Source organism: Archocentrus centrarchus, chromosome 23 (assembly GCF_007364275.1).
Source record: "Archocentrus centrarchus isolate MPI-CPG fArcCen1 chromosome 23, fArcCen1, whole genome shotgun sequence".
NCBI classification, from domain to species: domain Eukaryota; kingdom Metazoa; phylum Chordata; class Actinopteri; order Cichliformes; family Cichlidae; genus Archocentrus; species Archocentrus centrarchus.
In genome coordinates, this window is record NC_044368.1 from 16428648 (window position 1) to 16500303 (window position 71656).

Sequence of the window (71656 nt, forward strand, 5' to 3'; positions counted from 1 at the left end):
ACGGTGGCCAGTCATACTTTTAAAGATTGTGGAAGGTTCTCCCTCTCTCTCACACACACAAATTATATATATATATATATATATATATATATATATATATATATATATATATATATATATATATATATATATATATATATATATCTGATGCGCACAGTAACACAGTAGGATTAACTGGACACACTGGAAAACAACATGCTGGGTTATTATCCGTTCAAACCACCGACAGTGAGCTCTAACCTGGCGCTGTTTCTCACTGAAGCTCCGCGCTGCCCTCGGCTCTGCCAGGTCTCTCCTCCGCGGCTGTTATCGTCTGACTTCCTGCACCAGCCGACTTGTCGTCGTCATCATCACCATCGCTACTACGCGACCTTTTAGTTGGACACTCGGTGGAGCAAGAATCTGTCGGGGGGGGAGGGGGCACGCAGAAAAGTTATCAGGATGTTGTTGTGCGGAGCTGCGCGTACATTTTTAAAAGCCACCTGCACAACTCGACAGGCAGCAAATTTCTGCGTAGACGAGCAGCAGCTCGAGTGTGACAGAAAAGGAAACTGTGCAAAATGCAATGTGGCGTGTTTGGTTCTTAGAAGCAGTTATCCTCCAGAGTTTTACCTTCAATAACAACTCAGATAACACGGTGATCAACCGATGGCAGCCTATGACTGAACCACAGACACAAATGCTGCTTCGAGTGACTGGCTCCACAGAGACGCGCAGCTCCACAGAGACGCGCAGCTCTGCGAAATCATTAAAAAAAAAAAAAATGCCAGGTCTAACGACCAGCTCTCACCTGCAGGTTCTGCACGTCTTTTCCGCGAACCGTTTCTGCCCGGTTGGCGACCTGACGGCCTTTCATCACTGTCGTTATTCTGTCGGTTGTTATCTCCGGGTAAGTCGCTCCTTCGCTGGGGCGACAGTCTCCCGTGGGGCTGTCTGCGATAAAATTCCGGTGCGTCGTCGTCTGTCACCCAGGCATAACTGCGCGGAGTGAGCGGCCTGTGTTCGACCGGATCGAAATCATATGTCGCCCTAAAACGCTGCACGTCTTCCTGCACCGAAATCTCCGCATCCCTGCGTATCTCCTCCGGGTCAGGTCTACCGAAAAGATTTCTGCGAACCGACGGTCTGACGCTGTCTTGCTGCCGCGCATCCACCCTCTCCACTGGGCTCGCATTAGAAAGGCGAACATCTGACATTTTGCTGCATATATGACAAGGAAAAAAACACACACAGGAGCTCGAAGTAAAACCTTTCAAAGCGCTGCTTCCAAAATAGTATTCCCTTCAAACGGAAAGTCACAGGAATGATGCATGCATGCTCCGCGCGTATCATCCAAATCGCGCAAAAATATTGGAGATGGGGAAAGAAAGCGTCTCCAAAGGCGCACGGAGGGGATTTAACAGAGCCACTCCTGTCAGCTCCGTAGTAAGGCAGATGAAAACACATCAAGTCATGAGAACAAACATGGCGTTTAGAGGAGAGCTATGAGTGTAGAAGAAAAGTTGACATCAAGGACTATTTAAACAGAGAAGGCGATTCATTGGTCTGAATCAAGAACCGCCCAGAAACTCTCTTAAAGTTAAACAGGAGCAACAGCGACAACAGAGCTGAACTGGAATAACTGCGCACGAATATGGCCTAATTATTCTGTTTCATTAAACACACGAGACAGGACAAAGGGAAGGAAGGCTGTAGTCACAAATTAAAGTATTGTTTTATCGTCTGATTGGCACGATCAAAACCGTAATCAGATTACACGCGCGGGGGGGAGGAAGAATATCTCTTTAAATGACGTTTGTGCATCTGCGTAAGGCAAAATGGATAAAAACACAATTATCGCACACGTAACACTTGATACAAAGATTATTCGCACAGAGAATGCTCTGAGGTTGTACTCCACACAAATCACTCATCAAATGATTATGAGTGCTGACAGATATTGCTGCTTGATTTGATCAGACGTCACATAAACAGATTGGACACGCTTAATACAATGATTGTAACTCTATTCAGTTACAGCTCTAAGGTCACCGAAGGACGCTTGGGTGCTAAAGTGGGGCTTATGCAGGAAAAGTGCAAGTACAAGGGCGGGGGGGGGCACCCAGTCTTCCTCCAGTGACATCAGCTCTCCAGCAAAGAGCTTCCGTCATCGTTGGCTCGGTGCCTATCGCTGTCAGACTTTGCCACTGGTGCCACAGGGCTGGTTTGTGTGCTTCACTGGTTGTAATTGCTCATGTGTGCTCAGAATTTAAACAGCAGGGAAACAGAAAATAGAACTGCTTTAAAAAGAAAAAAACACTTTCAATTTCTCAACACTTTCCCCCTGAGGGTTCTCAGTTTGTATATGAAGAAAAAAAAAAAAAGACCTAATAATTTAATTAGTGCTCATGGCATGAGTTATCAAATTTAGTGACATTTTGGGGCTTTTGTAGGAACCCTGTAATAATCAAAGGGGAAGCAGGCAGCGGGGAGTTTGCAATTTCCTAACTTAAACTCGGTGTCATCTGCATTCCTCTGCAGCGTATGCCAGCAAAACCCTCCGGGGCCTGCCTGTGAGGCCATGCTGCTTCAATTAACCCTCGGAACATCTAGGGATAAACACAGCGAGCATGTGTTGTATCGATGTTATCGCATTTAATCCATAATGTGTTTATGCTGCTGTAAAGTGTGCATGATCTGTGAATGATCCACGAAGCGAAAACGGATTCTGATCGCAGCGATTCGACAGATAAATGAGAAATGAAACAACAGAATATTTTACAGTCACACATCCAGAGCAGTTCTTTATGGGGTAATACCTGAAAAGGCTGAAGAAACTTAATAATACATTAGAAGGAACCATGATTGTGAAATTCTGAGCCAATACTGATGTTAAAAAGTTGAAAAAAAAAAGAAGTCAGACAGCCGATGAAGATGTGGATGTTTTTATTTTAATGGTGCTTTACTGACACTGCTGACATTTATCCAGAAGGAAATAATCCCCAAGCACATGCTGCTTCAATCCTGTGTATCCTGAAAATGCCAGAATGGGAGTAAATGCTTAATGCAGCTAAATGTAACTAAGAAGGATGATGCAACTGTGCCGCAGTCGGCCACTAAAACAAACATTAGTTACATAGTCACTATACTTGTTTTTTAAGTCACACGTATATAGTTCAAATTGTCTCCCAGAATAGCTGCTGAACAATCAACCTGCTGAAAAGACCATCATCTGATTCAAATATTTGCAATAACTTTAATACCATTTGGGGCCTTGGTGATAGAGAAAGAATGCCGCTTTAAGCAGTTCCACCGTGCAAAGGCCACATTCCAAAAGTATTATATTTAATAAGTCACCCCTGCTGCTTGCTTCTTTTTAAGATAAATAAATAACATCCAGCAGGAAAATGCATCAGTCTGATTCAGTCTACGAGCGTAAACCACTGTTTTCCTCATCGGTGGTGTAAATTTCCCATCAAACCGATTACAGTTTACACCAGTGTTGCAACTTTTAAGACACCGCGGACCTCTTGCTCGGCATCACGGCACCGCGGCCTTGGCGCTCTGCTTCTTCTTTGCCAGCTCGGCCTGAATCTGATGGGGGAACTGGTCCAAGTGTTTGTTCACACACTGCGTGCAGAACCTCCTGGTGTAGAAGAGGCTGCAGTCCTAACAAAATAATAAAAAACACACACACACACACATACAAACAAGCTCATCATTTGGCCCCGTAGGTTTACATAACCTTTAGACTGTATTTTCACTATGCACGTGAGACTGAATTATTGATTTCAAGAGCTTTCCAGCCATGAAGCTCACTCAGCATCTAAGCCACATGATTACAGAGTCATCTGAGGAAAACATCAAAACCACAGACATGCCTCTGCAAGTGGAAAATGATGACACAAGGACAGAGTTTAAAATCCAAATCTGACCTTCGACCCATAGCTGATGGCAGCTCTGATTCAGTCTTACTGATTTTTAGCAGCTCCAATCTAATCTTAAGGAGTACTAGTTGAGGCAATATAGTAATATTAAACGATTACAAATGATTCTGACCATAGCAATTCAATGTTGAGACAGCTTACCGATCCAACACACACACACGTGCCACAAAGGCTGCAAATGGACCCCAACACTAGAAACTTGTCCCTGTCCGGGCTGAAGGGGTCCTTGGTGACAAAACACTCCTCAAGCAACCTGATGAGCAACAAACAACAACACACACGCTTACTTCTGACCCAGCTTTCATTTATGTGGCTCAGACAGACATGATTCAAGGCACAAGCTGCTTCAAGTGCAGTGTAAGCGCAGCTGGGGGCTTCACTTTACTTCCGTGTCTCACATAACATGCAGCTAACATTAGCTTCAGCCTCGCTAACACCAGAGCGCTAAAATACACGTTTCCCTTGCTTCGTTTTCACTTACACAATCGCTCTGGTGTTAGGCGGTTTCTGTCCGTAGTAAGTAAAAGGGCTGGTTAAACCGCACAACTGGCACGTAAATGTTTTTTGAGGGTTTTCACTCGCAGTCTTTTCCTCCATCGCTCACAGCGGAAAGTTAGTTCCTGTTTTTCGTTTCCAGTCTGGCGGTGTTGTTTGGTGAAGCTTTACCGCCACCTGCTGGACCGGGGCGGTAAAACAACACAATGTGTCTGCAGAGAAGTTATTAAGTAATAATTATTTAGTTACAACCACGGTAACGGTGTCATTTTGTATTTTTTTAAAAAAATGATACAGAGAGCTTGAACACTGCACAGTGAAGCGAATGAATTAAAATATATTTGAGGATTTGTTGACTGAATTTGACAGTAATTAACCCTGAGCTACAGACACCCACCTCGGGTGTGATTAATAATGTAAATGGATTACTGGGACAACAAACCTGTCATTAAAAATATTTATTCCACCTGTGCTTTTCCTACAGTTACAAGTCAAAGTGTAGGCAGTAGGTAAAACCTTTTCATTTTCATGTATTTATTTATAGTTAATTCATATGAAGCATGGAAGCTTGTTGCACAAAGTCAAAATTTCAACTTTCCGACTGAAACTTCTGAGTAAGTTGAAATTTTGAGATGATAACTTAGTGATGTGGCAGAAAGAAGCTTCCATCATGACGGGTCTGGTGTATGTTCTGAACATTTTAGCATCTAAATAATTCCCCGCATCACAAAGAGAGTGCTGTTAAATATATTAGTTTATTTCATGCTACAACATGTTTAGACATGTACATATATAAAACATAAACTGTTTCATTATGACTTAAAACTATTTTTTTTTTCAATGCTGCACACAGGGTTCAGAGTCTAAGTACAGAAAATAAGAGGATCGACTTCTCGCTTTGAGGCCTGCTTTTACTGTCCGGCAGATACACACGTTCCTCACACTGAGGCTACCACATTCTTGTTATATTTACAAAATACAACATAAGCTAGATCATTGTGTTTGTGGTGGAAATACTCAATACTGGCTGTTAGCACTTTTTCCTTTATATATTTTTCTTCATTTAATGGCAGGATTTGTACAAAACATGTACTCTGTAACACTGAAAATCTGAATATATATTTTAAAAGGGGGAGGGGGGGTAAAAGCGAGCAATCATACTTTGTTGGCTTTTAACAGCAGGACAGAGGATCAATAAAAATGACGCATGAAATAAGAGGTTGTTGCCTGCAGGAGAACTGAGGCTAATTATCTGTTATGTGTTGGAAGCAGGAACTGTGTCCAAAACAGGAGAAGCCTGAGCTCAGGCAGCAAATAACAATGGCACTTGTGCGGGTTCTCTTTAACCTCTAATCTCGACATAGTCAAAGTAGACACGCCACCAATACGCAACAACACAACATAAACCACATCCAGAAGCACCCGAACTGTGATGTTCACGGGTAGAATTAGCATTCAGCCTCAGTGCAAGCAGTGCTTCAGCACTCACGCCCAAGTATTTCTGATATGTATACACAATTTTTCATAATATGCAAATTTGCACAGCCTACTTTCCATTTACTTCCATTTAATGCACTTGGCTCCATTACATTGTGGTGCTACTGCTCAAAATGAGTGCATTTACAATATTTCTGCCCATCTATGGTTCAAAGAGGTTGTTTTCCACTGTGCGTCCTCTTAATGAAGTGGAAACAGTCACACCCCCCCAAAAATATCCACGTTTTGCTCCGGTTTGTGCAGCAGCCACAGAAGCTGCACCCTGTGCTCCTTACAGTACATTCATAGGCATTTCTCAGGTAATATATTTCAGTACATGTCCCTGTATATTTCTTGCAGGAGCGGGTGCAGGGAAGTGTCCTCGGTCTTCTTGATTTCCTGCACCAACTGAGCATGCTCTGTGACTAGCTCCCGGAGGTCAGCCAGTTTCTGCAGGAGCCTGGGGAAAAGGAAGGTGTCATCTGGGTGGTTGGCCAGAAGGTGGAGCCGCAGCGCCTGAACAATGCTTTCCTGCAACTGCTCTACTAGAGGTACGTCTACCAGGCCTGGACGGTCTTGGGGGGACAAGATAATGAAGAAGAAGAATTCAATTTTGTCTTTCTTTTTTTAAAACGATTATTCTACCATCTATTACCCCTCCACACTATGCCAGTTACCTCCACAGCAGATAATAGCAGCCACAAAAAGAGACAGGTCGCTGTCGTCCAGCTCCAAAGAGTTGAAGCGCGTGGCAAACTGAAACTTGGGCTCCATCATGTCGCTAAATGGTCGGCGGAGGCTCTTGAGGAACTCACGGGTGATGAAGCCTCCGCCACGGGCCACCAGGAGGCCGTCTTTATTCATGCAGGAGGCCAGGAGGGTGAAGAGAGCTTCGTAAACGCCGTACTTCAAGAGCGTCACCTAAAGGTAGGTAACAAGGCCACAGCATGTCAAACACTCATGGCTTTCTTCTCCACTTCATACAGCAGAAGGCAACCTGAAACCCACCTGATCATTCAAATCTAGATTCTGGAAACCCGGCACAGCCTTGGCAAACTCCGTTAGTTCCGTGACTGTCTCCACCGAGGTACTCTGGCAGCAGCGGAAGAGCCTGGCTTCGGCCTCCCTCTGCCGAAGCTCCCCGCACATCGCAGTCGGACTCACCCGTCCGAGGCCGCTCTCAGAGTCCGGACAGTCAGCGTTTATCATATGGACCGCTAAGGTTCTCTCTGCTAGCTGGAACGTCTCCATGTCGTGAATGATGAAAGGCTGCTGGGAAACACAGAATCTGTAGGTGAGGCACAGGACAAAGATATAGAACAGGGAATATTCTCAGACTTTAGCCTATAAACTTAATTTACCGGCTTGCTAGTTTTTCCAGTGAGTATGAGCCGTGCTTTTGCCTTGTTCATGTTGAAGTTCTTCATGTAGGCTTCATGGATCTGCCTGACCAGAAATTTGTGGTCAGGCTTCAAGGGGCTTTCCTCTTCTTTCTCAACCATCTTGCTTTCCTCCTTGAGCTTCAGCTTTTCTGCCTGGGGCATACGACCAAACCGGATGGCTGGTGCATAAAAACACTGGTCATTAGCAACTGTCACAGGACTCCCCACCACCCCCACTGCACAATAAACATACATATGGAGACATAAGGCTAATGCTCCCGCAGCAAATATGCACATGTTCACACTAAAAACAACAATCACGCACAGATCTGGTACATCCTGTTCTATTTCTATTCTTCTGAGGCATGCCATCTTCCTCTCATGTTTCTGGCGCTGCTAGTGGGAGGTCATCATAACAAACTCGGTGACCCTTCAGCAGCCACTGCAGACGACAAGCCAGATGTCACTGCGAAGCATGTCGAACTGGAGCTAAATTACAGAAGAACAACAACCAGCTGATGATTTAAAGAGCGCATGTTGATTGAGGATGTTCAGACTTTTATGGACAGTAACTGCACGGGCCAGCTGCCCGCAAGTTCTTTCGCTGCGATGTTTCGACGGCGCTTTGATCAGATTGATTTGTTACATACAGACAACTTTAGTCCCACATGTGGAGAAAAGATGTGTGATATCAGTTTTACCTATTTGCAGATGTCAGGCAGGCAGACACAAAACTAATACAGCTGTGATCATTGTGTTGATACACACTTTTACCCTATCAGTTTATGGTAGCTAATGCTTGCAAACTTAGCCAGACATTTGAGTTTATCACTGACTGTATGAGCTTGTGGTTCCATTATACCTTTTACTGTTTGCTTTTATTCTGTAACTGTGACTACACTGGCTGCTACTTTAACAGGGTAATTTCCATTACCATTGTGGGACATGCCCACAGAGAGGCACTTGTGGAATCTGCAGTACTGGCACTTGTTTCGGTTCTTCTTTTGGATTTTGCAGTTACGTTCACACTTATCATACTCCAACTTCAGCCTGATGGTCCTCCTAAAGAAACCCTGATTTTAAACAGAAAGACGTTATCAGGTTAGCCTTCTCAGTGGGCATCAGTCACAAATGCTGCATAAGCAAAAAAAAAAAAAAATGCACAAATCTGGCATATATTAGTATTTTCTAACCACAATTTGTTTGGACTCTGCAAATGCATTTTGAACTGCCTCACCCCATGCATGCATATCTCAGAAAACACATCATTCACTACCTTGGTGGCTGCAGCCCAGGTCTTTTTTTTTTTTTTTTTTTTTGCAGCACTGCCACAAACTAAGGAAACCCTCCAGAAACATTTGAGCCACAAAAGTCACAACATTTTCTGACCTTTTTGTTTTAACAGGCACAACTTGACTGCTGTCTCCAGAGATCACAGTTAGTTAAATGTATTCTGTTCTACTGAGTAACAGGGGTGTGAAAATACAGTACTGTCCAAAACCCTTGAGCCACCCCTCATTTCTTTATATTTTGCTTCCAAGGAGCCAGAATTTCTTGTGTTTCTTTAAGTGGTCTCGAACAATCTTTCTCCAGGCTTTCTGAAGGTGAGTGTTCTACAGTCATGTGTAAAACACGGTGGAGGCTCTGTCATGGTTTGGTGCTGCATTTCAGCCAGTAGTGTTCAGGATTTTGTCAAAGTTAATGAAATGTACTGTCAGATTTCAATCCACCATGCAATACCATCTGGAAAGTGTCTGATTGAAACAATAAACTGTTGCACCTATTTCTCATTTTCCTGCCAAGAAATTGGGAGTGACTCACAACTTTTGCACAGTATTGTACATTGGTTGTAAATGCAGGGTTGCACCTGACAACACAGTGGTAAGAACAAATTTTGCTGACGCTCATGTGTCTGACAAATCAAACAGTAAATTTGTTTGGCCACTTTGTGTTTGTGTGTGCAAAGGGCATTTTATGCATGTTAGTGAATTAGGCCCAGTGCCTTTGCATTAGCACCCTCCTCTTAATCAAACAGCTTTCATATATTATGCACATTTGCATAAAATGTGTATATTTTAAGCTACGGCGGGACCTTTTTTTGAAGAAGAAGAAGATCCCTGATTGGAAGAGACACTACAGCCTTCAAGCATACAATGAGGAAGAGGAAGAGTACACTATGTCAATGAAGGCTTGTCACATATGTGCCAAGGCACATGATCTTCTAATATACACTCACATAACCATCAACTTAAATCACTGAGATTTCCAGCACAATACATCATCTTACACCAAATCTCAGATGAATTTATATTGAATAGCAGTTACAATATATTGTTATTCGCGGTAATTATATCATATGTCACTTCAGTTTTAACCAAACAAATTTGTTTTGTGGGTGTGAAATCAGCTAATAGAGAGCTGTGAAAGCCAAGATAGACTGCTTAACAAAAATTAAAGGAACACTTTTAATCAGAGTGCATCATTAAGTCAGTTAAACTTCTGGGATATTGATCTGGTCAGTTCAGCAGCAGAGGGGGTTATTCATCAGTTTCAGCTGCTTTGGTGTTAATGAAATTAATAACTAGTGCACTAGAGGGGCAACAATGAGACAACCTCCAAAACAGGAATGGTTTTACAGGTGGAGGACACCTGTTTTTTTTTTTTACTAGTTTTGCATTTGGCTAGGATCAGTGTCACTACTGGTAGCATGAGGTGATACCTGGACCCTACAGAGGTTGCACAGGTAGTCCAACTCCTCCAGGATGGCACATCAATACGTGCCATTACTAGTAGGTTTGCTCTGACTTCCAGCACAGTCTCAAGAGCATGGAGGAGATTCCAGGAGACAGGTCCTTAACCCATCAGCAGGACCAGTATCTGCTCTTTTGTGCAAGGAGGAACAAGATGAGCACTGCCAGAGCTACAAAATGACAGACTTGAAAGGATCTGGAGAAGCCGTGGAGAATCTTATGCTGCCTGTAACATTGTTCAGCATGACTGGTTTGGTGGTGGGTCAGTGATGGTCTGGGGCGGCATATCCATGGAGGGACACACAGACTTCTGCAGGCTAGGCAACAGCAACCTAACTGCCATTAGGTATTAGGATGAAAACCTTGGACCTATTGTCAGACCCTACACTGGTGCAGTGGGTCCTGGGTTCCTCCTGGTTGCACCTCAGACTGTCCAGGAGCTCAGTGCAATGAACTTTCAGCAAAATGGACTAGCCTGCTGCATCATTTTTGCACTTTAATTTTTGTGTCTTTGATTTCAGTCCTCTGTAGGTTGATCATTTTCACTTCCATCAAACGATGTGGTTTTCGTTCATTCCTAGCACATTACCCAGTCCATATGAGTATAAATATCCAGCATGATTTTTTCCCACTGAGATCTGATGTTTTCAAAGTGTTCCTTTCATTTTTTTTTTTTTTGAGCAGTGTTAATTATTCAGTGCCACATTGCAGTCATCAGTAATGCATTACATAACATTACAGAGCTGCATGAGGGAGGAAAAACAGATGTGAGTGTTTATGCCATTCATGTCCCTGCATGTTTGTGTATGGGAAAATACACAACCAGCAGCCAGGACTGCACTGTGCTATCTTAGCCAGGAGGCGTGCAGCAAGGCTGACAACATAAACAAAGAGGTGGATTGTGCAAAGCCTCCTTAAGCAAATGTCAATTTTGTTATTTAGATTTTGTGATTTATCATTTTCTATAGCTAAAGGTTGTCTGACTATTAATAGCTCCACTGGTCTAAGCGCTTCAGACCCATTATCACCACAGACTTAAACCCTGGCAGGACAACATGAAAGCACATTCACAGTCCCACTGCTGAGCACTCCTCTCTTTGAAGCGAGGTGCTGAAAATAATTCGCACAGCCCGTCCAGCATGGTAACCGTGAGCTGCGACTGCTACGTATCACCAGCGAGATTACTGCACGACGGAGGGATGGATGGTCAGAGAGTTTAGAGGCAGTGTCATCAGAGCACACCCCTCACGCGCACAGCGTCCAACGGTTCAAGGTCATCACGTCTCTGCTTTGGAACAGCTGCGGTGTGACACAGTGGATTGTGTCGCGCCAACACTGGCAGGCACCCTGACAGCAAGATTGTGGTGATGAATGAGATGCGTGTTGTAAAACAGAGCCCCGCAGGCAGCGACAGAGTTTTAGAGCTATAGATTTTGCAGCAGATGTACTTTTCGGTATTTCAGCCAGCGCAGTGATCAAACGCTACTGTTTTTCAGTGCAGACTACTGTGAAACTTTTGCACTTGTAAAGTTTTTATTAGTTTTGAGGCCAAATCACAACAGACTGGACACTTTACAAAACTTTTACTGAGAAATTTACAAAATTATAGAAATTTACAAAATTATGACGTGTTGCCCCCCCCCCACCTGTGTACATCTCCCCTGTTGAAAATTGAAAAGTATAACTGCTCATGCCACAGCAGTGGCAAATGGAGTCTAACTTCAAATACGACACCACCCTGGACTTCTTTATTGCAATGCGATCGGTGGGAATGTCATGGAAAGTCACGCTGCCTCACACGAACCTTTTCCTAGCGAAAGAGCTTTATTACAGAGAAGGGGCCAGAAGTTTAAAACATCACGCAAAAAAAATAGCAAACACAACCTTAGATTAGCAGGAACAACCTGCAGTTAACTGTGAGAGTATGACAAACAATGCAGGGATCACTAATTACTCAGCCCAGCGGTCTCACTTACCTAATGTTCTCACTGTCAGGTGTTTTATTATAAACTTTTGATCCCTAAATTGTCAAGAATCCCCAAAAACATAGATATATTAAAAATGAAGGCAGAAAAACAACATTTCTCTAATCATTAAATCCACAAAGGGAATATTTAACAAAGTACAGCAGTCCTCTGCAGCCAGTAGACCTCCTGTGTGTTTGTGTGTGTCCGTGTATTAATGTCATTCATTTGGGCTCTGTGCCAACAAGGGCAGAGGTGACAAGCAGAGCAATCATGTCCTCTACCTCACATGACCCAGCTGCGTGTCTCAGAAACTTTCCACTGCTCTCCAGGTCAGGCGCCTCTGCATTGCCAGGCTTTGTATGAGTTTTGGTGTTGCATGTGTTCAGACATGTGCAGGATCTTTTTCAAATTTTTTTAAAACGTGCTATCATAAGAGAATCGTGAATCGAACTGTGCTTTTTGTATGTTTTGTCTTTGCGCTGCACAGTACACCTGCATGATGCAATGTACCCTAAGTGCCTACACAAACCCTGTTCTAGTCCCTCATTGCTTACCTTGCAGCCCTCACATGCATGCACCCCGTAGTGGAAGCCAGAAGCTTTGTCAGAGCACACCCGGCACTCAAGGCTGAGGGTGCTGGCACTCTCGTCTTGGCCTGCCACTGCTCCACACACTCCTGATGATGGACTGGAGGCTGGGGTCAAGGTGTCTACAGCATACAGTACAGCAGAAAAGATCCAAAAGAGAGTTAATGCACTGGCTGACCTCTTGAAGAAGAGCACCACGAACAAGGTTAAAGGTTTTAAAATTTGGCACAACTAAGGACAGTGTCCTGATCCTTTCCACCGAGTTTCAAGCACTTTAGTGCCACCAGTGGGTTGAATTTAGAGTAGCATTTATATAAGTAAACATAAGTTGTCACAATTAAGATAGCATTGGGTAAACCAAATTCAGAGCTTCTAATAATGTAATTTTAAGCCATATTTTAAGCCATATTAGGCTGTTTCCCCAAACTAGCAAGGTAAACCAGAGCCCCACAGAAGGTGTCAGATAGACCTTTAATTTTCTGAAGCCAATCCAAACTGGTGGTCAAGCAACCCTTCATACTCACCCAGTGTGATGGAGCTGTTGGACCCTGAACCAGTGCTCTGGTACTCTGGGAAATCAAACCCCAGTGTGTCATCTCCTATGGACTGGGAGATGTCATGAAGATCCTCCATCAGGTCTCCACAGAGTGGACTGCTCAGGAGGGAATCACCCAGAGGGGATGGAGGGCTGTAGTGATCCCCTGCCATGGTGGAGATCAGGGACTCAAACCCTCACTCACCAGACTGCAAAGAATGAAGATTATTTTGAACTGTCAATTGTGTGCAAAGCTATTCTGGTAGAGTCCAAGAATATAAATATGGAGCTAGAAATTAGTACAGCAGGTCCCCTTTAAGTGCAGGATTGATGTACTGGTAACCTGTTATTCAACAAGTTTCATGTATCATGTCTGATTTACAGCTGGGGGATCTTTGACTCTGTAGCCTCTAACAAAGGCAAATACACCAAAGTGACAAATTCAGGAACCAGTTTCAGCAACTGGGGATCAGCCCGCCAGTACCACCGCCTTTGACTACTGCTGCTTGATCCACATTGCAGCAGACCCCCACAGCCCCTCCAGCAGATGGTGGGTCCACCAGAGGGCTGACCCATATGGCCATCCAACGAGCCCCTCTGTCAGGCCTGGCTCCAGGGTGGGCCCTAGTAACCCCAGTCTGGGTAAGTTAACTCGGTCCATAATATTATTTTTCATCACAACTTCTGAATCACACTTGGTCTGACCCCTCATGCAGGACGAATTTGCCTTGGGAGAACCTAGTGGGACAAATTGTCCCTGACAACACACCTCCTGGGATAACTAGGACACACAAACCCATCCACCACAACAAAGTCACAATTTGTCTCTTGGCTGGCTTAGAAATGTCTAGATGTGCTTCCAGAAGAGTTAGAGGAGGTGGACTCAGACAGGAAGGTCTGGGCCTCTCTGCTAAGACTGCTCCATGACCTGGAGCTGGATAAGTGGTCAGGATCACATAGTGTGTTTTCACCTGAAGATTACTAAAGGGCCTTTTTTTTTTTGCACTTTTGGCCACAGCGGCTTTTTGTGACAGTGGAGAGAGACAGGAAATGGGGGAAAGATACAGGGGAAGACACGCGGGCAAATTGGCGACGGGGCCGGGACACGAACCTGCGCCGCCCACACCACAGTGCGGCATATGTATGTGGTCGCTGGCTTCACCACTAAGCCACCCAGACGCCCAGTATTTCTCATCTTATACCACCAGCAGTGAATGAATCCCAAGGTTTACCCACTGGGCACCCTCTTTGGGACTCAAACGTTTACCACATTCTCATAAAACATCACAAAAATGTAAATCTTGGAACACATACGTTTGCATGTGTCTACAAAGAAGGTGCTGAGCAAGCAGCCCATATTAAACCAAATGGATTGTACACTTTCTAGCAGACACGTGAGACGGCCGACTGAAAAATGCAGGGGAAGCACTTTCTTTGTAGACACTCCATTGGGGTACTAAGGCCATAAGAAAAAGCCTCTTAAGCTCACAATATGAGGACTATATTTGATAAGTGAGGCATGCCTTGCGAGTCAACAGTGGCACATTATCTCAAATGACTTATTTTTACATGTTTAATCCCGATCTGTCGAGCCAAAGTACTCAGACATACAGTTGAATACAAATCCTTTCACTCTGATTTATTAACCAGCGCAGAGTACATAGTGTCCATTATATATGGTGTTTATACTGTATGAATGGCTTTTAGGTTGATGGCACAAAAGTTCATCTCTTGAGGATTAAAGTCAAGACTGAAGTAAACTGTTGACCTGTCTGTTCCTCTGCACTTCTGCTTTTAAGAGTGGATCTTACAGAGTGGTGTGTGGGTGAGTGTTTGCAGGAGCTCCCAGCTGCTCCCAGCGGGGTAAAGGACATCTGTTTGAACCATCACGCAACAAAACAGCACCGCGGCCAATACTCATGTTCTGTAAGGCTCTCTCCAACTTCCAGTAATTCATAGCAGCAGATGTTACTGTAGACTGTCTTGATAAGGAGATTAGAACCATCTAAAGCATTTTTTTGGCTGTGAGACCTAATAAGGAGGTGATCGCAAATGCGCAATTGTCAGATGAATGCAGAAAAACACAAGTGTGCCCTTCAGACAGACTTTTCCCCGGTAAAGCTTTTTTAGGCTTAAAGTATGCGCAATGAACCAGTGGTTGAAAGTGCCAAGCAGGTCAAATCCTGTCTGGGGTAGAAAACGTACCCTCTGTGAACTCTCGAGCCCCAGCAGTGAGGATGGTATTGATCAAAGCATGCTCATTTTTGTTTATCTACTCTTTTTTGTGTTGCAGCATGTAGGGAACAGGTTGTGACAGAACTCCAACACCATGCAAGTAAATAAGTAAGTGCACGTAAACAGATGTGTGCTGGAACATGTAGTGGCCTGTGAACCCCACCATACAGAATCATAAAAGATGCGCCCGAAGGATCTCTAACAAAATACAGTGAACTTGTCGGACCACAGTCATCGAGACACTTGCTGGCCAACTGGTTTGATAAGTTGCTTTGACGCACAGCATGCGCCCTGTGACAAATGGATGCTCCCAGGTGTTAGAAGAGATCAAAGGGGTAGGTTGGGTAACTGTTGTATATTCTGCAACACAAGACACAGCAGATAAACCTCAGATCACTGAGTTCAAGTCCACCTACTGTGCTCATTTCCACATCCAGATTTTTATTCTGGGAGTCTAGTAGAGCCCAAGAGTAAATGTATGATTCACAGTTCGAAATAATCCTACACTAGGCCTTCATGCAACCCCTCAGTTCACCCGGTGACTAGATTAGGTTCTCTTCCTTTAACCTCCCTCCACTTCCTTCTGATTGGTTACCCCTCACAAACAGAGTCTGAGAAGACCACATTGGAGATATCTACTTGCGCTGACAGCAGAGAGAGCCAAGAATAGAAAAAAAAAGTTTGAAACTGCACTTTTATGCCACCTCCGTATCCGCCTCTGTAACAGTATATATGAGATCAAATAAGAAAAAGGTGTACAAGGTGCCCTTTAATGAGCTTATAAATTTAACAGATTAACAGAAAAAGGTGGAAACTTTACAGTTGTGGGTTCTAAAATGTGAGTTTCCTGGTTTTCTTGGACTTACATTGTTCATTAAATATCAAATATAAATCTGGTGCATTGGTCTCTCTATTATTAGCAGGTGAATTAGGTGGATGCCACAGTATTTTGATGGGCCAGTTGCCTGTAACTTTAGTCTCATTCATACAATAAAGTCCTGTGGATCTCTGTGTAAAAAAACTTGAGAAACAGGTTGACAGCAAAGTCTTGACTGAGTTAACTGACTTTATTTCCCTTCAAGTCCAGCCCATGCTTCCCCTTTGCCTCAGAGGACATTGTGTTTTAACTCCCAGAGGAACTTTGATCCCAGACATTAGGGCTCTATCTTTAGGTTAAAGGAGAAGAGGAAATGGGAGCTGCAGCGAGAGAAGTCAGCTGGACTCAAGAAAGCACGTTAGAGGATACAAAGGAGCTAAAATCAAAACACAAAGCATCACATATCAAGTCACCTGGAAAACTGCACATCCCATCTTAGACTTTGATAGTAAAGTAGTAAATAGTACCATCTCACATTCATTAGTGCCCTGATGCTGAATCTGGATCAGAGTAAATTAAAAAACAAAACACACATTTTGATTGAAAAACGCATGCATGTGTATTATCAAAGTATCTCTTTGTACTGCTGCACAGAAGCATATCTGCAAGGGGAAGCACGCCTTCCAGCGTGGGTCTGCGGTTCACAAACATGAAGACGTGACTAGTCAGGAAGTTTATCTGGGCCTCACTCGCAACATACAATTAAGCAGCCCACTAAAGACAAGTGTTTTTTTGTTTTTGTTTTTTAACGAAAAAATAGAAACAAAAGTTTCGCTTTCTGTGCGAGTGAGTAACAAAGTTTGGATCAACAGGCAAACACAATGCAATTACATAACATTATGGTTTAGAAATAAATGTCGGTAAATACCTCAGCTCGGAGTCTGCTATCCTGAGCATTTCAAGCCCACGCTGCCGGAATGGACGTCTGCGTTTTATCAGAGGAGGAGCTGCAGCCGCTTTGGTCCCGGGACGCTCCGACGTGCACAGATGGACCTGCTGATCGGATCTGCTGAGAACTCGAGGCGCTCGCCTCCCTCCCTGCTGTCAAAAACTTCTTGATCCTCCGCAGGAACTAACGTAGAGAAGGACAGCGACATGGCGTACACACCTCCTGACACACCTATGGTTTGAACCAATCGGAACGCGATTTTTTTAAATCAGGCAGGACACAATCCTCAGTATGGGACGGGCCGGTCTGGAGGCGCGTCGTCTCCCTATCTGCGATATCAGTGCAGCGCGAGTAGATCTCTTTTTGTCTGGGCCTGAAAAATTTATGTAATCTGATCGCCTCTTATACCACTTCCTGTAATTAAACGTCAGCAGCGTCATACTATCGAGTAATAATTACGCAAATGTCATCAAAATCTGTTGTTCCAATGACATGCCCACTGATAGGTAGCCTGATAATTTCACTGTGTGGTTGCTTTTTAAATAGCCCGAGTATCTGTGCTTAAACGTAGTTGAATGGACAATTTTATGCCACTATTATGATCTATTTTACTGCAGTTAACAGTAGTTACTTCATACATCATTTATGTGTGTGTGTGTGTGTGTGAGAAAGAGAGATTTTGCAGTGTGCTCCATTGCTGTAGTCTAGTCAGTAGTTATAGTTGCAGGCTAATTACTGCATCAGTAATAACAAGAGCATTAACCCAGGGGTGTAAAACATATGGCTCGGGGGCCAGAATCCCAGAATTCCACTGGATGGCTTTGGAAAATGTTAAGGGCAGCATAGATTTGGGACTTTGAACTGTATTTTCATACATTTCACAGCTTTTCCTACGGGTAAAGACCTCTTCCATGGCCATCCATTCTCCACCACCGTAACTAATAGATAATTAAATGACAGTGGACAAAAACAAGGAACTTTTCTATCTACAATAGAAATTCCTTTTTTTTTCTCTCTCTTTTTTTTTTTTAAAGCAAGCAAAGACTGTTTTATTATTACAGGACAGTCTGGGCAATGAGCCATTTTTTCTGTAATTTTACACATTACTTACAATTTAGTCCCAGAGAGTCATGCTGACAGATTTCTTCCTTCTACTATACCAGCAATTCTTTATTATGTAGAAAAACAGACATACTGCTGAAATTGTACTTTTTTTTTTTCCTTTCTTCTTTTGTGATGCTATCTGAGGGATTCGATGCATTTTTAAACATTACACTGACAGAACGGGGAGTTTCACTGGTCCGGCCCACTTAATGTCAAAGTGGGCTGTATGTTTGACATATCTGCCTTAATATTACTAATACTGTAACAGCATAACACTGCTATAGGAGTCCTACGCCTAAATTACAAGCACTTTTATTTTTGATATATTTGCTATTTTTACTAGTCATCCAGTATTTTGTAATATGCAGTACCACTGCTTTAAAACAGCACCTGAATGCTTCATTCACTGCTGCATATATCTGAATTAAAAATACTATATTGTAAACATTAAATACAAGCAATCCAACTGAATCAACTTTTGCTTATTCAAATATTTGATAAATATTTGTGTAAAACTTGCTGTACTGTAATATTTGTTCCAGCTATTTCACGTGATAATTAGAAGATACTTGCTGTGTGTCCAAGTATTGATGGGAAATGACAAATCAGTCGGTCTCTTGGCATTACGCTGCTTTCAGTTAGGCAATAAGAAAGTGAAGGTCATTTCAGTGTCAGCCTGAGCTAGCCGATGCAGTCAGAAAACAACTGTCTGAAAGAGTGTCTGAATGGCATCCTTCATCATGGACATCTTTCAGGTTTTTGCCTTTTATTTACACCTTAAAAACATCCCCATCTTTTTTAAAACACATTTAATCACACGAGTAAGGTACGAGTGTGTGCACGCTTTTAAAACGCCTCCTCCCACAAATGATTTAGTGCTAATGGCACTTCAAACTGTGGCTGCCAGCTGGTGTTTCTTATTGGATGGTGTACACTTGGAAGATTTTTGATATTAAGCTGTGACCCTGTGGAACACATACTCAACCTATGGCAAAATTAAATTTATTTCAACCGTAAGCATGCTGTTGTGTCAGCACTACTGTGAGGTTACTTTAGTTGGCAGAAAGCAGCCCTTCTTTCTGACTGCCTGCACCTCCTACATGTAGGTCAACAGGACAACCTCATTATGTGCCAAGTCTTTAGAAATTTATAGCCTGTCTTAAAGTACATCTAACAAATTAGTGCAGATCATGATCATCCCAAGTACACCGCATGTAATATCTGGCGCCATCTACTGTGAAATGATGCATGACAATAGGGTATTTTGGCTGTCATGTTTTCCTGTGGACCTGCACAGTAAGTGTGGATGATACAACCCCCTCATCATGGCTCAGCGTGTTCTCCCACAAACAAATGGCGGGGTGATAATTTATGATTTTCTTTGCTTTTACCTCAGCACCTGGTCTTCTGTTCCATCTGCAATGGAAACATGAGCTCATGTTTTCTGAATTCAAAATGGTTTTAAGCGGCGAGCTGCAGATCAGCTTTGGTAAATTCAGAGATGTCACTTGAAAACGGAAAGCAAAAGCTTCACTCCTACGTGTGGTTTCATAAAACAGCATGACTCTTGGCTGTTTCCTCTACCTTCAATTGTTTTCTGGAGTTAAACTTTCCTTTAATCTCACGCGGTATTAACATCTTATTTGGAAGAAGTCCCGAGCAACTGATTAAGTTTTAAAATACAAAAGAGAAATGATGCATGCTTCTTGGAAGACTTTTCTAGACAGATAAAGATACAGGTTCCTGAGAAGCAGCGGCTTTTGGGATTACAATTTCAGGACATAATGAGCTCCTTAAAAGGATTAGAGAATAAGGCAGCATTTCAAAGAAAATATCCCATCCAGAGAGACCCTACTGTTGCACAGCAGTACAGTTATTATCAACACAAAGATCAGACTGCAGTCATTGTTTACTCAGCAATTATTTCTTGTCTAGTCTTTATTTAATTACTGAGGGAAAGTACAAACAGTATTAAAACAAGAATGCTAATAAAATTAAATAAATACTTCTTTCATGCCATCTTCCCAGTGCGAGTTACAAATGTGTAAAGTGATTGTTGCATCGTGTGAGTCAGCTCCACTCACCCATACAGTGAAACCTTTGAGATCGAATGCCAGTCTTTTGTCGGCCTTAGTAAATGAGACTGTCATCTTCCCTGCCTCTGAAAAATGGGACAAAGATGCGTGTGCTCCTGTGATGTATTGCTGCCCTCCAGGGAAGGCAGTAGGTTGTATAGTTAGCTCCTGATGGGGTAAAATCACAACCCTGAAACCACACAACCTACTACCTCACCCTGTACGAACACCATAAATCACCCAGATGGGTAAGGAGAGGATCTGTGCATAAGTTGCATCACTGCATAAATGAAACTGAAAGCACTTTGTTACTTACAGACGCAATGAGGTTTGCGATGATAATGCGAGTTAAAATGTTACACACTGTACAAAAAAGGAACAGGCAGAAATCAGTTAATGTCAATGTGATGTTTTTGAAAAAGTGACTATTTCATATTAACAAAATTTACTCTAAGCTGAGAGAACAAGCGTCACAGATTTCCAGAACTTACCTGACTGGATTAACTATAATATAATCAAGGAAACCAACAGGAAGCATCAATAAGAAAAGAATTTCCCAAACAATCTGCATATTATCTCATGTTAAACAGACAAATGAGTCCAATCATTAAAAAATAAATAAATAAAAAACAGAATTTGCAGTGAAGTCATGCTTCTCATCCTTCTGTGGGTATGACGATGAAGATGATGCTATTACAGCCGCTTCAGGAAAGACAGTAAGTTGTATAGTCATCTGACAGCTTGGGAATGACCCTAAAACTATACAACCTACTACCTCACCCCAAAGGACAGTTTATCTCCCGCACACGTCTCCAGTCGCACACATTCGACCTGAAGGAACAGAAACTCAACGGCAAACAACCTTTGTGAAATCAGGACGAGAATGGAAAAAAAAAAAAAAATACAGATAAGCTGCAGAGTGTGCAGTTAAGTGTGTAAAATTCAACCGCAGTTCCATGTGATAAAACAATAGCTGCACACTATTCTGACGACTGAAAAGTGAACACACAAATGTGCGGATCAAAACCATAGCATGCAATTAAAAAGTAAGAAAAAGCAAGTGGACTTTCATAAAGCTGATTTCATCATTGTTCCAAAGGTCGAAGCTGAACTTCTATGTGCTTATACTTAGACTTAGTGTATTGTACTGTACAGTGTAGGCAGCTATAGTCACTTTAAACACACATGAAACTCAAAAAGTTACATAGTTTCATGTAAAAATAGTAACATAATTGCATGTTTTTAAATTCAAATCAAGACAGTACTGTAGTCCTTGGAAAACATCACAATGAAGCATCAGTTAAAAGCTATTTTAAACTTGATTAATTTAAAGATAAAACACTGAATTAAAAAAAAAAAGGGGGACCCAAATTCAACAGTGCTTGTTTTTGATATGTTTTTTAAACCAATTTTTATTTGTATGTTTCATTCAATCCATTTTCTTAACCACTTATCAAACTTAAGAATCGCAGGGGAGCTGAAGCCTGCACTAAAAGGGGGTCCATCCTGAATCAGAGCAGAGTACCCAGAAAGAACCCACACAAACACATGGAGGACATGCAAACTCCACTCAGAAAAGTCCCAGCTCATATCACGAGGCTCCTTATTATTCTATACATTTAAAAGAGAGACAATCTGATGCATGAAAGGTGTGGCAATAAAAAACAATTTAAAAACATAGTCAAAATACTTCCTCTGTGTGTCATTTGAGCTTGGCAGGTCATCTTCCCCGAGCAGGTCTGTGCGGTCTGTCAGCTCGTCTCCTCTCAGGTTTCCTCGTCTCGATGCTGACAAATGAGAGGAGAGAGTGAGCTGCGGTTCTCTGTTCAAAGGTCAGACTTTCACTTCTTGTCTGACATGAAAGCATCAGAAAAACAACAGAGCGCCTATATCTTCATGCTCACACATGTCATACACGATGGATATGGAAAGCAATACGTGGGCCTATTTCAGTGCCGGTGTGCAAACACACGAGTGCAGGTGCTTGCATGTCTGCATGAGAATGCATGGAGAGAGTGAGAGGATCTTCTTGGTCTCTCTGTGTTGCTACCTGGCAGCTTATGAGATGAACAAACACTAACATTCCGCTAAAAGTGACTCCAACCCTCTGAAGCTGTGTGCTGCACTTCGGTACAAATGAGCAGATTTGTAATGCCGGAGTGTGTGCTGGCCTGAAAGGTCGAGCAGACAGGTTGCGGTTGTTTCAGGGAGTTTCCTGAGTGAGACAGGAGAGGCTGTGGCTCTGCTGTGGTTTCTCCCTTTGAGTTGGGGAGCGACGGGGGGAGGCGTGAGGGCGCGATGTGGGGGTCAGACTTATAAAAGTGAGTCACTGCCTTAACTCCTCACACGCACGCACCAGTTTGCGGCTGTTTTATTGCAGGCCGTTTATCCCATAAATGCCACACAAATCTCTATATGAGCTACTTACTGTCCAAGCCTGTGAGGTATAAGGCAGGCCTGACTGCGTGCAGCTCGCTCCTTCACTTACACTGCTAATGCGTGTATGCAGGGGATCAGGTTTACACAGAAGACCTTTTACTTAAAGGGTCATTTCAGGTACATTATGACAGATGCATTTTCCAGTTTACTTCTGCTGCGTGAATGTTTTTGAAACGTCTCTCTCTGAGATTTCCAACTCAAGTGCAATACAAAAAAAGTTAAATTTCATTTCATTTTCAGGAAAAAAGCCATCATAAAAATTCATAAACATTTTTTTTAAAACTCAGAAATAAAGTCCCCATTTTAATTCTAAATACGGAGGAAAAAAAAGTCCCAGACAGCTCTTCATTCCGTTACGAAAAGGATGATTTCTTTGGGGGGAATACATGTAACTGCTTTTATTAAGTGATTAAATAACATAAACAAACAGAATTTATTTCATCTCTATTGTAACTGGGTGGAGTCAGAAATCTCAAAGCCCGAACAAGTTAACCCTAAAAACATGAAGCCAGTGAAATGTCCTCATTTCTCTTGTAATTTTGGGTCAACTAATCTTTTAACGGTGTCCAAAAGCACTATATTAACACTTGTAATTTGCTAATGCTGGCAAATAAAAGCTCTCATTAAAACATTTTTGAAAAAGCAACTTTTTACAGCTTGTAAAAAAAAGAAAAATTACTTAAGAGAGGAACTCAGTGTAGACATGAACTTGCACACAACTTTCCAAAAATACATCCAACATTTTGCATGCACGTTGCCATAAACTGTTAAAGTGTCAAGAATGAGCTTCACAATTATTTGAGATTAACCAATTGGCTTTTTTGAAGTGAGCGGAGCTGGTGTGTCTGGAGGGTTACAATAATCAGCAAATATAAATCAAATTTAATTCCTTTTTTTCACGGCTTGCTGTTTTTTTCATTTGTCATTTTGATTTAATGGCGCACACAGCCACGCCGCTGGGAAGCCTGGGACTAACATAAGATAAAAAAATTCACGATCCCGAACCAAACCCGTGGATGAGTTTGTGTGGAAGAGTGCAGATTCTGCCATCTTTAATGTCAGAAAAATCCAGTACGAGGTGTCCTGCCGCTCCTCATGCAGTTGACCAAAACCACCAACAGGTGTCATGTCTCCCTAAGTATGCTGGGACCGAGCGCGCAGACCCGAAGGCTTCTGTGACAATGAGGCCTTTGTGTGATTCCGGGGTGCCAGCCGGTGTGCCCTCGTGTACTGTTTCTCTCTAATCTTCATTTGACCTTTAGGCTGACGGCTCTTCTGTCCCCTTTTTCCTGACTAATTTCCTTTGAGGAGATTATCTTTGAGCCGCAGCACAGACTTACCGATTCAGATAACACGACAGACAATGCTCTGGTGCGAGTTTTTACTAAACGCGTCACATGATGCTACAGTCGCGGGTATGTGCTGGTGATGGTTGTGTGTTCGATAAACTAACACTGTGATAAACTGGTCACTGTGCTGTGTTCCTGCAGACAGCTTAAAGGGAGAAACCAAATGACGAATATTCCCACTCAGAAAGCAGTCACAAATGATTTTTGACTGTCTTAGCGTGTACACATACACAAAAAACGTGCTGTTATATGCAGGAAGAACGCTACGAAAATATACATGGATTCAATAATAATATAAATTTAAAGAAAATTCATAAAATGTTAGACTAACCTTGATATTGATGTCTGGCAGGGAAAAATAAAGTCACTCTCTAATAATGATTCTGCAAATGAAAGAGAAAAACAGACACTTATAGTTACACTTACACATAGCAATGTCTGCACACACAATTGTTAAAATGCATTCACAAAACACACACACACACACACACACACACACACACACACACACTCTGCAAGGTGTCCATGTATCGTTCAGGTCATAAACCTGCCAAGCAGTTACTTAAGTGTATCATTAAGGCTGATGTAGCATATGTTAGAGTGATCATAGCTCAGAATACTGCAGCCAAATTTAGACGGGATAACTGTATTACCATACACTGGCCAGTGCAGTGTGGAGAAGCTTAGATTCATCTCTCAGAAAGGGACTCGCTCCACAAAATTACTACAGAGATTTAGATCAACAGAAACACAAACTAGCCTTTAGCTTTTTTTGGTTGTTGTTTTCTGCATTAGTAGAGTCTTCATTTTGATCCAATATTACTTTTTTACAAATTAAAATGTGAAATTTTTAAAAGTGCTAAAAATATTTAACTATAAAATACAGAAACAACAAGCAGCAACTATTTTTTTAATTATATTAACAATTAATTTTAAATCTACATTTTAAGCCTAATAAATAAATACAGATGCCCTCCTTTCTTTGTCTCACACTCTCACACACTCACAGTATTATTATTAATATATATGAGAACAAAATAATCAATTATAAAGTACAATTATAGAAATGTAAAACAATTTTATATATATATATTTATATATATATATATAAATTAATGATCTAATGGTCTAAAAACACCAAAAATCTCACGTCTTTAAAAAACTGCACTAGAGTAATATATAAAAAAAAAAAAAACATTAAAAATAATTTAGCTTTATTAATAGTTTGAAACTAAATCACGAATTGAAATAACACACACACACTTTCTCAAGGACTCTGTTACTAAACCTTTAGAAAATTAAATGCTGAATTTTCCCATGAAAAGCTGCTTCATTTAAAAACGTTCCTGAAATAAAAACACCTCATGAGCAACATATATTCTCTCTCTCTCTCTCACACACACACACACACACACACACACACACACACACAGTAAGACAAAAAGAAGTGTATCTGAAAGTAAAACAATCTGAGTGTGTTTCAGATCTCATTTCCCTTCTGCTTTGCTGCTATACAAATATACAAAGTTTTTTCAGGTCAAACTGCAGAACATTCATTGGTTTGTCTGGCTTCATCTTTAAAACTGACACTTCCATCATAGCTTTGGGTGCTCTCTCTGCTAATAACAATAATAATAAGTATTTAAAGTATGTCTGCTTGTGGTTTTCAAAAATGTATCATACCATTTTACTATAGGTGTGTCTGTGTCTGTGTGTGTGTGTGTGTGTGTGTGTGTGTGTGTGTGTGTGTGTGTGTGTGTGTGTGTGTGCGCCTCTGTATCATACTGAAATGCACCTGTGTGTGTATATTTGAGTCAGACTGTGTGGCCATCTGTAGTGCATTGTGTGTGTGTGTGTGTGTGTGTGTGTGTGTGTGTGTGTGTGTGTGTGTGTGTGTGTGTGTGTGTGTGTGTGAGTGAATACTCAGAGGAGGAGGCTGTGCCCTGCACTCCTTGAGAGAGGCGTGGGAACCCCATTCATCTTAGGAGCCAGGGTTCATTGTGGGGTACACTGCATCAAATGTGTCTGGGTCTTTGCCTGTGTGTGTGTGTGTGTGTGTGTGTGTGTGTGTGTGTGTGTGTGTGTGTGTGTGTGTGTGGTGTGATGGTCTTTATGTTTGTTTTTTGCATGTCTTTTACTTTTCTGATGTTCTCTAATGACAAAACTTTGATTACAAGCTCCCACATTAGATGTTACATTCAAGTTCTGAACAATAAATATTTATCTTCTAAAAGGAATCAGGGCACGAACTTTAAACGGTTCTTCAAAGATAGAAAAACAATGTTTGTCGCATCAAATCACTCAAACTACAATTCACAGACAGATTTGCACAGAATATGTGACGGTTATGAATTCCAAAAGCTTGCCAGGTTTGTTTTCCTCATCTTCATGAGATGAAATATTACTTATTAATAATAATAATAATAATAATAATAATAATAATATTAATAATAATAACAACAACACATTTTATTTATAAGCACCTTTCATGATACCCAAGGACACTTTACAGGAAGAAAACAAGACAAACCACAAAAAGCACAAACAAGAAAATAAATGACCAAAAGAACTAAAGCGAGTATTTGTAGGCCTGCCAAGACTTTGTGAATACGTATTGGATGATGTTTCGATTTCATGAAATAAACAGACCTAATAAATTTGGGCTTGTAAGTATAAAAAAGGTAAAAGAAAACCACTATACAATAATTTGGGATTTTTCCAAATGCCAAATGATAGTTTTCAAGTCCCAAAAAAACGTTAAAGGGCGTTTCTCTATTTAGGCTGGACTGCAACGCAATGCTGCCTCACACAAATATTTTGAATGGTACTGTATTTATAAGAAATGTCTGTTGATCAGAGTTACATGGATAATTTAGGGAAGTACAAAAATAAAATCTGAGCAGAAATGCAAAGACTATCACATCCTGTATCTGACTCGGCTGCAGTATTTACTGCTACACTTTGACAGCAAATGTGTGTCCAACAATCAACGGCTCCCTGTCCAAATGCTGGAGTATAACTCCCAATTTCACCTGACTGTGGGTCTCAAGAACAGGGATTGGTGCACTCAAGCGACGTCAGGATTTCCTGCCAGTGTGACAGTGATGGAGGAGTTTAAGCCAAGCTCAGTAGTGTGAGAGTGGCAGTTGAATAGGCCTGTCAAACGTAGGATGTAGGTGGGATGACTAGAGCTATCTGTGATGACTCACGCTGCCTCCACTCCTACCTTTTTGGTCATGGTCGACTCTGATGTGCTGAGGTGTTCAACATGGAGTGATATCGATAATGATTGTGTTAAGAAGAAAAAGGGGGGGGGGGGGAAGCAAGATTTTCAATTAGCGATCGCTTGAAAAACTGATTTATGGATGATAATTAAAAGATGCCAAGTTGGATGGCACTGATGAGGGGTGTGGCGCATTGAGTGTTTTAATTATGTGGAAAATTTGATATAATACAGATAAAATTAGAGCAGAAATTCATCCTCGGGGATGAGGCAGCTGTGATAATCATGTTAATGATAATAAAACCTTTCTATTTTCTTTAAAAAAAAAAGCACAGTGCTCCATTACGGTCAACGTACCTCCCCAAACGTGTGTGTTTAGACCACAATTTAATCAAACCATACTGAATAACCGAGCTAACGAGGGAAATGTTTAAAGACCTTGAAGTATTTTCTTTTAGAAAAACAAAACTTTAAAGTTTGCCCGCATTAATAAAGCATCATAAACGATATGTCCAAAAAGGCCTGTTCAAGCCATATTAAAGCTACGTGGGGCCACGTGTCAGCGCTGACCCATTTTCTAAGGTTTAACCTTAATAAAGAATAAAACATGCATATATTCATTAAGGTGAGGTTCAAATAGCAAAGCTCAATGTGAGTGGCACTTAATCGTTTTCTAATAGAGCTGAGAAAAGGAGAGAGAGAGAGAGAGAGACACTAAGACTGAGGGGGAAAGAGAAAGAGAGAGAGAGAGAGAGAGAGAGAGAGAGAGAGAGAGAGAGAGCGTTGTGGTGGGGCTTGGCCTTGTGTAGCAGGCCTTCCCTGGCCCTCAGCCCAACATTACAGCACTATTCCTTCTCGGCTCCCTCCAAAAAAGCGTTTCTCTCTGTGAAACACACAAAAGGCCGATCTGGAGTGCTAAAGTACAGGTGGGAATGCACCAGCGAAGAGATTCACTCGGTTTTCTCGAAATTTCAAAGCCCATGCCACGTTCCTAACCAGTTTGCCTATATTTAGTTAAGCCTCCTCTCACTGGATAGTCATGTAGCCCTGGAGGAAACAACACCCAGACACAACGTTCAAACACACAAACGTGGAGATCGGGTCAAACGATGCGCCTCTTCCCATTCGTTTTGTCTTCATCATTTTGACAAAAGAAAACCACTGCATGAGTGCATGCTCCGCACATGTAAGTATACATGCATCCGAACACACACACTTATCTCCACACCCACACACACTCTCTCTGACTTACCCACTGAGACTTTGAAGCAACTGGCCCACACCACAGCAATCAGCTATCCTGGATAAAGTGCCGAGATCTCTGCTGTGCTGGACCCATCGGTAGCTGCACACAGTATGTCCACATATCCTCTCTGTAGAGAAGGGCAGAGAAGGAGCTTGGATTCAGTCACACAGCTCTGCACTCCCTGCAAGAAGTAGGCGGGCACGCCAACGACAGACCCATTCAGAGTCCCAGAAAGTACCAGCCTCCGTGCCTGCCTCAGCGCCTTTTCTACATGTCTGTCTGCGCCTCTGCTTGGGATTTACCCCAATAATCTGTCTACTTCACCCCGAGCCTGTCTCTAAGAGTCGGGTAACCTCCCTAACCTGAGGTAACTGCTTTCTAATATTTACAAAACAGCTCCTCTTGCTCTTCCCTGTCTGCCACCTCCTAGTCTGAGACTGTCAGGGCCCGCCACAATGGAGAGGCCATGTGGGTTTCCCATGGAGTCGCGTGTTCCTCCCGTCTGCCAGTTAACAAGGCTTTGAATGAGGAATGTTAGCAAACAGAGCTGCTGAATGTCGGATGAATGCTAAGCCAGGCAGCCAGTCAGATCGCAGCACTGGCCCGGGCATATGAATAATGCAGAAGACTCGGCAGGGAGGAGAAGAGGCGATGCTCCACCTCCCTGTGCCCCTTCCCAACTCCACCCACCCCTCCTTCTTTTCCCCGCTCGAAACTCAAATGCCTTCACGGGAGCAAGAGAGCAGAGAGAGGGGGTAAAGAGAGAATTCAAGATCACTGCTGCTACTTACTCATGCAATTTAAAAAAAAAAAAAAAAAAACTGCAAAAGAATAGTTACACGTGCACACACATCTAATTACTACAAATCAGTTCTTGAAACATGCCACTTTTCCCACTGTCGTTGGGATCTATCTCACTCTTTTTCTTAGTTTTTTGTGCCTTTTGTTTGGAATTGGCACCTGTCCCAGAAAAAGCCCCATTGCTGCTCCGCCCTCCTGCTCCCCTTTCACTGGAGACTGCCCACGAGAGAGAGAGAGACAGAGAGAGAGACAGAGAGAGCAAGAGAGAGAGAGAACGTGAGGAAGAGAGGGTGGGGCAGAAAAACCAAAAAAAGAGGGACAGGTTTGGAGATGGAAAGGGTTAGGAAGGTAGAGGGCAAAGTAGATAAGAGCACAGGAAAACAATAAGGAATTCAATTTAAGACACATGCGCGAGAAACATCAAATCAAATAGCTGGCCAAACAGCATACAAGACAAACTGCAGCTTTCGCCATCAGATTCATCCACGAAAAAAGGAGGAATCGCGAGCACCCAAAAAATTCGCTCAAAACAACAAAAAAGAAAAAACCTTTGCACCAACACTAAGGCACAGGGCAAAATCGCCCAGTTCAGTCTACCTCTACTAACAACGGCGAGGCAAAATATGATTTTCAAAAAAAAGAAGAAGAAAAAAGAAAGCATGTGAAAACAGGGATCCAAAAAATGTCTTTGCAAATGGCGCAGCAATGTCGAAGTAGGAGTAAAGCAAAGCCACTTGTTGCATGATACTGAGGAACAGATCTTGCAGAGAGAAGTGAGAGCAGGCAGAGGGTTAAAATCCTGGGACTGGGAGTAGTAAAAAATCCCTCCCTCTTTTGGCACAGACTAGCTAAAGGGGAGGGCCTGCCTGTAGAAATAGCAGCAGAGCGTTTTTCCCCTCTCTTTTTTTTTTTTTCTTTTTCAGAGCTGCAGCGTCCTAGTCTACCCTCTCGCATGTGGCCTGGACCCAGGGAGAGAGGAGGAGGAGGAGGAGAGCAATGGATAGAAAAAGAAGCTAGAGCAGAGAGAGAGAGGGGAGGGGGCGAGAGAGGAAGGGGAGAAGAGCTGTGAGTGGAGGAGAAAGAGCTCAGCTGATGATGAAACGGGGATGTGTGGGAGTGCGTGCGCACTACGCGTTTTCATCACAGCCCCCGGTATGACGTGCGCATGCACGAGGCAGGGTGGGGAGGGAGCTGAGCTCGGGTGGGGGGTGTTGGGGGCACGGTGCACTTCTGCTGAGGACGAGAGTCACAGCAAACACTCACAAATGATTAAAGGATTCTGGGACAATTCGCAACAGCTAACTTTGAGACTGGAGGGAAAGATTAATAGTGTATCTTTTCTTTGCAGAGCTGCTGGGGCTTTCAGTTTAATATCAGCCACTTGGCTTTGACCCACACGTCTTTATCATAAAACTCCCAGCTGGCACGGAAGCAATGGCGTTCCCCTAATGAAGGCCAAAAGTGTCAGGTATGATCAGTGCTGAATATCGTTTTGATTGCTGCTTGTTTCTGCTCAATCATTAATACATGGGAAAGCTACATCAACTGTTTTGGCACGCAATCAAAACCAGATAAGCACCTGGGTGCGACTGCCCCGCCATGATTGCAGCAGTGAACCACGCTGTAAAATCTTGTAATATTTACCGCAATGCGCCCGCCATGTGCCATTACTAGGCCACCCTCGCCTTGCTGCGAACTGCAGCAACAGCAGCCGGTCCTGCGTGCGAATAAGTAGAGGAGAAATGTCGGGCAGTAACCGAACGATAAAATGGACTCTGTTGATGACTCTGCTCATGTCCAACACCCTCCTTCCCCCTCCGCCTCCCCCTCAGTGTCCAGCCTATTCTGTCTCCCACCCTTTCTTGTCCTTTCAGTAGCACTGTTCTAGCCTACAGTAATAAACAGCCCTGCTCTGAACAGCTAGTGTTAATTTAAGCCTGCATGAGAAGGATCTTTTTTTTTTTTTTTTTAATGTTTTTGTGCCAGATACCACCCCTGCTGTCTCCCTCTCTCCCCTCTTCTCATGCACACCTACCAACCTCTGCATCAGCATGCTGAAGGTTATTCACACCCGTCCGGTTTCCACCCGACTTCCCTCCTCAAAAACTTTTCTGAGCAGCCAAATTGTTGTAATGCCCTGTAACTGTTTGCAACAGATTCCCCCATGGCAAAAAAACCCCCCAACTTCCTCTTTTCTGGACACCATTCCCCTCCCCTCTAGTCTTCTCTTTCCCAAAAGAAACCCAGAACTCAGCACAGGCAAATTTTTCCCCTTTTCTCTCCCCATAGTAGCAGCCGTACAAAAGAGAGGGGGGGAAAAGGGGAAATTGTCCAACAAAACGACAGATCTCACATCATGGAACACAGCTAGCTAGACTCGATGTCAATCTGTCTTTATGCTCACAGAGTCTAAAGAGGAATAACATGAATTTAAACAAATGAAAGGTGGGAAAACCTCCTTAAATCCAGAGTTCTTCAATGTGCACGTTTTGTTTTGTCTTTTTAAACAGGCAAGAAGTAGATGCAAAAACAAACGAGTATGAGCAACAGAGGAGCAAACTAATATGGCTGCTTGGCTACTCACTCTTAGTCTTGGAGACTGAAATAAAAGGCGTTGCGCTGCCGTGCGTGCACATTTCTACCTCACAGGATGGGTTTGGAGAAAGAAAGAGGGAGAAAGAAAGCGAATGAGCGCACTTGTCTTGCCTAACTCTCCTCACCTTTCCATAGAATCAAATAAAAACTAATCTTCCCTGTGTTGTGAGTACTACTGCTGCACCATCCGCATTTCAATGATGCACAATGCGCAAACTCATGAAAAATGAGGAGCGAGATTACTCCGGAGGTTCAACATGAGGCAACTGATCATTCAAATGCACTTAATCCAAAAAAAATAAATAAATTAAAAAAACTCCGTTGTGGGTCTTGATGAGCAAAGTCCGGTCGAGCACCAAGCACTGATCAGACTGTGACGTCACATCTCGCCACGTCTTTGAACCAATTGCTATGGCTGAGAACATAAAACACCACTACAGCTGCCTGCTGATTATATATCAAAAACACTATTGTAGACAAATCTGTGTTTCATCTGGAATTTGAAGAGTCCCCTTGCTCTTCATCTTCTATCTGAGACACTGTTACTGCAAGTCAGTTGTTTACCATCTAACATGTGGCAGGAATTCAAAAAACTTGGCAGAGCCTGTTGCACCGTACGTCTCGGAGAGTTCATTTGAGGATACAGCTCTGGTTTTGGCTCAGCTGCCAACTTCTGACACTGTAGCCCTCTGCACGGCCTCGCCCCTGCAGGAGTGGCCTGCGTAATGCTGCCATTGATGAAACTCCAATATTAACAACTCTTTTATGACATCTCCACGAGTCTACAACCACTTTTTTTTTTTTTTTTTTTTTTTTTTTAATCAGCTCCCTTCACTGCCTTGTTAAAACTCAACTGTATTCTGCCTTACAACACATTTAATGTCAGGGTGTAAACATTTCACATGCATGCAAGTCATAAATGCTTCATATTTTGGGTGTAGGTAAAAAGAGAAGCCACAGAGTTTGTGCTTTAGCACACAATCTTTCAAGTCTGCAAATAAATAAATAAATAAATAATTCAAACAGATGCAAAAGGAAAATCGAATACAAACATTATCAAACAACCCCACCACAATAAAAGCGACAATGCATGTGTCACAGCAGTAACACAGCAGTCCATGACTCAGTCAAAATGACTTACAACTCTTTGAGGAGCTCAAACAACAGAGTTGTTGATTCAGTGGTCTTATCGGACCCCCAGCGCCTTCACATCTTCATGAATCATCCTACAAATCTACTGCAACAAACCAACTAATCAACACACTGCATAAAATTTATAGCACATTGACACGGCTCGGTGCTGCACTGCCCTGGAGCAACACACACACTCACACACGGTGAAAGTAAGCCACAATATTTTTAATACTCACTCTCACCAACTTTACAGTGCCATATAAATATAGACAAATCGCAACATGAACTGCAATTAAATAGCTAACAAGTAGTTGAGAGAAATTATAGCAGATTAGCTATCAAACTGAAATTAATCATTAAGAACAGCAATAACTAGATAAATAAATCTATTATCCACTTCTTCTTAAAATACTTTTTCCTTTAGTGTATTACTTTTAGCTGTTAGCAGTGAATGAATGGTGTTAAGTAGAACCACCTGGGAATGATCTACTTGCACTTAAAAATTTTTTTAAACAGTAGGTATTTTTTTGCAAGTCAAAGATGTTCTCCTGAATGGGAATTTTTTTTTCTTTTTTTTACAAAACATCCACGTTTTATTGTAAACCTATGAGTTATAGCTGTCTACACATTCACACTCTAGCGAACTTAAACACACTTCCCTTCTTTCTTCCGTGGCTGGTGCGGCGGGCCCGCTGCCTCTACAAGGTGGTCTGCAGAGGGGCCCCTCAGCAGCACGCGCCTCAACAACTTCTCTATTACACCCATGACCCCTAAGGTCAGACTCTTAAGGGTTCTGAACAAAGGCCACGACCCCGGGGTCAGAAGTGTAACGCCAGGGGCAGGTCGGGGCCCCACGGCAAAGGGAGCGTGCTGTTTGCTTTGAAAGGTAAGGATCACTAACACAGAGGCCTAATAAGGATTAAGGGGCCATCCCCATTGGGATGTCACTTTGGGGCCTCAAACATCAGTCTCTATTAACCTATGTGACCCCCAGCAGTCATTATAAGGCTACAGGTCACAGTCACTTGCGCTGCACATCTGTAAAACCTAACACCACATGCAACCTTTAACTTGAGCGCTACTGATTATTGTTCTGAGAGATAAACACCTTCTCAAATAGGACTCGGCCCTTCTTCTGAGAAGCTTTGCCTGTGCAGGCAGCTTTTAACCTGCTGGCAGATTTCAGTCAGATTTTGTAGAAAAGGTGTTTTAAGGTGAAAAGCAGTTTTTCACCATCAGGTCACCTGGCGCAGGAATCAAACACAAGCCTGCCGGGTCATCCAAAAAAAAAAAAAATGTAACATATAACTGAAAATCATGTGAATGCAACAGAATTATTTTTTTTCGCCTTACGCAAAGTGGGCAGAGAGCGCTCGGTAAAACTTTAATAAAAGCAGGTGGGCCAGAACTGAGGGAGAAAAATCACAAAATGGAGGACAGGAGGAGACAAGATGGTGGCCCGAGTGATGCAGCCACTCGCACACTCTTTGTGACGTGGCAAATCGCCATGAAAGCGTTAGATATTGTGCCGTTTACCTCTATATGAAGGAACTTTTTCATTTATTTATTTTTTTGAAGAAATGTGAAAACAGAAACCTACAGAGGCTTCAGCCTGCAGGATGAAGGTCTGAATTCCTTTAGTCACTCTGGGACCCACAGTTACAAGATTTAATCCTGTGCTGTGCGTCCCGACCAGCGAAAGTGGAGACGAGAATAACATACACGTTTCATAAAGATCGATTGATTCACATCAGATTTAAAAATTGCTTTCTTAATGCTCAAATGAAGTATTTCAGTTACTCCAAAATGTTTATAATATAAATGATCTTTAATTATTTACTGTTACAATGAAGCAAAGAGGAAACTAATGAATCATTAATTTTTTCATAATATATCTAAGAGTGACTTTAAGCGGGCAGTATTTGTAAAACAGGAAAAAATAAACTGAACAGAAAGACACACACACACACACACACACACACACACTAATTTTGATATACTGCATTATTCAGTGTTATTTAAAAGTAAAAACCTAAAATACATTGTGAATAATTTCTATGGGAACCAATAACATCAGAATTCACTCCGGTCAACAAGAAAATCAGGTAAGTTCAGGGATCTTTTTTCAGCTCTGGTTTAAAAAAATAATAAATAAATAAATAATAACTGCTTGAATTTAAGGATTAATTTGAAAAGTGACTACAGTTAAATTTCAATTCTACATTTACAGGTTACATGTCAACACTTCTTCCCCGAAATGACCCCCGCAAAAGGAAAAACTTTTATTCTGAAAAGATTCTGTACATTTCATTCATTCATAAAATAGTAATAATTTCAGTTGTTATGCATTCTGCTAAACGCAATTTTATAGTAAATTTAACTCTAACCTATTTCAGAAAATCAACTTTGCACAGAGAAATTTACAAAAGTTGAAAGTATGGTGCATTTCCTCTTAAGTTTTTTTGTAGCAGTAATTTATTTAAAAAGTATTATCATTGTTTTAAAAAAAAGGAGACGCCCATTTTATAAACTATTAGAATTTTAGTTTCAGTTAACCCTTTCAAATGAACACATTTCTCTCTAAACCTGTGAAATTAAAAGTGGAGAGAGAAGGCTGTTATTCTGAATGCCACCAAACACTGAAAACTTTAAATCTGTCTACATATTGATACCAAAGTGGGAGAGAAAAAAAAAAAAGAAGAGTAATTAATAAGGAACTGAGCAGCAACATTCATGTACAGTATCATCTGAGTTTTAAATGTGTGATTAGAAAATGTTCTTTCAAAAGCACATTATTAAAAATTCATCGGATCACAATAATACACGTTTTTAATTATTTCATATGAAAACTATAAGTAATAAATATCCACATATATTTCTGTATTTCTTTACTCTATAAAAATTATTTTTTTTAAGGAAAACTCTTACTTTATAAAACACAGGAGGGTAAAGCAACAGACAGCAGCTCTAAGACAAACAAGAAGCCAGAAAGGACCCCCCCCCCCCCCCCAAAAAAAAAACCACATTCTTCGACTGCAGTTCACGCTTATTGGGGGCACAAACCGAGCACTTCGATTCTGATGCATTTCTTTGATAATCATTAAGCCACTCACCTCTGAAAAACGAGCTTCTCTGTGAGGAGGGAGCCTATTCGGCCACATAGCAGAGCAAAGGTTGGAAAAGAGGAGAGAGGGAACGGACCTGCGCCCGCTAAAGACGAGTGTCCTAAACAGCTTTTAAAACAGTCAAACAGACAATAAATTGCAAGCAGGCAGCACTTTGACAGCTTCTCCTTTTAGCGGCTCTTCTTCATTAAAGTTAAGACAGACCTTTGGGAGACTCACTGTCCTACTTTCAGTTAACCATTAGACTCCCTTCTCTAGGTCATTTTGCAACTGTCTGGTTTATTAGAAAAGTTTGGTTTCTAATTTAGCTAACAGAGTACACTGCCCGTCTTGAGAAGTTTTTAAAAAAATCTAATTAATATTTTTTCAGGGGGACAAAGAAATGTCACTGTGATCCTTGACGCAAAAAATAATAACTGTGTGGACTATGGCAAAATTAAACTTAGAGCAAAAGTACATTTAAATAAGCTCAAGCACGCCCTTGGTAGCTTCGACTTATTTAAGCTTGCATTACATAGGTTTTCTCTGTGAGCTAGTCACACATTTAGCAGTGCAGGTGTCACAGAAAGAAGCTGCTCTGAATGCAAAGTCAAGAGCTCTCAAGGTTATAACATTTTGGTTCGAACATTCGTCATTTTAGATCATACTTGGATATAACCTGTTACTAAGCGCATATTACAAAACTGCAGACCGACACAAAAATAAAGCATATTTTAAGATGCATTCCTTTTACATTTAAGCCTTACCCCTCGTCTCCTCTCCTCAGAGAAAAACACACACACACACACACACACGTGTATATACACACACACACACACACACACACACACACACACACCCCTCTCCCGATTTCTTACTGTTCACATTTCTGGTCCATCCCACATTAATAAATGATCAATTTTGCAGCTCTTATCAAACATCAGCTCACATGCAGCTCCCTGGCATTCTCAGGGAGTGGTACCACCTTTTAAAGCATTCAGACCTGCCACGTCACAGAGCCACCGCAGCCTGGATGGGCCTGCGTGACCTAGCTCGGTCCAAACAGGAGCCCTTCGCGCCACATCCCCCATCGGGACCATACACCCATGTTTCATACAAGGAAGATGGTGGTGGTGGGAAGCCGTATTTTATTTTAACTGCAACCTTTCTGTGGGCCTCGTGTGATCTGCTCCATGTTCATTTCTCTTTTCTAAAAAGCACTTGTCTGACTGAACTGACAGCGTGCTCGTTTTAGTCGCCCGTATCCAATTCAGCTGACTAAGGGTTCAAGAATGCTCCAAATAGAGTGTTTTGTTTGATTTCATATCGGGCACGAGTTTACACGCACATCCTCCCAGCTACACACACACACACACACACACACACACACACACGTCTGGATTTGTCTGGGTTACACAAGGTAAAACTAGGCACACGTGAAGCACTGTCTGAGCAGAAATTTGACATGTTTCTGAATATAGAAGATAATTTGTACATTTTGTTACTGCTGATTCATTAAGATTTAATGAGAGAACTATGACTATACAGAGAAAGAGTGTGTGTGTGTGCGCATGTGTGTGAGACTTAATGATCCACACAAGGACGACCATATAGCATGCTAAACTTGAAAAATTAAGAGTGCTAATAGGCTGAAGTATCTCTGAACTATTGCAGCTGTTGAGTCTTGATGCTGGTGATTCATCTTTAATTGGATTTTACAGACAGCTCTCCCATTGGGAGATGTCAGTCTCATTTCTGAATTGTCTGTAAACCCTAAGCAAACGGTACTGATAAACAGAAAAGTTGGCATGTCAATGTTAAAAACTACACCGGTATTATTGTTCGTTTTTAAGCCATGCACTAGCACAGAAATGATTAACCTGCATCTTTCCACATATAGTTCACGTGAAAACGTGTTTTGATCTGTGGTCTCCTATTCATGGCTGACCTCAGTATTAACCTCAAATCATTGTCCTCAATATATAGCATTCAGTTCACTTGATGATAAAGTTCTGCTTGACCATTACTAGAATTATCAGAGCATTTCAACTATCTGTCTACCTGAGTTATACTAAAATTCACATACGTGTATTTGTTCTTCTTTTTAAATATGTTCTCTGGGAAGACATGTCTGCAGAAACACCAGACACATAACAACTGTGAAAATGACTGCTTCTTTGAATCCAGTGTTGTTTTTTTGCTAAAAGTATTGACTCATTGTGGTGTCTACTGCAGAGTGCAGTCTAGTGAGAGGAGAAAAGAGACGCTGGCTCTCAGGGGTTAAGATGCTAGCAGTCATGTGCCTGTCGGCTGCAACAAAAGCCTGCCTATGTAGGGTGCATACAGATGGAGTGAGCTCCTTTGTGTGCAGCGTTTCACACGTCGCAGCCTCGGAGCTGCCAGGTCTGGCTCTCTGGGCCTGGCCACAGGCCTAGCTAGCAGCTTGTAGCACCTGACGCTGGGCTCTCACTTTGCTTTTCTTTGCGTGAGACCCAAAATGCAGCGAGTTTTGAAAGATAATGGAAAAGAAGTCCAAACAGTGGGTCACACAGCTCAACATAAACAATTCCAACGAAATACAGCACAGCAGAGTGTGGTGCCGCAGCCAGGCGGACTCACATCAGCAAGATAGGAGCCCTGTGAGCATGGCTCCCACATAAAGTCTGCCACAAAATATTTGACTTTTCCCTCCTCTGCTGTCTGTCAAGAGTCCCCGAAAAGCAGCTTCCCAGACTGCTTTAAATGTTTTAACATAAACACAGCCGATAAACTTTTAATCATGTGTACAGCTGTGCATCAAGTGTACAAAGTTTTTCATTCTACTATTTACAGTGTCCACCAAGTCTCAAAGGGAACTTCCTGATGTTACTTTACAATGCTGTATAAACTATTTAGTGCCTGTCAGGTTTTCTTGTTTTTTTACGTGTGTGCAGAGCATTGAGATGCTGCATATCCTACCGTCTGTCAGGCATAAAGTTCACTGGAAACTAATATTTTTCTTTCTTGAGCTTCACACAGTCAAACTAATATTTTTTTCAGTAAAAAAAATAATGCGCCATATTTCATTGTTGAGATTACACAAACACAGAGGCAAACAAATCCATGAGTATATGATTGAAATGCACACACACACACACACACCATCAAATGTGGCATTAAGACTTATTCTATATAATGAAAACATTAAATAAAAAATATTTCACTGCAATGTAACTGTGGTAAATACCAGTTCTGTTACTGGTTATTAAGGTTATTACATGTTTATGAATACAAACTATAACACTGCACTTGTTTGACTCCAACAACCAGTCAGCACTTTAGACCCATGTCTATACAGACTCATGTAGAAGATTTCATTTAATACATACTACTACTACTACTACTACTACTACTACGGCTGTTACTGCAAAAAAGGTGAAAACAAACATGAATGCTTTACACACACCTTCAACCTGACAACATTAAAGCTCTATTGTACACAGTCAGAACAGTTTGACTGACTCTCACCAGTTCAGTACCTAACCAACCTCCCCTTCTGGTACGGCATTGAATAATGTGCAGAAAATGGAACATTATATCACTGTGAACTTGACATTTAACCCTCTGGAAATAAAATGCCACCCTTTTTTTTAATCCTATTCTACATTTGTGAGAAATTCAGTACAACTGAATGACACCATGATATTGACCTCCTGAGGTGTTGTGTACACAAGAATCGGACGTGAGGCCAGTGTACAGACTGATGTAACATAACGCCCCTGGCCATGGCTTTGAGACTAAGGCTGGGATTATATACTGTTACACACACACACACTACAGACACCTTGTTGTTCTTATATGATTTTTTTATTCTTGTGGATGACACGTGTGCATCTGGTGTCCTTATAGTGTCACAGCAGTGAGGCCTAATCCACGTGATCACAACAAATTGCAGATGTTTACACAGAGCCTTCTATGCAGTCTGTGATGACAACATTTAAGTCATTCAGATTCTTGAAGCTTAGCTGATTCAGAACACACAAAACTGGCATAAGGGGACCGTCGCGGTACCGGGGTATTCCTCACAAATGTGAAATTATGGGACCAGAAGGCTGCTGGCTGGTCTTGTGGCTTTAGCAGGACACTTGGCTGGTATGAGGAATGAAGCTTTAGACGTTTTAAATGCAGTATTTGCGAGGATTGGGACACACTGCTGCTCTGACTGCACTTAAAACCCATATAAAGTGGATGGATATTCTGCGGTGGACCACCATTCAAGTGCACAGCCCATTTCTTGCACAAAGATAACTTTTTAAAGCTTTTTTTAGTACATGTAAGCATATAGTCAATGAAAAAAATACCAGTTCAATGCGCTGTTAACTTTGGATTGTCAAAGCCCCAAGTGACAGAGGATACACGCAGAAGAAAACAGAACCATAAAAAGTAATTTCTTCTATCCTTCCAAAAATCACAATAAATCTTTAATGAGAAATACTCTGTTCTCTCTAGATCTTCTCCCAAAATAGGCTTTCTGGCACAAAGACGACAGTTTTACCTTGCTAGAACCAATACCAGAGCCTCTGAGCAAATACTTTACTTAGATAAATGAAAATATTTATATGAAACAATTAAAGTTTTCATAATTTGCATTATAGGGATAATTACTAGCTACTTTTCCTGTATTGACAGGCAATAAGCAGTCAATACACATTGTGGATGCTACCAACATGACAAGGTTTTTTGGTTTTGGACAAACATGAGCACTTTTTTCTATAATGTGTTGCGTTCCCAGAGAAGACAAGTAACAGACTGAGAGCCCCTTTAAAAGAAAGTGTTACTTTATCTCTTTAGAAGTGACACAATGGTCACTTATGCTGCCATCACACTTATAGTGAGCTGGTGAGGTGCAATTAGCTCCCACATATCATCACGTATTGTTCCGCACCATGTTACAAATTTTAAGAGTGTAAATGCTCCAGGACCAGGAAATAAAACTGCAGGGCTTCAGACAGAAATGTGCTGGTGTGTGTCACACACACACACACACACACGAAACAGACCCCCTCAAACAAGCTGCCTCTGAGTTGTATGTTAATTAAACTTTTGTCAGTACAGCTGGGAGAGTATTAGCTCCTATTTTCTGACCCCGTGCCCTGCTGTCAGCAGTCATGTCCTAAAACACATACACACACGCGCTTATATTCACATGTATAGTGACCACATGTTTTGGTTACATACTACCGGAACAAGCTGACCGGGTGCCTGACAACCACAGTGATGGAGGAGATGTGAGGGTGGGAGGAAAAAAAAAAAAAAAGCTACCCTAGTGTGTTAGTTTTCTGCCAGGGAGTCCCTATTGACCTGTTAAACCTTTGTGACTGGAACAAATGCAAATGGCGCTGACTTGTTCACACAAAATAATAAAGGCCCATTCAAATGAGGCCCTGGGCCACAATGCAGCAGTGGCCGAGCACTCTGTGGAGGCTGGGCAGCCCCCAGTCTGAGAGAGAGACAGACAGAGATTCCTTTTGCCATTGCACAGTTCATTCCAGTTGTCTGGTAGAGAACAGTCATCCACTCTGATTACTTCTCCTTCATGAACACAGACACACACACACACACACACACACACATACACACACACACAAGATAAAATTACCTTACACCTCTCCTGTAATTCTGTGCTTACTAAATCACACTGTTACACTGCACTGAACTTTACCCTCTAATTACTTTGTCTGTAATACTTTGTAACTGGACGCCAGCGGACCTGAACGGCTCCTGTTATCAAGTATGACACCAGTCATCCTTGATAATGACACACTGGTCTAGCTTTTGCAAAGATACCGACTAAAGTCTGTCCAGCCTGCACAGAATAGGAAATGGAGCTGCAAAGAAATGAATAGAGACTGGAAGAAAGTGGCAGGGCAATACGAATCAAAGGCTAAATAATAGATAAATTACATGAATCAATGGAAAACAAATTACGCTATCAGTAACAGCAATGATGGGTACAATCAAGCCTATCTGCAGTTCATTTCAAAAATGAATGTATGAGTAAGATATTTAAAGCCTCAGCCAGACAATCCAATTGAGGTTTTCCATAATAAGAGTATGAGCTAAACAAGTGGAGATACAAGATTTGTATGAGTCAATCCACAGCTGGGTTAACTGGGTACCAAAAACAAATCTATAGCTAAGCATGCCAAAAAGGAATGTTTAAAAAAAAAAAAAAAAAAATCCTGCTCAAGCCTTTGCAACCCCCCCGTACCTGTCTGAAACATCTTTCATGTAACCTGTCTGTACATATTTATTTTGTATATTTCTTGTGCACAAGTTAAAAAGGTAAAAATGTTCTCAAAAAACAGATTAGAAGCTAAATGTCACTATAACTAATAACCATTAAAAAAAAAAAAAAAAAAAAAAACACCATTAAATGAAATAAGGCATTTTAAGTGTAAGACAGAGGCTTGGTTACAGGGATCCCATTTCAGTACAAGACAAATCTCCATCTGATGCCTTTTTAACAGAATATAACATACTAGGGTGGAAATAAAGTAGAGCTTTTTTGCTCCATCCCCTCTCTTCAAATAGGAGATTAGTGGGAGCCCGAGGATGACTCTCACAAGCACATATGGACAACACCTGACCTGAGAGAAGCTGCCTACTGGACCTCCACTAAACTGGATTTTTCAAATGAAGGGTTTTATACCAAAGAAGGGATGTAGTGGGCTGTGGAGCAACCACTGCAACTCAGTGTACCCACCTCCTCAATCCAATACTCTGTAAATGTGTAGAAATTACATTTGCACAGTTAATTTGATGTAAAAAAGTTATATTTTATTTTCCTGATAAGATGCCACCCTCTTACTTTTCATAAGTAACACACTGTCTCAACATATATACATGATATATAAATAAAAATAAATAATGTTCTAAAGACCCATCATTTGGTTTTAATACTAGTTTGCCTGAAATACATGGATCATTAAATTTCACTTTTGAAAAAGTGGCTTTCATATTTGTGAGTAATAACTGCCTGCAGCATTTGTGCAAAAGATAAACAGAAGAAAAGATTAAAATCTACTTAAACGCCACCACTTTTTAATAAACGTGTGACAGAAACCCAACACTGCATAAATTGTTATAAAAGTGTTAAAACTTTACTTGTAAATTCTGGTGACTTATTTGCATGCGTACACGTGAAGATGTGTCGGCCCTGCTGTATATGGAGTGACACCTGCAGAGGTCACACATGAGCTAAAACTCTGCAGAAAAAGGGCAGAGGGAAGAGAACCAGAGAGAGAGAGAGAGGACGGATCAGAAGTCTAACGCACTTTTTATTGATCTGTTAAAGATTGTTTTGTTGGCCCGAACAGCTTGCTGCATAACACAATACAATGTCCGCAGTTATATCAATTTTACTTACTATTTTTTATACTTTTACTCCCCTAAAAATACATTGCAGTACTCTTCTACTTGTTTTTTTTTTTTTTAACTTTCTCATTTATCTCTACACATCTTTGTGCTAGACTCAAAACATACAAAACACAAAGCTTACATAATGCACATGGATACAAGTTCTATCGATGGCTTCCTGGATCAGCTCCAACATTAAACCTCTGCTTTAATCAATAGTCTACATTATATAGTCCATTATTAAACTGTAGAGGGCTACTTACTATTACTTTCATTAAGTACTTCATTTTTGGAATACTTTGCTGCTAATTCATTTTCATTTTTACACAGGGTTTTGACTTTAAACTTAAGTGGAAAAAAACAGAAGAGCGTGGGACATATTAGCTCTACTCATCACAGAAAAATCACAGGTTGAAGCAAACTGATCTATAATAAAATAAAATAAAAAATGAGAAAAATCCCTTTTGCCCAACTCCAGGCAAAAGCATATCCTGCAGGCCAGCAGTGTTCAAAAACCCAGAACTTTATTTCAACATTCTAGTGACGCGCCTGATTTTTCCAAACATACTAAACATGTCACGTTGAAATATGAGAGTGCTGGAAAACTGATATGTGAAACATGCAAATAGTTTGCAGTCAGAGGCCCGTGGGGCTAGAAAACAACAGCACTTTCAGGCTCGATTCAAGACAATCAGTAAGTACTGCGGCTCCAATGCAGAGCACTGCATGATAAATACATACAGTTGTGTATGGAGCATGTTGTTTTCTCACTTGAGTAAGCGCACAACAGGATTAAAAGGAACATCACAGTGGTCCGAGTGAACTCGGTGAACTTTTTTGAGCTTGATATTGATCTCATGGCAATGAATCAGCGAACTCCACCCATCTGGTACTCTATGCAAGTCAAAACAAACATAATTCCAGTAATCCCGTGTGTTTTTGTCAAGAATGCTATTCATTCAGGTGCCTTCTAAGTTTACAGACATTCACTTCTACTTTATGCCCGAGGATAACCACAGCTGCCCTTATTCACTAAAAAGTTACTTCTTTCCCTGCACAGATCGTCCAAAACTCAGTAACAGCATCAGATACATGACAATGTAATTTGTTCTGATTTACAAGGAATCAAAGACTTATAGAAAAGAACCAAAATGATAAATTATGACCCAAAACCACCCCTAAGTCCAGGCCCATGTGGTTTTCAGTGAGAATCTCTGTGCGGCAGTGTTCCTGGACAAACTTTGGCTCATCACTCAAATCTGATTGTGCTTATTACGGGCTATTAAAAACACACTCAGCTGCACTGAAACAGAGACTGTCAGTTTGACCATTAATCATTCTATTTTATGTCATTCTGCCACTTTGAGTTTCACAAAAGATGAAGAAAGCTGCCTTGAGTGTGCATTCGTTTGTGTAAATTCTACTCGAAAACTCTAATGACATTAAGCAGCACAGATTTCACAGTGATTCAATTTCAGTTCCCATTTTACCCTTCAAACTTCAGTCTCTTTCAGATTAAAAAAAATGCATTTATCAAGGGATGCTGGACAAAGAGAGAAAAATGAACAGATGTGTATGATTTGCATTTACAATAAATACAAATAATACATGCTACCTCTTCAACAGGCATAATACATTAGCCTGGATCTCTTTGCCCTTCAAACAATCCAGATACGTCACTGTAAGAGTTTTACCAAAGTCCTGTGTGCTCACCTGCTTTACAATGTCTGAGGCATTGTGGCTCCTCGTCCTCCTCGTCAGATCACCCGCCCTGAGGAAAAAACAAACAAACAAAAAAAAAAAAAAAAGGGTCAGATCACAAATTAGAATTAGGGATTATCCCCACTCTGTTGCCCCAACTTGCACTGTGAAAACTGATCGCGATCTGTGATTGATTATGATGTGTGGTGCACCGTTTTGTTGCGTGCTGTTCTCTCTCAGTGTGCCAGCACAAGCTGGGGACAACATGTCGTTACTGTTACATGTCATTGCTTTATAACAGAGGACCAGAACAGTACCACTTATTTTCTGTTTCAACCATAGGTTTTAGGTTGCTTAACTACAATCATAAGGAATAAATATTAATCATATTGGTTAACATACATTTTCATATTCATCAATATACAGAGAACAAGTATTTTATCATAAAGTACAGACAGTGATCAGAGTTAACATTAAAAACTTTAACCTTTTCCTATAAAGGAGGGTCATATTAAAAAATATATATTTTTAAATAATATCAAATATCCAAAAGTGACTACATAATTAAATTGTTAGTGCGGTATAATGCAGCTTTTCTAGACTGAGGAAAGAACCTGCAAAATGATATAATTTAATTTAAAAAGTTGCACTATGCAAAGCACCTCGCTATAGGAGAGGTTGCTGTTTTGGTGCTACTTTTATTTCTAAAAAATAGACTTTCATTTCTACAGCATGTGGACATCAGAGCCACCAGTATACCAGTTTACAGCACAGAAGTGATCCATCCCACAACCCACCCAGTCTTTCACCTGATTCAGCATTACCTGATGGCTGTTGTCAGGTTAGGGACATTGCACACACCACAAACGAGGAGTCATCCCTGTTATAATTCTTTAAAGTGCAACTGGAGCCTTTTGCTCACTGTCTGATGATGAAATTTACATTAGTAGGGCCCAACTAGACTCTAGGGTACTTCTGGAAAGTGTGGCAGGGCTGTGTTATGTTTACCGTTTCTTCACTGTAAAAGATTTCCACGTATATTAGCAATAAAACAGGGTTGCCACAAAGTTACTGTTAATTTAACAGTCTTCCTTTACAGCATGTTACCATGAATGATACTGTGCCTTGAAGTGCAAGACTTTGCTGTATTTATTCCTCATACCACAGTATTTCTGCTCTAAAAACTGCACAGTGTAGGTCTGCCTTTCTCTCTCTTGGTACTGAGGACATAGCCTTTTTTGTAAAAGATTTACTGGAATTGTGACTAAGGTATGCTTGCATTTACATTTAGTGCGAGCTCCACATGGTGGCCCGTGTGTTTAATGAAGGAGGAATGCTGATTAGAATACAGTATCAACCTACAGTGTGAGTTAATATATTGTAAATGTTAAAAACACGTGCCGTGGTGTCAGTCCAGCTTTCAGTGCTAAGGCTAATCTCACTAGCATGCTATAGCTGAGAGAAAAAACTAATGCAATGTTAAAAAAAACAAAAAAACTGACATATATACACACCTTTGACTACAAAACCAAGCATATTTCATACTGAAATTTCATAATTTGCACTTTAGAAACTTGGGAAGGGTACCATTTAGGGCTGCAACGATTCATCGATTAACTCGATTAAATCGATTCTAAAAATTTATCGACACAAATTTACTGTGTCGATGCTTCGTTTAAACTCTGCAGCGCTCAGCTGTCTCGGTGTAAGCCGCGCTCCTCACTAGCATTAGCAGCATTAGTGCTGACGTTTTTTTGTGGGTTTATTGGGGGCTGGCAAACCAACATAGAACTGCATTACCGCCACCTACTGGACTGGAGTGTGAATCACTCACGTATACACAAGCACACATTCTAAAAAGCTCTCCGTCGCTGCGATGGATTTCATTTAACACAGAGTGGATCATCACTAGAGTTGCCACCTGTCTCGTAAAATACAGAACCCCGTATGTTACGGGACTCCGTGGAATACGGCTACGTAACATGCCGTGTTCCGTACTTTACGGGACGGGTGGCAACTGTCGCTGACATGCATTTCCACGCCTCCACTGCTCTCTGTGTGTCTGTGTGTGTTTTGCTTGCTGAGAATTTCAGCTGCTATTTTTGTCTTTACTTCAGCTGTAGCTACCAGAACTGGTTTGCTAGCGAGCGCGGGCCATTAGCACTAGCGATGGTTCGGTACCGGAAGGCCCGCCCCCCAGGACCGAGGGGCTCCTTCAAAATATTTTTTATACTTAATCCCTTATTAGTGACTAAATATAGACCTGCAGTAGAAACGTATTTTCGAGAATGCTTGTGAATACAAAGCATTACACCATTACTCACACATGCGCCATGGCTCCCGCAGCCACTAGTTTTTCAAAACACTCATAGCAGGCAGCGGTTTTAACTGCGCAAGCGCAAAGAGGCGAAGCTGTGACGGTGAGCTCAAGTAGTGAAAAAGGAAACGTTTTTCCAGCGTCCAAAACAGCAGCTTTTTCTTTTAGTAACCACCATTAAATCTGTGAAACAGCTGGAGGTCCTTCATCAAGCACCTGATCAGCAAGTGTTAAGGTGAAGAAAAGAGAACTTTGTAGCTGCTCCATTCACCACTGTTTGTTCACAGGCGAAAAACTGCAGTACGGAAGTTAAAATATGCAGATAAACTGTTAATAAAAAAAAGTATTTCTTATCCGATTACTCGATTAATCGCTGGAATAATCGATAGAATACTCGATTACTAAAATAATCGTTTTATGCAGCCCTAGTACCATTACATCCCTACAGGCTAAATAACAATAATAATATTATCATTACTGATTCAACACATTTATTCAGGACTTCAGCTCTTTTTTTCCCTTCCATGAAGACTTCAGCTTCAATTCTAGGAGCCCATGTTAGGGTTTAAGATACCTGGACAGGACTGAGTCTTTAGTTGACATGTTCACTGAGCAAGTCAGCCCCTCTGCTGCAGTGACGAAAACAAGACAAGAAAAGGCAAAAGGAAAAATGGTTCCTCGACTACTCCGTGAACAGAATAATTCATTAATGAAGGGAATGAATCCTCCCTATTGGTCCTTACAAAACAGGTATCCGTGAATATTTTTGTCTTTCCGCAGCTGCTGGGTGTCTGACAATGTTCCTAGTTCAATCGTTCAAACTGTTAAATGATTTTGCAAAGACATGAAAGGGGCTGAATAGGTAGTTTCAGTTAGAGTATCTGGCCTTATTAAATTCCTACCATCCACCCCCCGCCCCCTCCAGACCACAATATGTACATGAAACCTTGAAGATGAGATTATCTACAATTAGGGTTTAGGTCGTGCTGTTTCAACATTTCTAAGATTTGCTTTGGCCTGAATGCAGTACTTGGAATAAGTGTCATCACACATGAAATACGTCTAAGAACAAACTTAAACTCAGTGACCTTCAAACCAAATGAGTCAATTTCACGTTTATTTCCCCAAAATTATTACCGTTTTGGGGTGCCAGCGAAATAATATATAACGCCAGCTTCCATTCATTCTTGTTCTGTGGTACAGTGCCATTTATCACTCACCCAGAAGGATTTATCAGCTACTTTTATCTTTGGCTCTTTGCTTTTTTAGCTTTCAGCAATACAAATGGTGTCAGAATCCTTCAGTGTCTCGACACTGGCCTTGATAAAGCTAGTTTGTGTGTGTGTGTGTGTGTGGTGGTGTTTGGGGGGGGGGGGGGGTCTTTAAGCTTCCTAAGCATATAATCAACAGTCTCTATTTTGCTACAGGCAGTTTCAAACTGAACCGGAAGAATATGCACTCCTACCCACAGAGCAGCTCTCTCACCCCCACCCGGTCATCTTGCAGGACTTGTGAACTCTCCATAAACCCACTGATTCCCTCCAGAACACTGCTGTTCATCTGAATCAGAAGAACTACAAAAAAAGAAAGAAAGAAAAAAAAACTTAAATAGACACCAAGGTACAGAGAGTGAAAAGAGAGAGGGACAGAAAGAGAGGCAGGCCAGATTGCAGAGGGTTGAATCAATGCAACGGCCTGGTCTCTTTTTTTCCTCTCCACTCTTTTTTTTTTTTTTTCCATTTTTTTCTCTGTCTCTCAAATGATTCACAGTGGAAAGAAAAGGCCTTTTCCCTGTCCTCAGTTGAACTCCACATCAGCTTCCTGTTAGAAAGGCAAGGAGGAAACACCCAGAGCAACACGCGCGTGCGCACATACACACACACACACAAATACACACAGAAGAAGGCCTTCACTAGTGGATTCTTCGCTGCCAGAGAAATTAGGTCAAGCACTTAAATGCCCTGTGCTGAGATGCACAGAGATTTAAAATGTGAAGTGTTTGGTGGGGGACAGCTAAAGCATAAAAGAGCAACAAACACATATGCAAACAAATGCCTGTTGCACTTAGAAATACACACTAGTGACACACTTTACATCTCATGGTTTTCCACATTATTAATGCCAGAGAAAACTTAAATAATCAGTGACACACATCCACCTACTGTTAACACACCATCCATCTGTGCAGATTAGAACATGACAAGGTGGCTCCGTCACACAGGATAAAATTAATTTAAAAAAAGGGGCAAGAAATAAAAAAAACAAAAAAAAACAAAACACACCTTTTAAAGCCCTTCCCAGGCTAAAGCTAAGGGAGTATGTGCAAGCGTTCTCACAACGCCAGATGACCTGATTAGGGAGCGACGGGACCCTGTGCGCCTATACTAAACAGCTAAAGACAGGGCAGGCGAGCACAAGATGCCACACTGCAGCATCAACCGTGCACGCCGAAAATCCCCCCGCCATCCATGGCCAAACCCTGCGGGCCCCCCCCGCCCTCTGACCTGAAATGCCCTTAAAGAAACAACACACCACATCGCCATCGCATCCAATCAACTATTCATAGAAAGGCTGGATTGTGCTTGGCCTGATCTTGCCGTTTAGGGTTTCAATCAATTGCGTGAGATATGAGTGTGGCAGGGAGAGTGGGAGGGAGGATGAAGCTGCTCTGAAAGCAAATGAGAGGAATTTTTTGGGTGAATCCAAGCCTCTTCTTCCTTTCCATACTGGCCATTGCCAGTATGGCCCGCAATGGCGCTCAGAACTACAGGGTGGCGGGCTAAATCTGAAAATAATCACGCCAATTTTCACTCCACAGCCATGTGCTTTCTTCTGTCCCACTGACTCACAGTGGAGAAATGAGCCCCAGCCCATTGTCTAAAGGCCACCTGTGTTTCTGCTGCATTTTCTCAAAGGCACATTTTCCTGTTTATAGCCATGATTGTGCTTTATAAACATGCACTGCTGGGGTATTAATAAATCTCATAAGAAACAGGAAAAAAAAAAAGAAGTGTGTTTGTGACCAAAAGGTCATTCTGACCTCACTCGACTTCTGGCTCCTGACAGTTGTGTTCCTCTTTCATGGCGAGAATGTCGCAATAACACAGCACCGCGTTTCTGTCAGCTAACACGGATCTTTTCGTGGGACACGCTGCTGCTGCTTCGTTGCAATTCTGATCGACACTCCAGTATGAACAGAATCTTACCCGACGGACCAACCAGCCTGCACACAAAGCCTTGAGAGCACACAGGCACACACACACACACACACACACACACACACACACACACACACACACACAAAGCAAAAAAACATAGCCAGATGAGCAGAGATGAACTGAAAAAGAGGCAATCCTCTAAGATGACCTGATAAAGTGGGGTGTGCATGGGCCACTTTTCAACTTTTAACCTGCGGCCGATGCATTTCCATGCCGTGAAGTGTGGCATGAATGACATTTCTGAGATAATCTGACAGTACTAAATGTAAAAAAACTCACTGTATTAAGCTCACAAAAAAGGCGAAAGGTGCTTTAAATCAATGCACTCAACTTTATTCAATTTACACAGTGTAAAGTCAAATATGAGTGCAATACGAAGCAATCATGCTTTTATGACATTATGTGTAGGCTGCATTTTTATTTTAGTTGCTTTAAGAGGAAAGCTGATTCCCCTTTTTGATTATATTTAACAGGAAGCTGTGCAATTTTATCAATTATTATCTGCAGCTAAAACAAGAACAGAATGAGCCTACAAAAAGAACTGTGTGTGAAATTAAAAACTTCCTATTTACCACTACCAGATAAATGGAAAACACCTGTTATTACTGCACACATCCACGTATGACATCAAATACACCAAGCGCATCACAAATATAATATCTCCCGGGGAATTGAAGTATATGTCTTTTTTTTTTCTTTTTTTTTAAAGAAGCTCAGTGTACGCCTGAGACGCAGCCAGGAAGCAGCAAACGGGCCTTTAGAGGATTAAAAATACATTCAGCTTCTGCTGAGTTAGCTCCTCTCAGATTTCAATGAATTAATTTCATCAAAAAACTTCTCTTGAGGGGAAACCACAGTGACACATCAGGGGAAACCGCACAGTTCTACCATATGTTCTCGTGTCTTACATGCGCTGATGATTTCGGGGGGCGAACAGCTCCGGAGACGAAGCTCTTCGAGTTAAACGCACTTTTTTTTTTTTAATCGAAATGCCTGCTTGGGGAGCGGTGATGTTTTCCGCTGGATTGACGCGATCCGCCCGGCTGCCTATCTCTGTTTGCATCGGGGACAACAAAGGGGAAGATTATGCCTCTCTGCTAAGAGAAACTAGGGCACGAGAAAGCGACCTCTTTTCCCGTATTGCGACGGAGAATTTACAGCCTGGCGACCATTTCCATCATCACGGAGAGACTATGAGGTGTCTGCGCCTTATCCTCACATTTAAAGACTATTGTGTTAAGCTATTAAACTGTTATTCGGAAAGCGTTGGTTTCTGGCACGCTGGAAACTTCCCCTAAGGACTGTTTGAGTCATAACAGTGTCAATATCCACTGACCCAGTCTGGGGGGGAAACACACCGCGACAATCACACACGCTGCAGGCTATAGCGTTTGCTTTAAAAAGCCGACCGTCGCTGTAATTTTACGCGCTTGACCCAAATTTTTAAAACTAAAAATAAACGTACAAAAAGGGGTATTTTAATACGCACCAATTCAAGTTAAAGTTGGAGGGTCTCCTCCGGGGTGTCCAAGTCCGCCGGCGTTATATTTCCTCAAGCCCGCGGTGACTCGTCTTGTTTTACGCGTCTGGAGCCACGAAACAGCAGAAAATAAAAAGGCAGAAAGGGACAATAATTGCAGACTGAGAAGTGGGGAAGTCATTCCCTTAGATATGCCGAGAGAAGGTCTCCGAGTATGTCACGAAAGTGTTGCGCTTCTCCCACCCCCCTCCTCCTCCACCTACCCACCCCTCTTCCCTGCGTCTCTCTAGCCCGGCCATCCAGCTCGGTTCAGTGGGGACACACAGCAGACTGCGCCGCCGCTGAACCAGATGCGTCAAGTTCAGCTGAGGTGAAACACACGAGTTATACAACCACACCGGTGTGCGGTGCAGGCTGCTCTACCGTGCTGCTTATTTAAAGACTCCAAATACGAGGAAAAAGAGGGGGGAAAAAAAAAAAAAAAAAAAAAAACAAGAAAAGACACATCGCACTGAAATATCAGCAAAAACGAGGCTGCTTCGGGATGATTAAGGGCTGCCTCACTCCCTCCCCTCCTGCCCCCTCCGCGGACCTGAAAAGCACTATTTGCTTCTGTGAACTTTTGCGAGCCTCGTGAAAAAGACATTTTCATTCGGCTGTTCACTTTTATTGGGGCTGGAAATAGCAGAAATTACCGTCGCCAAAATATTTACAGCAGTAAAGAATATTCAAAGAATTATGACACACATAATATGCCATTTCACCCCCACCCCCCAACTTGCACCACCCCTAGTTTAATAATTAACAATTACTTTGACATGTAGTTTGGCTGTAAACTATTAATCATAAAAGTGTGAAGTTAAAATAGCCACCAAACAAGTGCCGAGGCTAAATGCGCTGCGTCACCCTCCGCCTGGGCTAACGGCGCTCTGTTAACAGCACATTAGTTTAAATTAATTTCTCATGTTTGCTAGAACCTTATCGCCACAGCTACTTATTTTCTTCATTTGCTAGCTTTTAAAATACACTCCCCGAAAAGCTGGGTTTCACACACCTGTTCCCCCCTTCTGAGTTAATGAGCTTCATTCAGTTTTGTCCTCTCTGCGAGTTAATGAAGACCTCCTTATTCAGCCGACGCCACAGGTGACTCGCAGACAAGCCCGGGCTTGTTGAGGTACCCGGTTTGCCTCACAGTCACTTTATTGATCAATCAGCTGCGGTGATGAGGCACAGCAGAGCTGCATGAAGGGCAGGTCCGACATTCTGGAAAGTTGCTAAAAATTAAATAAATTAAAAAATAACTTCAGTAGCTAATTTAATTTCTCATGCTGGGCCTAATCTACTAGTCTGCTAATTAAATTTAAGTTTAATGCATTATAGTCCATGTGCTAAAACTTGATCATATTTTAGTTGAGAGCTGTGGGAAAAATAGTTTTCTGAGACTTGTTAGGGGACTGAAAATATAATGAGAATTTAAAAAAATATTTAAAAAATAGTGTCCATCTGTAGGTCAGAAACTTTTTTTTTGTCTAAAATATTTATAACATATAGAAAGGTAATTAAATGTTATACTCCTTATGTTGGCGCACACCTCTGCAGAGTCACTCTTTAATAATGCAGACACGAATTAAACAAAGTGGGTTCCTTTCCAGATTGATCCTTTTTTTCCTGGGGTATGTTACTGAGAAATAGGATTCTCTGAAGGCATGGATAAAAAATTAACTTTTAATATTCCTCTGGAATGTTTAAGAACACACTCCCTCACCATGAAATGTTGTGATGTAAATTAATAAAGGAATACCTAAAAGTCAGTTATTAAGGGAGCAAATTAATTAAAATCCTCCCCTTAAAAAAACATTATTCTCCTTTATAATAAAATTAATATGCAGAAACATAAAAAAAAAGCAGTGTGTGTGTGTGTGTGTGTGTGTGTGTGTGTGTGTGTTGGGGGGAGGTCACTTTATTTCAGACTAATAACAGAAGTTGAACAGAGGCATGTTTGTCCCTCTGTTCATGTTCAAATCACTGCTTGTGTGTTAGATTTTTTTTTTCTAAGCTGTGTGCATATTAGCTCAGCTCCAGTCACACTGAACTAGCAGAGGGTTCAGTGAGTGCTGGTAAATCTATATTTACAAGCTCGATGTACAGAACACCTACATCCACGAGCATGGGGATACGCTATAGGATTAAGAGGGTGTGTGTGTGTGTGTGTGTGTGTGTGTGTTGTTATAGCTCAGCTATGGGCTGAGTATGTAGGCTATAGCTTACTGGGATTAGAAGGTGGACACAAGTTCAAATTATTGAGCCCCTGATGTGACTCGAGACAAACATACACAGACAAGCACACGTGCACATTTTTCTTTAACATGCAAACACTTTCTCAGAGTTTAAACGTTAAAGTTGGCATGATGCCCTTCTATTAAAAGCTGCAGTGGTTCATAAATGAAGGCTGCGTGTACTCTTTTATTATAATCCACTAATGTACTCTTAATTAATTTGAGCTAATTATAAATAACTTCAAAAAATAGAGAAATATTTTTACTTACAGTTATGATGTTTGTAACTATTATTATGTTACAAAAGTAAATATATATATAATAATATAGAAGTGATCAGTTTTTTTTATTAACACACAAAAGAATGTGATTGTTTAAGATATTATTTTATGCAAGCAAACAAACAACAGGTTTTTATGAAGGGCTCAGGCTCTAATTTCTTCTCATGCATATACATAGAAGCCTGTTATTTAAATTTCTTATGTGTTAATAAATAAATATTTGTAATATATTAAACATTATAACATTTATAGACATATTGATGTGACACTTTAGTAATTTTGGTCAGCACAAAAGTGTGTAGTGCTTTTCTTCTCATTAATTTCTTACTTTGTTATTAAAGTATCTTGTATTTTATTATTTTATCATGACGTTTTTGTAGCAAATCATTTTTAATAAAGCACTTTTGAACTTCTTTTCTTTTTTCTTTTTTTTGGTCTTTTTAAGTCAGCTCTGGAAATATTTTCACTGTTCCTTAATTTGTGTAAATGAAAATGCCAAAAACATAAAATACCTTCAATGGGAAAAACATTTAATTATTAAGATTTTTCTCTTTTGTGTCTGTTTTTCCTCAGAAGTGGACCTAAAACTTTAAATCACATGTTTGTTTGCTGGAAAAATCAAAATGCTGCAAAAAAAAAAATTAGATATGGCTTGAAGTTAAAAAAAAAATGAAAAAAATTAGGATTTGCTGCAGTTGTAACATCCAAAACTTTACACCTATATGGACGTCTGCACTCAGTACTCGTCAATGTTTCACTGAATTTGAACACTCACTCACATCAATTAGGTGAAAAGTACTGACAAAGGAAAAGCACCAAGTCCAACCATTAACCTTTTCCAAACTTTTTCATAATTTGAACCAGCAACATGTCAGAGGAGGACGGGTCAGAGGACGAGATGGGAAAACAGGGTTGAATCTACTGGAGCTGGCCAGGGTGCTCTATTTGGCACTTCTAATTTGCAATCAGTCCCTCTCTTTGAGCTCTTTCCCTAACCATGTCTCCAGACAGTGTGGATGGCAGCTGAGACAAAGCTAGCATTCTCCACCGCCCAAGGCCCCTCTTAGTTTTATTTCAGGCCACTGCTCTCAGACACAGACCATTCTGCATGGAGTACCCAAAGACAGCAGCTACAGAGAGCGAAGAGGAGGAAGGAGCAAGTTCAGAGGAGGTGTGGAAAAAGTGGGAGGAGGCTTTGTCAAGGACCAAACTGCTGTCTGTCCCTCTCTCTCTCTCTCTCCCTCCCCCACTTACCCTCCTCTTGCTGCTCCTTCCCCTCCTTGGATGGTACCCCGGCCTGTTCCCCCTCAAACGTGCTGCAGTGCAGTGCCACGCCCCACCTAGTACCACGAAAAACACTTGAGACCTGATCGATCACACCACTCAGACCAGGGCACGCCGATCGTGACCTCTTTCCCCTTCACCATCTTTAGTTACTTTAGGGTGCAAGGAAAGGCTCCCTCCAGATTAGCACGGCAAGTGTAGGAAGTTTGATAAACTCCTTAACCGTCCACTTTGGCACATGCACCAAAAGGCAGACTTTAGTGCCACAGCAACCCAACCCCCTCTAATAATTTAACTCTTTGAATGGGATAGATTTTAATTTGGGTATCCGATCGGGACTTGGCATAAGATCAGAGTCAGAAGCAAGGGTGAAACTCTCCTCCTCCTTTGTGCTTGGTATGCACATAATATTCTTTAGTAAAGTTTTGTGTATGCAGTGAAGCTTGGATGAGCATATTTGTTTTTACAGCAACGCCCTGTTTAAGGATATAATGAACAGGAGTTAGGGATTTTCTGGGACCTACTGGGATGAGCACGTGTCTCTAATAATTGAATGCAATATATACTGTATGTAATCTAACCCTTTAGAAATCTGATAGCAATTAAAAGTGTGAGCATGCATGCCTGCTCTGTTTTCCGCACGCCCACGTTATCACCTCGCTATCAGCAGTCCCGCGGTTGTACGGTTCGTTGTGGCTTAGTTGCCAGAGGTAACAGGTCAATGATTACCAGGAGGGCCAAGGGTGTCCTCAAGCTCAGGTCAGAGTCACTTCCCCATGAGAGAGCAGGACAACAGTGGGCTGCAGCTGCCATGTGTAACCCTAGGCTTCAGTGTACCTTATTGAAAAAGCGGCACTGTGTTCACATTGTGTATGTGGCCTGTATCAGGGGCAGGGGGGGGGGCACACTCCAGTAGTTTATGCTACTTTATGAGGGGAGGATCTTTTTATTTGGTTTTCAAACAGTCGTTTGAAACAAAGAGGCAGTAAAACTTTCACATGATGTTTGTCTTGCTTTAAATGCACAACTGCCACACAAATCCATGACTATACCTTCCTTGCACATCAATAATGTCACTAAAAGAGAGGAAAAAACTGCCTCAGTCCTCTTTCGGTTTGAGCCGATTCCCACAGGTTGTCTCACTTATTAGCTGCTTTTCCTGCACTGGACCGAGGAGCACAATCCCTCTCAGTCTCACTCGAACACATAACAATGCCAGGAATGGCTGCATTTGTGCAGTACGACCATTAGGCAACATCCGACTGCCTAATTCATTCAATTTCTCCCTCTGCCGTGCCAGCACAATTGGCCTGAAAGGGCGCAGGTGGGGGGCAGAGGAGGCTGGGAAGCTTGCTGCTAAAGTTGGTCGCACAGTTCTAACCGTTAGGGGGCTGGATGGGTTAAAGCACAGGACAGTAGCTGCACACTGTTGGGAAAATCGTGTCCTTGAAGCGATCCCACCCGGGCTCGGCGGTCACCCTGACCTTTCTCTCTCTGAGCTTGACCCTGACTGTATCTTTAGCAGTGAACGGTACAAATTACTGGATCGCATGGCTCTGCTTTCTCCCCTCTTGAATCCCTTTCTCTTTCTCACTTTTCTTTTTCTCCGGATGACCACAAACAGCCATTGTCGCTGCAGACCACGAGAACAATTGGGTTCTTATGCTGTGGCTGGTCAGGGGATGGGAGGGTAAACTTCAGCAATGACTGCACTAAGTAAATTATAGCTCCAATGGCCTGTGTGGTTTGGAGAGGCTGCACTTTGTGAGAGGTCCTGCAAGTAAAACCACCAGTTCAGCACATTCGTTGCCTCTGCAGTGCAAAATGACGATGGGATGGCAAACAGAGGGGTTTTTTTTTTCCTCCTCTTACTCTACTAGTGTGGTTCATAGTCATGTAAGCACTTTGAGCTAACAGCGAGAGCTGTTAAGAAGCCGTTGGAGTTTTTGTTTGGAGTCACTTTCTAAACTACATCTTGTGAAATGAATAATTGCGTGACAGCAGGGCAATGCAGGATTGCCACAGTCCGGCTCCTTCTCTCCCCCTTCCCCTTCTCAGATCGAGGCTCCGCCTGTCGAACTGTCCTCCCGCGCTGCGATCGCTCCACCCTCCCACCCTATCCTCTTTCTACATGACATCATCCGCACATCTGTCGTCCCAACAGGGTGCTAGTGACACAGACAGGCCACAAAATTAGTAGAGTTCCTCCCTCTGCCTTTGTCACCATCTCTTTCTTCCCCTCTGGTTTTCTGTTTCTTGCTGTTGCATCTTGCCTTCTCTCTGTGCTCCTCTGTATTCCTTTCATTCCCCTCTTTATACTTTATATCCCCACACCCCCCCTGCCAACCCACCCCTTCTACATTATGTCCTGTAAATAATATAGCTGCATACTGCATTACATCTGCCTGTTTCCTACAGTGTGGCACGTACATTTGAGCAGGCAGGAAACAGCCATTAAACTAAATGATCCATGAGCCTGACCCCAGCCTTGACCCATGTGATTGTGAGCAAACTCAATCAGCAAGGTCAGCACTAACATGATCTGACTCCTACAAAAGATGTTTTTTCTTGACTTTCTCTGATTTGAGCTAATAGGGCCTGCTAAAACCGGTTAAGAGGTTGCGGTTGTATCAATTTGTGCGATTTTTTTTTTTTTTGGTGTGTGTGCACCCGAGAAAAAGAGAGAGACAGAGGGAGAGAGAGAGAGCGTAAGAGGAAGAGAAAGAGAGTGGGAGCGATTTCTAGTGTGTTTCAACAGTCAGACCCAACCCATTAAGGGCGAAGTATTTTCAAGGGAATAGAAACTTACAGAAGTATAACACATGTTTGATTCCCAGAGCCCCAGCGCAATAATTCTTCACACATGAATTACTAACAGATCAAATCAAGTTGTACTGGATCACACAGCTGCAATGGAATTACAGGTCTGGTGATGTGAATGAATGTTCACATCACCATTCACACTATTAATACTATCATTAACCAAGTTTCCTTAAAAAAAAAAAAAAGACTCTTCTCATATATTTCCTCCTGTTTAGAAGGTGTTTAAGTGGTAACACTTTAAATAAAGTTAGGTTCTACCTAATTATTAGCATGCACATTAGTTGCTTATTGGCTCTTAATCACAATAAAGCACAGGATTTTTTACTATGGCTTTCACATAGACTATATATAAAAGATGGACCTACCCACCATGACATCACCCAGTGGTTAGTGAGGTCCTGTCGTGAAGCCTCAAGCTGAGAGTTTGCTCTGCCATCACATCTTGTTGCAAAACACCATTTTGGTGTTTTGCAACAAGATGTGATGAGCGAAGGGTGGATCTGGCTGAGAAACACATTTACACGGTAGACCCGCCCTCAAGTATACTATACTGACTATAATGGAGACCATAATTTACAATTAAAAAAAAAAAAAGTGTATTCAGTAAGATATAAATGTAGTGATTAAAACCACAAATTCATCAGGAAACTGTTTCATGGAAGTCATAAAATAAGGGTGCTGAGGGCTGTTTTTGCTCAGACTTCGATACAATCGCAACTCTTTTGGCAACCAGAGGAGCTGCCCCCTGCTGGAATTTAGAAAGAATGCAGGTGTGAAGAGCCTCTGCAGACCTGGAAGCTATGTCCATCCATTACATGCCATCTATGGGCTTTTACAGTTTTCCTTTTGCTATTTTTGTGCTCTGCTTCCTCGAGAATTCAACTAATTAACTTCCAAAGTTTGATTTTTGAACAGAGCTGCATGGTGGCACCTTTTTCCTTTTTTTTTTTGTTGTTTTAAGCTAGAGTTGAGTTTTACTCTGACACTGGCAAAGTTCCCATTTTATATGAAAGTGAAAGTAGTGCTGTAAAGACCTGGGATTGTAGGGCTGCAGTCTCAGTTTCCATCTCGACAAATTTCGGCGCAAACAGGCGATACCACACCCCACGCTAGATAAGCTATCGGCATGCTGCTAGCGCTACTCTGTCACCACAACATGTTAAAGGTTACACACACTCTGATTATTAAGGCAAATAATCAGCCAGTCACTTGTAGACATGTTCAAGGTGAACTGCTGAAAAACTGAGCATCAGAATGGGGAAGAAAGATAATTTAAGTGACGTTGGACGTGGCCTGGTTGTTGGTGGCAGACAGGCTGGTCTGAGTATTTCAGAAACTGCTAATCTGCAGGGGTTTTCCCACGTAACCATCTCTAGAGAATGGCCAGACTGCTTCAAGCTTATGAGGAAGCAACAGTAACTCAAATAACCACTCATTACAGCCAAGGTATGCAGATGAGCAGTTCTGAACGCACAGCACATGGAACCTTGAAGCTACAGCAGCAGAAGACCACTCCTGTCAGCTAAGAACAGGAAACTGAAGCTACAGTTTGCACGTGCTCACCAAAGTTGGTCAATAGAGGATTGGAACAAATGTCGACTGACCCAATGAGTCTCCATTTCTGCTGCAGCTTTCAGAGGGTGGGGTCAGAGTTTGGCACAAATAGCATGAGAGCTGCTGCTCCTGCCTTGTATCAGTGGTTCAGGATGTTGGTGGTGGTGCTGTAATGGTGTGGTGGGATATTTTAATAGTACTGAATGGAAGTAGTGAATTTGTTATAGGCTGCACTTCACTTCAGAATCAACATATTCTGAATTAGAAAGAATTCATTTAGACTCATTTGGACACTATTAACACACTAAATACCCCACCCAATGAGGAAGAATTTCTACACTCGCAGCACACAGCACCACCCTTTTAAGAGGCAAAATGAGCAATGCATATTAAGATACTCTTTCTATGTAACAACCGATTATTGAGGAAAACTCTGAGTTGATCCCCTGCTGGTAATATATTTTTATCATGCAGAATTAAAATTAAGAAGTGCTCTATAATAACAAAAAGGAGTGAAAATAACAGGCTCCTAATATGCCTCCGCTCAGGGATCTAGTAACGGGATCACACTATATGATCTCAAAATGCAGACAATTAGGAAAACTTAAATAATATCCCATTAGTTGAAAGTCACTAGGAGGATGTGAGACTATAGTTTTGGGTTCCTCATTCGAGTCTGATCTCCATCAAAAGACAGCAACACACACAGCAGATGGGATCTGATCCTCGGATTACACACGGGCACGAGGAGCCCGATCACTACCACATATGACCTCCACTTTTTTTCATTAAATTTTTCTATGTATGATTCTGGATTAGAACTAAAAAAAAATCATACTAATAAGTACAATTGTTCAGGAGACAACAAGTTGCAAAATGACACTGTACAGCACTGCAGATTAACTGGATTCTCCCCTTCAGAGGAAACTTTAAGTGAATTAAAATTGTTTTTGTTGTTGCCTTAGACACTCACACATCCGACTGCTTCCAGGCCCCATGTTCAATTCCTAAGAACAGGTTCATGTTCCTGTCTGAAAGTAAAGATGCCTATAAGTAAATCAAAGTTTTGGTAAAGATGGTTTGACACACACACACACACACACACACACACACACACACACACACACACTGCTCTTTTTATTTGTGATGTCTATTACTCAATTCCAGATCTGTGCTCCTTTAGCTGATGGTTGAATAAAGTTGCACAAATATCAGTTTTTAATTCTGTTGCCAAAAAGTTTTTGTGTGCTTGGAAAAAAAAAAAAAAAAAGAAGAAGAACTTTGCAAGAAGCAACAATCAGCACAATGATATTGTGAATTTATGCTCACTAAAGGCAGTGAGACTCTAAGAGTCAAAACGTGACACGTGCCCCACGTTTACACAAACAAACATGACGGTTAAATTTTGAAATTCTGATGGTAGGAACCAAGATGGTGGAACAACTGAGGGGTGGTGGGAATGATGGGTGGTTGTACAGCTTTGAAACATGGGAGTAAAGAGCCCCCTTGAGGATGTCAGAAACACACTACATTGCTGGTGCCACTGAACCACATCAGGTTCACTGAATAATCACCAGACACTTGAAACAATATCAGCAGAATCGGACGGAGGAATTTCCTCGGCCGCATGTTGCTGAATGCCCATAAAAAGCTGAGCGCTGGATGGAACGGCAGCATTGCAATGAATAAAGTAAAGTAAAGTAATGTTGGTGAAAGTAAAGTTTGTTTTATATCAAATGTATTAGATCTGCTGTTTTAATGCCGAGAAAGACATGTTGGTGGGAAGAGGACAAGCTTGACCCAAAGCAGACAGATTTGACCCGACACGAGAGCTTCTCTGGTGCTTTGTCTCCCTCTGCAGCTGCAGCTGAGTAAGGACTGATGGAAGAGGCCATTTAAAAACACAAAGGAGGGAAAAGTCTTGCAAAAAGTAGAAGAAATATCCAGGGAGCACATGAAGCTGACAGCAAAAAGCTGCATGAACACTACAGTCAAAGCGCAAACTATGTAAGATATGAATCTTCCACTTCAGTCATTAGCAGACTGTAGCAAAAATGCTCGACCTGCCTTCTGATAACAGCTTTGACTTGATTAAAAAAAAATAACCTGCTGGTCTCCATCCATCCATCCATCCATTCGCTTCCGCACATCCTGTTAAGGGTCGCGGGGGGGGCTGGAGCCTATCCCAGCTGCCATAGGGCGAGAGGCAGGGCACACCCCGAACAGGTTGCCAGCCTGTTGCAGGGCCAACACAGAGGGACAAACGACCTTTCACACTCACATTCATGCTCTCATTCACACCTATGGGCAATTTAGATTAGCCAATTAACCTAACCCCAGTAAGTGCAGCACGGTGGCGTAGTGGTTAGCACTGCTGCCTCACAGTTAGAATACCATCTGGAAGGCCTGGGTTCGATTCCACCTTGGCCCAGGCCTCTCCCTCTCTCTGTGTGGAGTTTGCATGTTCTCCCCGTGCTTGCGTGGGTTTCCCCCGGGTACTCCGGTTTCCTCCCACATTCCAAAGACATGCGGTTACTGGGGTACCTGCTGGTCTCTTATTTCTTAAATTAATTCTAACCTCGTCAGGACCAATTTCTCTCTGTTTTTGTTGCTCGTGATGCTGAATTCAAAACTATTCCTGCCGCCTATCCCTTTCCTCCACATCTGCAACATGTTTACAGCTCAAAATGTGTATTTGCACACCCAAAAACATAAATCTTGTTCACATAAAAGGAATCATTTTTGACGACATTTATGTCCCTCGTGGCACCGTTAAAAAAATAGCGCCATAATCTACTCTCAAAAAGGTTCAAGATGCTTCAAAGGCAAAGACTGCTTGAAAAGTAGAAATGTCGCTCGTCAACGTGGAAACAATTTCCCTCCTGTCAGCTGTCGGGTTTTAGGGATACTCAGGACGGTGTAAATTAAATTTGATTACAAAGTAGTTTCTTGTAGTTGTGTCATAAATACTCTCGCTTCTTCACCCCAGGCTCTCGCTGTGTCTTTTTATCTCTGAAAACCCTTCGCAGTGCAGGGGGTCATATTCATTTCACCAACCGCAGTCAGATCATTTGCGCATTCCAGCATGAGTCTTACCCCATTACGCATATAAGCACCATGTGTTTGTCTTGCAGTATTAGGGACAAAACAATGCCTCTGACATTGCGGTTAAGCTTTAAAGTCACTTGAGTTGCACGTAGCAGTGTGTTAAAATGGCCCATATGCACTTGTCTGAGCTAAATAAATTGAACCCACCAGGTTGTCTCAGTAGATCAGACACATATGCCATACACTGAACCAAGCCCTTTGATGTCTGGTCATTTCCTATAAGCTCAAATGTCATACTTAACACATAAGGATGACATAAATCTACACTTTTCTTCCTGTGCCTGTGACACTGAGCTCCATCGTGTGTGTGGGACTACATTCTGCACCTGCTAATTCATTTCAGCATCAGCGTTGTGCACAGGACATTCATCTGACTAACAAATCGCAGATTCTCTGCACGTGCATGTTTTCATTGCCTTTCTCAAAAGGGCTGTTCATCTGAGCCACTTCAAATGTTTTAAGGCCTTTTCCCCATTTTGACAGGCAATCAAAGTTCAAAGCCTATCTCTTATAGTTTTTGGAAATCTGTGGTTTACTTACAACTGGATTGGACTTCCACAGCCGAGCTGCTCCTCCACACTATTATTCAATGAAGGTGGGTCCTTTTTCATGCTTTTTCATTTTTGCTTACATTATGAAAACTAAGTTTTAAGGTGTTTCTAACATTTTCAGTGCAGCTGATTACATCCCTAAAATAGCACCTTCAAAAAAACAACTATAAAGAACACTCGATATCCATAGCAACAGCACAATTGATGCACAATTTATCGATTGCTCCCAACCAAAACACTGTCTGTACGAGAAGCAGTGCCAGCGCGCAGTTTTTCTGATGTAAAATAACACTCAAAGTTGTATATACAGGGCATAAGATCTTTAAGACACTAAAAGCTCCAGTCAGAAACAGAAAGCATGGCAGACACTTACGTTCGTGCTTGGGGGCACTGCACATGCATCCAAAACTGCTGGTGACAAATCAATACATTGCTCTCCTCCCTACTAGGCGAACCCATCACACTATCACTGTCTTGCTGACATATAGACACATTTACCTTGTGAGTGAAAGCTCCCTGGTTTGAGATCAGTAGCAGACGCAGACCCAGTTAGCTAATGTACTCCTAGCACTGGTTCCAAGTGTGCATAAATGAGGGTTTTTTTTCAGGAAGGGTATCCGGTGAGACGTTTAGCACATAAGAAGCAGAATGAGGTGCTGGACACGTTTCTGTCCTCGGAAAGAATGGCTGTCACGTGTCTGCTGCAGGTGATATATAAATAGAAAGTTTAGAGTCTAGTGATGTTTTCATACTGGTGATGAAACACAGAAAGATATTAAGAATAAGACCTGAATGCACTGAGTTGACTGTACATTGGGTCAACTCAGAATGGTGATGATGAGCAGGTGATGACCGGCAAAGTGACTGTGATGCCTGAATGAAGCAGTTTTACATGAATCTGGTGCTCTGAATGTGGTTAGGTGCGCTTCTATGTGTGTGCATTTGTCATCATTTAGAAAAATCTAAGATGAATTTTCAAATGTTTAATATTATGTTTTACAGTACTGCTTCACTGACAACTAGGATTTGGGGCTTTAGGAAAAGAAAGGCCCCAAATCCCTCAGAGCCTGAGACACCATGAATAATGTGGCCTTTTTCAGGCCTCCTTCCAGCTCAAGCCCTCACTGCTCTCTCCCTGCCTGACTCCAGACCCACCCCTCATCATAATAATGTGAATGATCCTACAAAACAGTTTCTGTCAAACTCTGACAGCCGTCCTGACACGATCATACAAAAATGATGTTTGCGTCGGAGTCGCTGACATCACTAACCTGAAATTCAGCAGTGTAAGAGGAATTCCTGCGCAGCCCCATGCTTCCCGTGTCTCCCCGTTCACCTCGTCTTCTGCTGAGAAATATGAAAAGAAACAGATATCACTGCACGAGCGCCAGCACACTGAGTGCATGCTGCATAAGTGCTATCTTGGCTTTGGAAATTGTGGTTTAGGGGGATTATTTAGACAGCAAGAGAGAGGGTGAGGGAGCATGAGACAGAGAAAAAGAGTTAAAGACATACACACAAAGGGTTCTGCCTCTGCTGTGCCCGTGCATGAGACTTCATCTGTGTGCTGTCCACTGAAATAGCTGCAGATTTGAGCTCAAGCCAAGGAGGTCCAGTTTACAGGAAAAGCTGCATGTAGCTACATTATATCTGGCTGCAGCTAAAGTTACACACACAGTCCGAGAGGGCACAATCATCAGGCCAATCTCACACGAGCCAAGGAATGAAAGGTATTTTATTTGAATCACTGCTATCTTTTGCCGGTTGCCACAGGGAATTTAAACTAGGTGGTTTATTTCCACAAAAATGACCTTAATCGTTTCACTTAGTTTTGTTCACATGATTGATACCCCGTTTGGTAACAAATTTCTATCAATATTATCTCCTTGCGGTTATTTCATCAGTTCAAGTAGAGCTTTGAAAGTCTCAGTTTCGGTCTGTGAAATGTCAGCAAGCCTGGAAAATATTCACTTTATCCTCCGTCCAGTCTGTGAGACAGACCTATAAAGCCCAATCCGTTTGCTGCTGAACATCTTTTAAAGGTAGACCCGGCAAATCCTCCTTTTGCTTTCACAGTAGAAAATGTGTTTTAGTCTAAAAAACTGTTTGTTTCATTCTTACAGCAATTCACTGTGCATCAGTTCTAACTCTGCAGATGCTACACTACCTCCTGCGCGCTCTGGCACCAATTGTGCAGCTGAGTTATGTGAAATGGTGACGTTTTTCCTCCATGCCACCACATGAGGGCGCGCTGCTGGGGGATACAGCGGCAGCTCATAAGCATTTCAGCAAACATCAGCCAGCTGAGAGAAACGGGAACTCCAGCAGTTAAGCAGTGGTCTTTAGGACTGCAAGTGATGGTTATTACATCCATTTGTTTGGTGATAACCACAGACAGACTAAATATATATAAAGCCATTCCAAACATCATAACTGCGTTAAGTTCATTGCCAAAAAGGGCAACAGAAACCGATTTTGGGGGTGATTCAAACATGCAGTTATGCGCTGACATTCTCATTTTCAGAGTTTTGGGTGTCCTGGGTATAACTGTAACCCTGTAATGGTCACGGGTTCGAGCACAACAGACAACAACAGGTCAGTAACGATAGAAAAATACCTTTGATGATCGATTTCCACAAAAACTAAACGTGAGAGAGAGAAGGGGAGAGAGAGGGGTGGACGTGGGTAGGAGGTGTGTAGGGGTGGGACACAGTGGGATGCAGGGTGTGCTGCCTCATCCCGGGGGCTGGTGCACCGGGAAAAAGGCCACTGTCTCTCTCCCTACCAAATACTATAACTGTCTCTCTTTTGGAGACGCATCCGGACATCCGGAACCCCATTTGCCCCCACCCTCTTTCTTCTTTCTCTCTCTCTCTCCTTTAACACCTAGTCCTCTTTCAGTCCAGGTGGCAGAGCGCACGTCGGTCGAGGGATGCAGCCTCTCATCTCCAACACACGGACAGCGGAGCTTGGAACTGCCGCCGAGAGCCACGGCTCCGTTAGCTAAAGGAGGAAAACACCTCTGCATTTACGTGGACTCCAGAAAAAAAGGATACATTTGTTCTCACTTTTCCTTTTTCTTCTTCTTTTTTTTTTTTTTTTAAGCCAAGAGAGCAAATCAAGCTGTGTTCAATGCGCAACCATGCTTATCATCCCATCTCGCAGTGCGCTGCTGTCCGTCTACTACCCACAGATCTTCCTCATCCTCACCAGCGGTAGCTACCTGTAGGTTTCTTCCGATTGAACTTGCTCAGTTTAACTTCCAGGTTTAATTTTGTCAGCAGGTTAGTAAGTGCGTCGTGCGCAAATTAGCCAATTACGCACCGGAAAATTGGACTGATAGAGAGCGCAGTATTTTTTTAGTCCAGGTGTTCATTTTTTTTTTTTTTTAAACTCAGCATTTGACTTTGCTAATTGAGGAAATCTGTATTGTAGTTACAGCGTGTTCTGGTATGGCAGAGAACTTATTTTAGAAAGGGGGGAAATGAAACTTGGAATATCCAGTCACTCAATATACTGGAAACATGGGCAGGAAATGCGTGATTTGTGTCGCGTAATTAATTTCACTTTACCCCACAAATGTAATCATAGGCTACCACGGAACAAGAGCTGTGGATTTTTCCTTCAACATATGGCCACTTGTGTCATTTTCCGTCTCTTATTGAGTCATAAAGATTGAATGAATTCGCTTGAGTGAATGCAGCCAATATTTAATCGACATGATTTGTACATGTAGTGTGTGCGCAGCTGATGAGATAACCTGCTCTCGTGGATTTACACATTACACCAGAACCACTTTGTCATAGAAGCACCTCGTCAGACAAGGGCCATAATTGGAAAGCAGCATATGGAAAAGCCTAATTTTGGACTACTCCACGCTCTGCCCACAGGCCCAGGCCTATGTAATGAGCTCTTTCTTATGACATTAAAAGACCCAGACCCTCACAAAAAGAAATGATTGCTGCACCATACATGCTTCTCATTCATGTTAAGGGCAGGTCCTGAAACCTTAAAGTCACTGTGGTGGCTCATGTTTTATATGATGGAGAGAAAGCGAGGTGGGCAGAAATGAACTGAATTTGAAACCAATTTTTATAATTAAATATTGTTCTCTCTCTCATGTCTCTATGAAGGTCCGTTAGATTACACATGATGTGATTTGTGGTAAAAATGAAAATTACAGAGTCTTCTGTCTTTATTTGGTCTTCCAATGATGCACATCTTTCTTGAAAAATATCTCCATTCAATAGCATCTTGATACCCAAGCAAGGTTTAATCTAGGCACAAAATTCAAAGCCTCCTGATTTCGGTTACCTATATTCTGTTGTATCTGGCATCTCTCTCACTAATCCCTATTACTTTGTCTAGGGCGTTGTCTTCTGTGGTAGCTCTGGGTGCCAACATCATCTGCAACAAGATACCTGGACTGGCCCCACGTCAGAGAGCCCTCTGTCAGAGTCGCCCCGATGCCATCATCGTCATCGGTGAAGGCGCCCAGCTGGGCATCAATGAGTGTCAGTACCAGTTTCGCTACGGTCGGTGGAACTGCTCAGCCCTGGGAGAGAGGACCGTCTTTGGACAAGAGCTGAGAGTAGGTCAGTCTGGTTGAAACTCAGCTTCTTTAAGGACTTTGAACATTTTATTTTCTCAGTAATAGATACACAGACTGTATTTAAAAGATGGAAGTTGCCACTGCGTCATCATCCCTTGGTTTGCACCATGTATTTTGAATCCTTAACATTTATTGTTTGGTTTTTTTTTTTGTTTTGTTTGTGTTTTGAGCCACAAGTGACTACATAAGGGCAAACAACTGAAGCAATAAGTTATCAGCTAACACTAGCAAGCTCTGTTATCAAGTTACAACCACAAATTGTACACCACATAAGACACACCCACCTACTAAATTTGTGCTAACTTATATTAGAATTTCTTTCACTAAAACTGGAGCACAAACACTTTCGATGGTTTGTCAGTAAATTGCAGTAAAAGGCACCAACAGCACAAACATAAATAAAACAATACTTAGTCAGCAGAAAGTGATTCACTTTCGGAGTCAGCCCCCGGTGGCCATTAGAGGAACAGCAGTTTTTGTCACTTCCACTTCTAACCTGGAAGTTGCCGCTTGTAGATGGTGGAATATCTGAAAAGTAGGTTGAACGATGGAGGAGAGAAAGCAGCTTCAAGAACAGGGGTATTTGAGATACTGACAGGATTGAGTACTGAGATATTATTTGACATACTGAGAGTAGAAAGGTGACAGAAAATAGGGAGAGAGAAGGAAATTCCTTGGCTAACTTTTCACAACAGTCTGATTAAACTAAACTAAGTCCAACAGGTGGAAATTGTAGCTTTGACAAAAAACGTGTAGACAGATATGTTAACAGGTGGACTGTTAAAACCAAGCTGAGCTGTGCAGCCTGATTTCCCGTCACTGAAAGTTGCAAATTCGTGCATAGACTTCAGAAGCCATTCATCTCTGAGCTTTGGCACAAGACTATCTTCTCAGTCTTCTCATGCTGCCCTTGAATGCCCCGTCACTATTGTCAGTGGCGTGAGGGAAAAGTTGGAGCGTTGATGAAGGCGTTTCTGTTTGGAGCTCCACATGCAAGAACAATGAATGAACAAACTCCAACTCTAACGGCTTTACTAGCATTCCCAAAGGAGATTTAAGCTGGGGTTGATGAATGTGACATGACTCTGCTCATTAATGGTGCGAAGACTCTCTCTGCGAAGCCCTGTTTTAGCTCCGTTAGGCATGCCATTTTCTGAAAGTGATGCATAAACACAGAAACTAACACATCGGCCTGCTTTCAGTCCACATTCTTCCCAGTTTTATTCCTCACAGAAGCGTGTTTGCTCCTAATGTGAACCTCTCATGTAAATTGTATTGTAGTCGGAGCTGTTTTGTTGCGGTCTCGCTGTGGGTTTGGATCCACATTTAATCTAGCAGCTCTGGGAGCAATCACTTTCTTCAACATGGGAGACGGGCAGACAAGACGTCTGGATCGCTTTATTTCTTTTGTCAGAGGAAATGTCTCTTTTCTCTTGTGGTGTGTGAATGAGGCTCAGAGAGACACTCTGGACCCCACTTTGATCCTCGCGCCCTCCCCACAAGGAACAATCAGGAACATGTTGTAAGCCTTAATTTAATTAGAAATAAACTAGTTAGCAGGCTGCAACTAGCTTTCTAGGTATTTTTGGTCATTCACTGTAAAAATCACACACTTCTGACATTTAATTCGTTTCCATTTTTCTTTTAGTCTTAAAGAGGGAAATGCGAGCCAGGGTCTTAGCCCCCCTCTTATGCGGCCAGTGTACCATCCACCACTTTATTTGATTGACCTGCTGGGCCTGTGAACTCATTAAATGTTGAGAAAGACCAGCGAGATTCATGCAAACCACTAATTGAAGTCAGCTCCGGCAGCTGGATGGCAACAATGGAACCCTGCATGCACTGCTGTACAATCAAAACAAATCACAGCGCGAAGAGATGGCTGCTTGGCTATTGCATGCGCCTGATGCCTGGAGAAAGGCTCACCATACAATATATCTGAATGGGTCGCAGATTCAGCCTGCTGAGAGACGACTAAAGAGTTTGTTTTGAGTTATGGAACGAGCGAACCGCAGGCCTGATGGTTTGCGAGAGCGAGTTTGTCAGGTTGGAGGGGTGCCATTAGAATCGCCTCCACCAGACGCCATGGATTAATACTCTAGGGTTGCTGAGAGGAACGGAGGCCCGGCATTATCCTGATTGGAGAGGGAGGATATCCTGTTACCAGCTTTTGTGCCAATAAATCCCCCCACCCCCCATAAATATCAATGTGTTTATTCTAAGTTCAATTGGTGACACACAAAAGCTTGGAAATGGGCACATCTCAGTCGAGCCCGGCCACAGATTATTTCAACATGCAACACAGCAGTATCATTTGCTGGAATAATGTGGACAGAGACAGAGTGACACTTGAGCTGCGTGAGAAATCCCATTGATGAAAAGCATTAAGCATAGCAACTGTGAGTGCTGATCTTTAAAAAAAAAAAAAAAAAAAGCTCCTCCAGTCAGCCAGTAGATGTCACTTGTGTTTTCTTTTTTCTTCACTATACTGAACAGTGCTTCAACAGTTACTGACTCCTGGTGCAGATCAGTGATGGAGCATGAAACAACACATAAAGAGAAAAGGTGGAGCCGATGGTCATAATTCTCTTTATACAGTGAAGTGAAGGAAGAGTTCTTTGATGATGGACATTAACAAATATGTTAAAAGCACAATTTGTTTTTTCAGATCTTTTCCTAAATTAGCCATTTTGGAGATTACTGCATCATATAATACAGTTCCTGCTGCTACACACACCACTCTCTTTTATATTTATCCATGTCCTCAAAGCAGTGACTTTATTTTTTTCCTAACCCTAACCCATCTTTGCACTTCAACATAAGTATTTTCAGGACTTTTGCCTTTTCTGGAAAGCTGGAAAAAA

The 71656-nt window shown here is 41.9% G+C and overlaps 4 protein-coding genes and 1 long non-coding RNA gene across 10 annotated transcripts in view; 1 reads left to right on the forward strand and 4 right to left on the reverse strand.

Moving 5' to 3' along the window:
- Nucleotides 1-1279, reverse strand: part of LOC115773478 (cyclin-dependent kinase inhibitor 1B-like) — a 2036-nt gene extending 757 nt beyond the window's left edge. The window contains exons 1-2 of the mRNA XM_030720230.1: nt 791-1279; nt 241-402 (exon numbers count right to left, since the gene is read on the reverse strand). Of these exons, the coding sequence (XP_030576090.1) occupies nt 254-402; nt 791-1196 (555 nt within the window). The 5' untranslated portion in view covers nt 1197-1279 and the 3' untranslated portion in view covers nt 241-253. The remainder of the gene's footprint in view (nt 1-240; nt 403-790) is intronic.
- A 1629-nt stretch (nt 1280-2908) lies between these two features.
- Nucleotides 2909-4562, reverse strand: cdpf1 (cysteine rich DPF motif domain containing 1). 2 transcript variants are annotated; one of them, XM_030720411.1, is made up of 3 exons: nt 4408-4562; nt 4068-4179; nt 2909-3640 (listed from the first exon to the last, which is right to left on the reverse strand). In XM_030720411.1, the coding sequence occupies exons 1-3, from the start codon at nt 4521-4523 to the stop codon at nt 3491-3493; spliced, it is 378 nt and encodes a 125-aa protein (XP_030576271.1). In that variant the 5' UTR covers nt 4524-4562; the 3' UTR covers nt 2909-3490. The 2 variants fall into 2 exon arrangements, with proteins under 2 accessions (XP_030576271.1, XP_030576272.1); XM_030720412.1 differs by having other exon boundaries at nt 2909-3648.
- Nucleotides 4563-5157: 595 nt separating this feature from the next.
- On the reverse strand, nt 5158-18141 carry pparaa (peroxisome proliferator-activated receptor alpha a). Of its 3 annotated transcripts, XM_030719685.1 has the most exons (8): nt 17099-18141; nt 13108-13327; nt 12551-12705; nt 8214-8352; nt 7259-7458; nt 6906-7169; nt 6575-6818; nt 6228-6472 (listed from the first exon to the last, which is right to left on the reverse strand). In XM_030719685.1, the coding sequence occupies exons 2-8, from the start codon at nt 13289-13291 to the stop codon at nt 6228-6230; spliced, it is 1431 nt and encodes a 476-aa protein (XP_030575545.1). In that variant the 5' UTR covers nt 13292-13327; nt 17099-18141. The 3 variants fall into 3 exon arrangements, with proteins under 3 accessions (XP_030575544.1, XP_030575545.1, XP_030575546.1); XM_030719684.1 differs by lacking the exon at nt 17099-18141 and having other exon boundaries at nt 5158-6472; nt 13108-13291; XM_030719686.1 differs by lacking the exon at nt 17099-18141 and having other exon boundaries at nt 6906-7166; nt 13108-13312.
- A 3539-nt stretch (nt 18142-21680) lies between these two features.
- LOC115773166 (uncharacterized) lies at nt 21681-52538 on the reverse strand. 3 transcript variants are annotated; one of them, XR_004019087.1, is made up of 7 exons: nt 52313-52538; nt 50646-50841; nt 49071-49179; nt 45301-45358; nt 28562-28682; nt 24418-24469; nt 21681-22085 (listed from the first exon to the last, which is right to left on the reverse strand). It is a non-coding gene; the product is annotated as an uncharacterized LOC115773166 (long non-coding RNA). The 3 variants fall into 3 exon arrangements; XR_004019088.1 differs by lacking the exon at nt 50646-50841; XR_004019089.1 differs by lacking the exons at nt 49071-49179; nt 50646-50841.
- A 14784-nt stretch (nt 52539-67322) lies between these two features.
- wnt7ba (wingless-type MMTV integration site family, member 7Ba) overlaps nt 67323-71656 on the forward strand; it is a 10663-nt gene continuing 6329 nt past the window's right edge. The window contains exons 1-2 of the mRNA XM_030720628.1: nt 67323-67405; nt 68549-68775. Coding sequence (XP_030576488.1) covers nt 67323-67405; nt 68549-68775 — 310 coding nt within the window. The remainder of the gene's footprint in view (nt 67406-68548; nt 68776-71656) is intronic.

Excerpts from the sequence above, each read along its gene's own strand:
- cdpf1 (XM_030720411.1), bottom strand. The coding sequence starts at position 4,523 with ATGGAGGAAAAGACTGCGAGTGAAAACCCTCAAAAAACATTTACGTGC. Across the intron at positions 4,180-4,407 it reads CCTAACACCAGAGCGATTGT|GTTGCTTGAGGAGTGTTTTG; the intron begins GTAAGTGAAAAC and ends GTTGCTCATCAG. Across the intron at positions 3,641-4,067 it reads CGTGTGTGTGTGTTGGATCG|CCTCTTCTACACCAGGAGGT; the intron begins GTAAGCTGTCTC and ends TTAGGACTGCAG.
- pparaa (XM_030719684.1), bottom strand. The coding sequence starts at position 13,291 with ATGGCAGGGGATCACTACAGCCCTCCATCCCCTCTGGGTGATTCCCTC. Across the intron at positions 12,706-13,107 it reads CAACAGCTCCATCACACTGG|ACACCTTGACCCCAGCCTCC; the intron begins GTGAGTATGAAG and ends TGTATGCTGTAG. Across the intron at positions 6,473-6,574 it reads TGCTATTATCTGCTGTGGAG|ACCGTCCAGGCCTGGTAGAC; the intron begins GTAACTGGCATA and ends TGTCCCCCCAAG.